The sequence below is a fragment of the Populus alba genome, chromosome 18 (genome assembly GCF_005239225.2).
Source record: "Populus alba chromosome 18, ASM523922v2, whole genome shotgun sequence".
In the NCBI taxonomy this organism is placed as follows: Eukaryota; Viridiplantae; Streptophyta; class Magnoliopsida; order Malpighiales; family Salicaceae; genus Populus; species Populus alba.
The window spans coordinates 7,516,146-7,588,234 of NC_133301.1; the positions used below are offsets into that span (position 1 = coordinate 7,516,146).

Sequence of the window (72,089 nt, forward strand, 5' to 3'; positions counted from 1 at the left end):
AGAAAAATAAAATAAGAGAAAGTGATAAATCAAGAGAAAAATAAGAGAAAGTGATATATCAAGAGAAAAATAAGAAAAAGTGAGAGAGAGCTTTGAAACTTGTAAGATTGAAAGACTTGGAACATTAAATTAAGGAATAATCAAGTGAAGGAAGATATAAGAAAGGCGAGGAAGGCTGGCCACACTAGGAGGAGAAGAAAAGTTGGGAGAACTTAGATTGGTAAGCATGAAAAATTTAGATTCGTACTTGAATGAAGTGTTTTTTGGGTTTATTTGAGTAAGTTATTAAACAATGACAATTAAATTTGATTTAATTTCTTATATTCTTGATTTTTTAAAATTAGGATTCTTATGAGAATTTGAGGGTCTTGAGAAAAGTAGTACACATGATGAAATTGAGGTAGAATAGTATATAAATAGTGAATGTAAGTAGTAATTAAGAAAGAAATTGAATAATTTTGAAGAAAAGAACTTGTAATTAAGGATGAGGAAATATAGGAATGAGGTTTTGATTGTTTTATTTTTAAGATATGATGTTCTTTATCTTATTTGAACTATTTAAAATATGAACAAGTGAAGAAACATCATAAGAATGTGAAAAGAAGGAATAAATAAATGGTGGGAATAGTTCATGGAAGAATTCTTTAAGTGAGTTAAAAGAAGAAAAATGATTAAAACTATATGTTGAAAATGAGGTGACATATAGATGAAAATTTTGGTGTAAACCCCAATTAAATAAAAGATATTACTTGCTTCAAATTTAGGCACTAGGAGAAATAATAATGGATTAATAATGTAGTGCAATTTGATTTATTTAGGAGTTGTTTCGGGAGCAGGGCATCAGGCAGGAGGAGTCAGGCCATCACAAGCAATTGGTAGGTGATTCATCCATTTCTTTTGAAATTCAAAGTTTCATTATTAGTTATGAGTTGTTTATGACATGTTGATATGGAAGAAGTAGAAGAAGAAACTATTGGTATTATAATTGGGATGTCGAGTAATTGATATAGAATTACCGGCTGGCTAGTATGAATTACCGGTTAGTATGAAATTACCGGCTGGCTAGTATGAATTACTGGTTGGTATTGAATTACCGGTGGGTAAATATGAATTACCAGTTGGTATGGAATTACTGGTTATATTGGCTATTTATAGAGAATAGCCGGATGTTGGGTAATTCGTATAGAATTACCGGTTAGATTGGTTATTATAGAGAATAGCTGAATGTTGGGTAACTCGTATGGAATTACCGGTTTGATTGTTGGCTATTTAAGAGGGTTAGTTAGGTTTGAGGTAAAATTGTGAATTATCAAATTAAAAATTAAGCAATGAGTGTTAGTTATAGAGGTTCTATAAGTATATGATTAATAAATTATGAATAGGTTATTAATGTTGATATATGGTGAGTTAGTGATGAAAGATAATTTGATATATTTTGAAGACTTGTGAACATAATAGCTTTATCATTTTTGATATGTTATCTTTCTTATTTCTTATTAATGTTATTTATACATGTTGTTTACAAGGTGATGCGGAGCGTTAAATATGGACTTTGTGTTTTAATCTATTTATTTTGTGGGATGTAATATATTTGTTTTATATGTAATTTGTATTATACGTATATTGTAATATATGTATCATGAAGATGTTACTTTTGATACTTATACATTTAAAAAGTACGAGTAAGGAACTAATATTATTAAAATATTCAAAAAGAATATTTAGTAATTATAATCATGCATGTTTAAAAGATGGATGCATGTTAATGTAATAATTAGTTTAATATGAATCTTTTGAGTTTATAATGGTTTGTAGTTAATGTTTTATTTGTTGATGATGTAAGGTTAAGAAAATACAATGAAGTATAGTCATGTGGAATATTGTATGATGAGATGGGATATGATGGTTGGATCAAAGTGGAAGTTTTAAGTATTGTGATTGAATGAAGTCTAGTCGATAACTTGGTAACATAAAAAAACAAAGGAAACTCTGCCGAATTTTTTTTTTAAAAAATCCCATAATCTTAGACATATTATTTAATACTTGACATTAGTAAAGTAATGTTTGAGATTTCATGACATCATAATTTGAGGGTGTTATAATTTAAGTCTTACTTCAAGAATATTGTTTCAATTTGTTCAACATGATTCAATTCAACCCCTCATCGGTTTTTAACCCATATATGGAGTTTTATAACTTCAAATTACACAAGATCAGTTTCTTTTGAAAGCTAATATCCTTAACTACAACTTTTATGAGAGACTTATCTCAAATTTTATCATTTTTAAGTCCTAATCCTCTTTGGAAATTAGGTGACGAAACTGTCCAATTTTCAATATATGAGTTTATACTGCAACTAAGCGTTTTCATTCATCCTCTCACCATTCAAAGCAAGCATTAACATTCCATATATCTTGTCGCACATGTGCGGCATCGCGGTGATAGTCCACCCTCAAATGTATGGATATATTTCTGGTAAATGTAGGGAGACAAGGAATTCTTTGTCTCTTAGCGGTGAAAAAAATGGAATGGGAGTTGCCACCTAATTTTTGGTTACTAGGAACCCTAACTGGTCTCAGAGATCAGGTATGAAGACTGATTGCGTAAAGAGAAGGTATTAGCACCCCAAATACACCCTACCTAAGGTAAGTTGCATTGTTTTATTGTCTGATAAAAAATCTAAGGTCTTATCATGTTGGTCCGCCTATGGTTCAAGAAAAGCCCTCCTTAATAAGGAGGTTCTTATCTTATGGGGTAAAAACCTAACCGGTTTGATGTCTATAAAAGAACTACCTTTTTAATATCGGGAATACATTTTACATATAAATTCGTAATCCCAGACATTAAAACAAAACAAAATATTTTTTTTTTGTTTTTTTGAAATATTGGTCAAGTTCTCATGACTTTAATAAACTGGTTATTAAAGCCAAAATGCATGCTAAAATATAATATATATTTTTTGAAGCTTTCTTTGTTGTATAAAAATACAATATGATTTTTAGCTTTGAGAGACTTGGCCGTATGCATGAAAACAAAAAAACATTTTTTTTTAAGGTTCTGACGAAAACCGAGTATTTTAATATCGCATTGGTGTTTTTGCGGTATATAAAAAACGAACCAATATTAATTAAAATGGATAGAAAAATATGCAAGAAAATCATGGATGTTTTTTTTAAATGTATTTTCTTTTTAAATTTTTGAACGGGCCGGACTCGAAACAAAATTGGGCGGGGACCGACTCGAATAAAACACAAACTACCTTATATTGGGTTGGACTCAGTCCAGCTGCGTGGAATGGGTTGATGACCCAAACCAGACTGGTTACTGTGCCATGCACAGTAACCATGATCCAACCCGGGCTGGTTACTATGCATGGCACAGTAACCAACCAAATGTAATTACCCAGTTACTGTGCTTATGCACAGTAACCGAGTAATTATTTTCTTGCTTGCAGAATATGCACAATGAACGTTCTACATGCAAGAAGAAAACCTAGAAACAGAGATGAGGGGGAGAGAATTACCCGGCGGTGGTGCTGTTGTCGTGGTGGACAACGGCTGTGTTATGGTGGCATGAAGTGTTTCCAGCGGCGAAGAGAAAGTTATTACAGTGTTTATCTTCTTCCTTGTCTTTGTTCTGTTTTTCTGTCCTTTCGTTCTTTGGCTCTTTGTCTTTTCCGTTTTGTTCTAGCTGCGAAGGTTCTGGTGGTAGCTCACGGTGCTGGTGGCGGTGGCAAACTAGGGAGAGCTGTGGGTGGCCGGTGGTCTCTTTTTCTCTGCATTTTCATCGACCTCTGTTTCTGCTCTCTCTCTTGTTCTTTCTCCTTCTCCAATTTGTTTCGGTTTCTCCTCTATTGCTGCTAGTGGCAGCTATTGTTGGCAGCGCTATTGGTGACAACGCAAAATGACGGTGGCACAGCTTCCAATGGTGGAGGGAGAGAAAATGTGAAGAGACAGATGGCAGAAAAGGAAAAAATTCTAGGGAGAAAGGCTGGTTCTTTGGTTGTTTTTGAACCCAAATTTCCCCACCCCTGGAGCATAAATATCAAATCTATTTATAGGTGGTGGAAGAGGGACACTTTGTCTCTTTTGGTGCAAAATCTTAGCCCTTGATTTGACCCGAAAGCATCCCAACCATTGGCTTAAAGTAGCAATGATGAACTGTCAGTTTTGCAGGAAAAATGGATGGTCGGGTTGGCTACTTTAGGGCGGTGCCACCGCCTCTGCAGCCTCGATCAGCCCGAACGGCTTACACTAGCATGTAGTCAGGTATCACAGGATCATTTGCGTGTATGTTTCATCCAATTTGGTGATGAAACGAGGCGCCAAATGCCTTTGGAAGGTGGCCACCCAACCAACGTCGCTGGAGAAGAAGATGAATAGTGCCTTACAATTTAGTCCTTCAATTTGTGATTTATTTCTATCTACACCCCTGATTGGCTTCAAAGTTTTAATTTTGTTCAATTTTACCCATGAAGAACTTCAATTTTAACCCCGGATTTCGGCACATTTTTCCAATTTGGTCATTGGTTTTGGATTTCTTCAATCAAGTCCCTAATTAGCCATCAAACTTCAATATCTATGCAATTAAGCCCTTGATTTGATCAAATCAACTCTAAAAAATTCTACTTTGGCCTAGAACTTTAATTTTTTTCAATTAAAGCCTAAATTGACTTAAAAATCATTTTTTTCTTGTAATCAAACCCTATATAAATTCAATCAAACCTCCAATAAAATTTAATTGAGTCCATAAACATCTGATTTTGGATTTTTTTTTTCTTCAAATTGAATTTTTCTTTGTCAACAGAGCTCTTCATCTGTAAAAAAAATATACAGTCAGATTTTAATTTTTGAATTTTTGAGCCTCCTCAACCAACTTCTAACCATTTTCTGGGCGCTCTGACATCCTCTTCTCATTGTTATTATTTTTTTGGATTTTTTTATTTTTTAGTTCGAATATTTTTTTGATTTTTTAGAAGAGAAAAGATGAATTTGGAGAATGACTAAAAAATGGGTTATGACATATCTTATAACACCACTAAAACACAATGTCCTAAAAACCAACTAATTCAATTCACATTTTATTTCAAACTCTTCCAAAAAATACTTACTCATTATACCAATTCACATACTGGTGAACTTTTTACTTGTCCAAAATACATTAAAGGATAAAACTCATATTTAATTAAGAACTCATCATCATTAAATTATAAACTCCTCTAAATTATCACTTGAACAATTGTATACACATATTCACTAAATTTCGCAAGCATTATCATAATTATATCAAACTCCAATTTATTTTCCTTTTTAGCTAGCCATGGAGCTCCATTGTACTTAATTTATAATTTTATTCATTAGTCAATAATTTTATTTTTAAAACTACACATTCTTACACAATTACCATGTCAATTTAAATAAATTGAGTTCAAACCCTTTTCTTCTTAGCTTTGACCGAGCTTTCATCACTTTTTAATCCCTTCAACAATGGTCGGTTCTACCCGTAGTCAAAATACCTAGATTTATTTTTCTTTTATTTGATATTTTGAGTTATTCTATCATTACTCCAACCCAATTATATCATAGCACAACAATTTCACAACATCCTATCAAATATCATCCCCTTAATTCAAAGTTCAATTTACTTAACTTGTACATCTTTTTTCCTTTTTTTTTTCTATGAGTTGTGGCCATCTTCCCAACTAAGCAACCAAGTGACCTATCAATTGTATTGGTTTTTTCTTGGTGGGTAGGTAGCCTATCTATGAATAATTCAATATCATGTCGTTTAATACCCATTCATGTCTATTAAAAAGTAGTTCAATGTACATTTAGTCTAAAGAACCAAAAAGAAAAGGAAAGAAATTCCAATTTTTAGTGCTCAGATCATAATTGATTGCAACTCTCCACCAGTAATACCCGCTTGGTTGCATCATCATGCATGTCTCCTTCGATGCAAACGATGCTTTTGTTAGCACTTCTACGAGGAACTAAAAATAAAGAAAAGAAACCAAATTTTGTTAGCATGGAGTAATCGTTACAATATATTTATCTTTAGGTATTAAGATTAAACTATTAGTGATAAATTTAATTTTCATGAACTTTATTTTGGATGTGTATGGTTTCTTTTAACTGGTTTAGAAATGTAAATTTAGTTTTGATACTCGAAAAGTATTCTAAAAATATTTATGGATATAAAAAAAATAATAATAAGTGAATTCATGCAAATACTTTATGAATTATTGGTTATTTGAATGAAAACTCCTTGTCCTTTTTTTTTTTCTTCCACTGACATCCCTTTACTATGTTAGAATCATTAGTAAACTTTTTTTTTTTTTTTTTATATATATATATATGGATTATCACACATTATATATATATATATATATATATATATATATATATATATACTTTAATACGTGAAGCATGATTAGAGTCCCTCTATTAGGATGGTTTTTTTTTTTTTTAATATTTTAGATGACATTGATTTTTTTATCAAACCCAACAAATCTGGTAAATTGTCACATAAGTAATACCTGGTTTGGTTTTTTAATAAAAGTTTTTTATTTAATTATAAGATAATAAAAATAAAACATACAAAGAAAAACAATAGAATAAAATTTAAAAAATAAAACAAAAATAACCATGCAAGTATACATAAAAAGGTGGTTGGGAAATCTCTCAATTTATTTTTGAGCCTAAAAAAATTAAATTTTCAATTTTTTTTTTTATAATCTAGAAACACCTAGTAAACTCTATCAAAATATTTAAATATCAATCTCTCAACTCCAAACACATTTAAATTGATCCAAAAATACAAAATTAAATTGTTGGAAAAAAATCATTGAAAACCCAAACGATTTTTTTGGGTAAGATAAAGGGTGAAAAATATCAGAATAGAACTTCCCTCGTTAAATGGAACTGTCAACTCCAAGAACAACTTGTTTTGTGGTTGAAAATAAGCCAACTATCATTTTTTTTTTTTTTTTAATCATTTGCTGTTTTTTTGATGATTTTCTTTCTTCTCCCTTAAAACGTGGGACTAAAAAATAAACAAAATAAAGTTTTAAACTAAAATAAATTTATAAAAACTGAAGAAATGAAAATAAAAAACACAACAATTCTAAAGAGTAAAAAAGTGCACATTAAACAGTCAACAAACCCTCAGTTTTACACCTAATGTCAAGTATGGTCCTTGGGTTATCAATAATTTTAAAGAAACAAAACTGAATTTGATTTTTTTTTTTTTCAAATTAAGCACAAAAAAGATGTAAAAACAGCCAAGTTCTTTTTTATGATATCTCAAGAATCCCATAGCTAGCTAACACACAAAATTTCTTATTTTCAAATTCTAAACAAGTTAGCACGAAAGGATAAAATATAAAATAAGAAGAATGGTTATACATAATAAAAAGGGCATTATTCTTGGGAAATCCACAATGTTTTTTAGTTGCTTTTGTAAGTATAATTGTAATTAAAGATAATTTCTCTATTCGAGTTAATTTTATGCATTTTAAATCCAATTATGACTTGGATTTTGAATATTTTAATATTTGAGAACTAGGAAATTGAATTTTTGAGTTTAGTATTGGCTTTTGATATTAAAATGTTGTTTGAGAGGTTGAAAGTTTTGTGGTCTCTGGGGCTAATTAGTGAAGGGGTGTAAAATGTTAGAGGTGCCATTTCTTATTCAAGGTAGATGTATTAAAATAAAAAGAAATTAGGGATTTATTGATAATTTAATGTAATATACCTATTAAATTGATTGATGGCATTGAACTGCGTTTTCTACTGCCCACCTGGGCGTGTTTACTAAAAGCCCAAAAAGCCCTCCCTTCCCTTCCCTTCCCTTCCAACACACTCTATTTCTTATTTGGTAGTTAACAACATCTCACCTAAAAAAACAAAAAAAACCTTATAGATCCTTCAGCATGCACCACAGCAAAATCTTCCATTTCCATTTCCATTTCCATCTCCACTTTCCTCCTTTCACAATAGCTATTCCAATTTACCAATATTAATCATCATCATGGTAGAGACTATTGCATCTCCACTCACCAGTCGTTTCAATTACCAGAGGCTTGACCTTAAACGCTGCGTTCCTGCTTTTTTGTCTTCTCACAAAATTCTCTTCACTCTCCTTTGGATCGCTGCCTTCGCCTCCGTCTTTCTATGGCAACGCAATGCCGTCCGTGGTGGTTTTGCCGCTTTCTGGCTTGGACCCGTCCGCCCCATCCCCAAACTGCGTCCTGTGGCTTTCAATTTGACCGATTTTGGCGGCGTCGGTGATGGCGTTACTCTAAATACCGAGGCTTTTGAGAGGGCAGTTTCGGCAATTTCGAAATTGGCCAGGAGAGGTGGTGGCCAGCTTAATGTGCCTCCTGGGAAATGGTTAACGGCACCGTTTAATTTGACTAGTCATATGACTCTGTTTCTTGCTGAGGATGCTGTTATACTTGGAATCCAGGTTACTCACTCCCTAACTTCTTAATTTATTTGCATAACCATAAATTTTTAATCTCACATTACTCATTTCTTTTTTTAATTTTTTTTTTTGGAAAGTTTAATTATTATCTGTTGATGAAAATCTTTCGGTTTCTAGCTATATTAGGGCTTGTAAATAAGGGATTCCATATTTAAAAAAGAAAAATGAGAGCTGGTGATTTAGATTTGTAGACCAAAATACAAGGAAATGTTAGATTGCTGTGGTGGTGACTGGGGTTGTGGGAGTTGAGTGGTTTAATATCCAAAAGGGGCTATTTTAAGTTTTTCCCACTTTCTCTGTAAGGTTTATTCGTATAATAGGTTAGCGGTGTCTTATAAAACACTCAAGTTTAATTAGTAGGTTTTCTTGTCGAATGTGGTTTAAGTAGGGTTAACACTGTTCAAGAGTAGTTGTTTAAAGTATTATAATCCGTGATGATTAGCTTTTGGAGGGTGCTATTTCTATTTATAGTTGAATGGAATTTATGTAGAAGGACTGTGGATTAGTTTGAGTTGTATACTTGGAGGGATTTTTTTTCTTATTTATGGTTGCTCGTATACATGAGTGAAGAATCATGAAGCACCTAAACTTGTAATAGGGTCAAAGAAATAATTAGAACTTAACCTTTTAACTGTTTCAAACCAGCTATTAGAATTGACCACTATGAAAATGGGTTGGTGTTGTAGAAAAGACTTGGAATTGAATCTCGTTTACACTACTGATGGGTGGGCTGAGGGAGAGGATGTTACGCCTTGTTGTCTAAACATCTGTTTGGAGTGGGATGAAGAGAGTATATTTAGCAAGTTCTATAATTATTGTGACAATGCATAGCCATATCCCTAAGTTTGTCATTGAAGCTTATCGTCCTTGGGAAGACAATAGGTTGCAAATATGACCTTTAAATTCCTTTTTCAGAATTCAGATCAGCCATGAACAGGTACTGTGAAGTTATTGAAGCTATTGCCAGATGGTCTGCACTATCAATTTGACAGCTTGCCAATAGTTGGTCTCCCAAATAGTTGGAAAATTAGGCAAACCGTTATAGTTTTTATCAGAAGTTGCGTATTTAACTAGTTCATTTAGTGCCTGTTTGTCTACGTGGTTTGCTGCATTTCAAACTTCAAGCATCATTTTTTATTCTTTTTGGCTTGAACTGCAGTTTTCACAGTGCAGGCAAACAGGCCCTTAGTTTTAGAACTTTCAGTCATTTTATTTCATTTTTAGTGATTTAAAGTTATGGCTTATTTTAGACGCGTCCCCTTTTCTGATATTTGACAGGATGAGAAGTATTGGCCTTTAATGCCTCCATTGCCTTCATATGGGTATGGGAGAGAGCATCCTGGACCTCGGTATGGAAGTTTAATCCACGGTCAAAACCTCAGAGATATTGTTATAACAGGTCAGTTGTTTCAACTTCTATCCAAAGTATGCTCAGACCTTAGTTCTGGCTTTTAACTTTGAATGTGGAACTACTCATGCAATGAATATCAGATGCACAGATATAAAGAGTGATCATGGAGATGGGCCTACAAAATGTTACAGAAAAAAACAAAGTGAAGCAATTAAAATAAAAATGGAGAGTACAAAATGTACAAACAATCAACAGGGTAGATAATTAATTGTTGTGGATCCGACTATTGACCAATCATATTAACTGACTATTGGTCATTTTGAGTCAATATTTAAGCAGAGATGATGCATGCTATGACCATTTCCTGCATTATCTGGGCATCATCACATAATGTCATTGATTATGCTGCTTTTCCATATAGCTTTTCCACAGCTTTTCCACCCAGAAGTGTCTTGTACAAAATAATAGTGGGTCTCTCTTTTTCCTCACAGTAGCATTTCTCTATGTAGAATTCTCAGTTACTTTAAGCTACAAGATAATTTGGATAGAACAGTCCCTTGGATGTTAGATAAATTTGTCTCCATTTATTCCATGCCTATGTTTGGTGCCTAAAAAATTCCTCCACAAAGTAAGATGTAGCAAATAAAGACCTTCAACTTAATTGTTTCCCTTGTAATTCCACTTAATCATATCGCTGTAGATGAAATTATTAATTCTTACTATTCAAGCAATTTTGTCATATCTTGAATGAGATGCAATATACAAAGCCCCAAATCAAACTGATGGCACCACTGTAGGAACAGTTAATATGATTGTCTGGTAGCAACCAATTATATGAAATCATGCATACTATTAGTTCCAGTTTGAACACTTCACATAAGTTGATCCAGAAGGTAGTTTCTAGCTTTGTTGTTATCATAGTGAACATTGAGTTCATCAACATTTATTATTTGAAATTGTTTTTTCCTTGACCGGGAATGGTCCTCATCAAACATTTCTGCTGATCAACAGGACACAATGGTACCATAGATGGACAGGGTCAAACATGGTGGAAGAAGTATCGCCAAAAGCTTCTCAACCACACTAGGGGTCCCCTTGTGCAGATAATGTGGTCAAGTGACATTGTGTTTATGAACATAACACTACGCAATTCCCCATTTTGGACACTTCATCCATATGACTGCAAGAATGTAACAATTAGGAATGTTACAATTCTGGCTCCCATTTTTGAAGCCCCAAATACTGATGGAATTGATCCTGGTAAATATTTCTGATAATTGTAGTTTTCCGCTACTGTAATTTGTTTTCCACAAACTGACCCTACCTTTGATGTCAACTTAACCTCTAGAGATGATCAGCCTCCTTACTAATATTTTGCACCTTGGATGAGATGCACTGCTGAGTTTTAATTATTATATATCAATGAAATGAAAGGGCTTAGGTTGGAAAAAGGGGTAGGAAACAATTAGTGTTAAGGTTGGATGTTGGAAAAATGGTCCATTGAAGAGGGTTGTTCTTTGTGTGCCCGTGTTTTTCAACTCACTAACAAGCTGATCTTGGATGATAATCAATAATACATTTCAGATATTGAGGTAACAGCGAGACTGATTGCATGGAGTGAATTTTTTTGAACTTTGATACTAAACTTCGGATCTCAATATCATTCTACCTTTTACTTTTTATTTCTCTCAAACTGACTTCTTTCTTGTGTGCAAGTGAGCTGGAGCCCCATTTACCATTGTAATAGTTAATTTTCTTTGTTTTTTTTGTCATCTTTTTTTCTTTATTGATGTAGGACTATGATATAACCCTGCATGTTAGTAACTTGGAGTACTTTATCTCATATTGACTGGCTAAACTTCAAACCCCTTGAAATCATGTAGGTTGTGCCATCAAAACATCTTTAGCAAAGTTTTTTTCTTTTTTGTTCAACTGAAATGCAGTTTTGAAGATTGTTCACAATTTGTTCTTGCCATACGGAATAATGTGAACTTAAATTTTTTTGGGATAAATAGATTCATGTGAGGATATGGTAATTGAAGACTGTTACATAAGTGTGGGGGATGATGCAATTGCAATAAAGAGTGGATGGGATCAGTATGGAATTGCATATGGACGACCTTCAACGAATATTCTCATCCGTAATCTTGTAGTTCGCTCTATGGTCAGGTAAAATATCTTAATAATTTGCTTCTGACTTGATGCATATCTTTTCTATTCTTGTTCTCGTAAGCTCTAGAACTAGCATCCTTGTATATCTTCTACAAATCTTTGGGCCCAAACATTATTCTACCATGTCTTCTCTAGGCATCTGCCCTTGAATGATTAGAACATTTGAATGTGTAAATACAAGGCCAGTTTGTGGAGGATATTTATATATATAATTTCACCCATTTGATTAGAATATTATAGAGGAAATGTGCACAAGCGGAGGCGCATGAGTTATTCTAAATTGTACTTTTTTTGTTTACAAATATTATATGTAAATCGATAAATTTGCTTTTCTTTGGAACTTTACTACTTAGGTTGCATTTGGTATAAGGTGAAAAATTTGGAAGCAAAATGTTAAAGGAGTAAAATTTAAGGGGAAAATGTGAAGGGTGTAAAAATTATTAAAACATGTTTTAATGATGTTTAGTAAGAGTTGAAAAAATTATGCATAATGGTGGACCCTAATATATATAAATTTTTTTTTAAATTAAATGTGATTACAATAATAATAATAATAATAGCATGCTTTTTTGGTTTAAAATAGAAATGGAAGAATAAACAAGAATAAATTAATTTTAAATTAAAAAGAGAGAGAAGGGCACAAAAACAAAGAATTTTCACCCAAGGTTTTACTTAACCATAGTTTTGAACATTTCAATGGAAGGAGGTTACCACAAGCAAACAAGGACCATTTCCATTAAAAAAGAAATATGATTTGAGGTGCTATTACTACTTTGTTTTCAGCAAGTTGATGCAAGGGAACCATGAATTTTTTTGTTTCTATGTAGGAAAGCAACTGATGATTCCTTAATGCAATTGCCTATCTGGTAATCTTGAAGGAACTGTTGTGTTGTAGATTCTTGAATGAACCGTTGTGTTGTAGATTTAACCTTTGTGGCTTTCAGCCATGTTAAAACTTCACTCAAGAAACTGCTATGAAGCAGGATACTAAACTCAGTCGTGGTTGCTAGGCAACATGCAGTTTGAATGATTTTGGACCCTAGCTGACTTGTGCATTTAGGCTTTTATCACAATTACTGGTATCATATTATCATTTATTAGGTTCTCGGCACCATTTAGCTGTCTTAGTTTGCCATAAATGCATGTGTTTTTCTTTAGATGGCAACTGAGATCCACCCTGGCTGAATTTTGTATTAGTGCCGGCATATCAATTGGCAGTGAGATGTCAGGTGGGGTATCAAGTGTTACCGTGGAGAATCTCCTTGTGTGGAGCTCAAGGCGTGCAGTTCGGATCAAGACTGCCCCTGGAAGAGGTGCATATGTTCGAAATATAACCTACAGGAACCTGACATTTGACGATGTAAGAGTTGGAATTGTTATCAAGACAGACTACAATGAACATCCTGATGAGGGTTATGATCCAAAGGCTGTTCCAACACTCCAGGACATAAGTTTCAGTGGAATCCATGGCCAAGGAGTTCGTGTGCCTGTTCGCATGCATGGGAGTGAAGAAATCCCAGTTAGGAATGTGACTTTTCAAGATATGTCGGTGGGGTTAACTTACAAAAAAAAGCATATTTTCCAGTGCGCCTTTGTTCAAGGTCGTGTTATAGGGACGATCTTCCCTGCTCCATGTGAAAACCTTGATCGATATGATGAGCAAGGAAAGCTGGTTAAGCTCTCTGTCTCCCAAAACATATCAGACATAGATTATGATTTTTGACACGTCAACACATCTTAACTCCCCTCAACCTTTCTGAAGGCCAATGACATTGTATGCCTGTGTCAGACAAGCCAGTCAGATGACGTTGGAGCAGTTCAGCTTCTTCTTATGGTGTTCTAATGCCACCATGTTTGCTCCAATTTTATAGCTTGCTTCATTTGTATATACAGATTTTCATACATTTCCAAGGTTTGTGAAATGCATAGCATAACAATTACAATTACAATTACAATTACAAGAAAAACTAAATCGTGTGGTTGTTCTACTGTATATGACAAGCACGGTGCATGTTTTCTCATTGATTTCAATAGGTTTTTTCTTTTTGTTCAGTTATCCTTTTGTTTTTTACCGATTGTATCCTTTCATGTTTATTTATTTTTTTGGACGATCTCTTCGAATTGAATGTTCTTGAGGATTAAAGGTGTGAATTAGATTTCTAAACTTGATTAAATGCCAATTTAATGACAGTTTTAATTTGTATTATAAAGACAAGTAAAAGATAAAAACAGCAGGAGAACCAAAAACAATCAATGTGGCGTTTATGAAATTCAGGCTAAAAAGTGCTCTTTTGTTGACTGCTATTTTTTTCCCAGTAAGCTTAAGCATTTTAATTTTTAATGCAAAATTTTATTTTGTGCAGCTTTCATTCATTGAGTTTAAGAGATGATAGAGACCAAAAATTTGAGGAAAGAAAAAATAGTTGGTTGGATATATTTTGGTAACAAAATAATTTGATTATAATGTTAATAAGTTTTATTTGGTGAGAGGAGTTTTATTAAATTGCTTTCAAGTCTTTATATTGTTAAAAAAAAAAAATCAGTACTCAATAATCTTTTTTATTTATGCTGATTTTTTTATTTTTTTGAATGATTAAAGGCTGGTATGAGGATAGAAATGTGTTTTTTCATGTATTTAAGGTGTATTTTTAGTTAAAAATTGAGAAAATGATTTTTTAAACCCTAGAAATCGGACCATGAATTTTTTCTTTAATGCTTGTTTTTGCTTTAGGCTAACTAGTGCATTGTCTTTTAATGATTGAAGATGTATAACTATTTTATACCAATCATAGCCTTTACTTCTATCATAATTATAAAAGCTTTGGATTTAGTAATGAATGTTTTTATTCAAGTTTACCTCTTTTTTAGTTTAATAAATTCAAGTTTATATGACTATATGTTAATTCAAGTCTTTTTACTATCATATCTTTTTTAATAGCAATATATATTAAATTTTAAGTAACCTTATAGTTTATTTGCACCTTTAATACAACTATTCCTATTGTTATTATAAGACCAAGGAAATCTTAAAGTTGTGTAAGGGTATCACATGTTTTTTTGGCTAATTGTACCTATAAAACTTGGAATAATATGTTGTTTAGGAGTTATTGAATACAATCCACAATGATTTGGTCATTGAAGATGTTCACTCTTATTTTAGCAATTTTAAGATTTCTTTAGAGGCCCTTAATAAATTTCATTTTTTAAAAAATTTTCTTCAGAATATGCTTCCATATTAAAAACCCCTCATATAGTTTCATAAGATATGAGAGATAAGATATTCATCCATATAATGAGATTACCCTAATAAGGATGAGCCTTTATAAGAATTATTCTTAAAATTAGCCTATGCTTCAACTAGTTTCTGTACCCTCCCTATAATACTGAAGAGAAAGTTTAGGCTTCTGTTAAGGAAGTAGTTAGGATTTGCATTCAGTATAATAAGTCTTAGTCCATAGGATTGCTAGTTTATATTTTGCATGATTTTCTACGTGAATATCTCCTCTGCTGAGATTATATAAGGCTGTATAAAGACAACCTTCTTCTTCAATAAAAACTATCGATTTTGATCTTGCATTATTGTTTATGTGAATATCTCCTCTGTTGAGATTATATAAGGTTGTATAAAAACAACCTTCTTCTTCAATAAAAACTATCGATTTTGATCTTGCATTATTGTCACTTTCTATAACATTGTGGTATCAGAGCCTTTCTATTTAAATCAAAGCAGGAGTATTTGAGTCTCATTTGCAGCAGCAAAGAAATATGACACCGGAAAGAAATTTTGTGCAGCCAATCATTCCTCATTTTGATGGCCATTATGACCACTAGAGCATATTGATGGAGAATTTCTTACGCTCTAAGGAATATTGAGGGTTGATAGAAAATGGCTATGTTGAGGCTGAAAATGGCATAGAGTAGACATAAATGCAATGAAAAAGGATTGATGAGTTAAAGCTGAAAGACATGAAGGTGAAAAATTATATTTTTCAAGCTATAGATCAGACGATATTGGAAACCATCCTTGTAAAGGATACTTCCAAACAAATCTGGGAATCAATGAAAAAGAAGTATAAAGAAAGTGCTAGAGTCAAAAGATCACATCTGCAAGCTCTCTGTAGAGAGTTTGAAACCTTAGAGATGAAAGCTGGTAAAGGAGTCTAAGTATTTCTCAAGAGTACTGACAGTTGCTAACAAAATGAGAACATATGGAGAGCGAATGATAGATGTTACAGTGGTGGAGAAAATTCTCATATCATTGAGTGAGAAGTTTAATTATATTGTCTGTTTAATTGAAGAATACAAAGATATTGATCAACTCTCAATTAATAAACTCCAAAGTTCCTTGATTGTTCATGAGCAGAAATTCCAGCATCACACAGGAGAAGAATAAGCACTTAAGATCACCAATTCTGAAGATAGATTCAATGCGAAAAGATGAGGGCGAGGTGCATACAGAGGTAGAAGCAGAGGGATAAGTAGTCAGTTTTACAACAACAAAGCAACAATGGAGTGTTTTAAGTACCATAAGTTTGGACACTTTCAATATGAGTGTCCAAGATGGGATAAAGAAGCTAACTACGCTGAACTAGAGAAGAAGAAGAAAAAATGCTACTCATGTCATATGTGGATATGAATCATGCTTGAAGGGAAGATGTCTAGTTTTTAAACTTTAGGTGCAGTAACCACATGTGTGGTGATAAGAGCCTATTCCATGTGATAAATGAGAACTTCAAACAGAAGGTGAAGCTGGGAAATAACACAAGAATGGATGTGTTGGGAAAAGGCAACTTGAAATTGAAAGTGAATGGTCTTACACATGTTGTTAGTGACATATTTTTTGTCCCTGATTTGAAGACTAATCTTCTTAGCATTAGTTAACTTCAAGACAAAGGGTTGACAATCCTCATTCAACATGGATATATGAACATCTATCATCCGGAGAAAAAGGGCTTATTATACATACTAAAATGACAACAAATAGGATGTTTATGCTGTTAACAAATTCACTACATCAGAAACCAACCTGCCTTTATAACTCAACACTAGATTTAGCACATTTGTGGCACTGTCAATATGGACATTTAAGCTACTAAGTATTGAGGACTCTTCAAGCAAAGAACATGGTGCATGGGATAACTCAGTTCAAGATTCCATCAACAGTATACGCTACCTGCATGATTGGGAAGCAGCATAGAGATCTCATTCCAAAGCACAACAATTAGAGAGCCACAAAGAAGCTTTAGCTGATCCATGCAGATCTCTGCGAACCAATATCTCTTATTTCTAATAGCAAAAAGAGGTACATTATATGCTTTATTGATGACTTTTCTAGAAAAGCATGGACTTATTTCTTAGTAGAGAAATCTGAAGCATTATATATGTTCAAATGTTTTAAGAATTACATTGAAAAAGAAATAGAGGGCTATATAAAAGGCTTAAGAACATATTGATGAGGGGAATTCACATCCCTTGAATTCAATGAGTATTGCATTGAGCATGGTATCAAGTGGCAGTTGACAGCAGCATATACTCCACAACAGAATGGAGTAGCTGAAAGAAAAAAAACAGAACAACAATGAATATGGTTCGTTGCATGCTAACTGAAAGGAGAATTCCTAAGAATCTCTGGCCAGAGGCAGTAAATTGGACAATATATGTTCTCAATCGAAGTCCTACTTTGGCAGTTCAAAATCACACATGTGAAGAAGCTTGGAGTGGCATCAAACCTTCAGTTGAACACTTTAGGATCTTTGGATGCATGGCTCATGTATATATTCCTAATGTACGAAGGACAAAGCTCGATGCCAAAAGCATTCCTTGCATGCTACTAGGACTTAGTGAAGAATCTAAGGCTTACATACTTTATGATCCAATTGAGAAGAAGATTATAATCAACAGGGATGTAGTATTTGATGAAGAAAAATCTTGGGACTGAGACCAAAGCTATAATGAATAACTGGTGGTTGATCTAAAATATGGAGATGAAGGTGATACTGGAACATCCATGAATGAGGAAGACATTCCTGAAGAATTAGAAAATAGAGTATATACAAATGAAGACTTAACTGCTAGTCTTTAGCCTGGTGAGAATCGAGGAGAATCATCAAGTTTTCATGAAAATCTTCTTGGCAGTCCTCAACCTGGTGAGAATAGTAGGACATCGCCAAGTTATTATGGTGGTAGTTCTCAACATGGTGAGAACAAGGGAGAATCATCAATTTTTTCATGAAAGAAGAGTTAAAGGACCTTCAAGATGGATAAGAGATTATGTAATTGGGGAACTTTCAGAGGAAGAAGATGCAAATGTTAACTTGATTTTATTTACTTCAATAGATCCAGTACAATTTGAAGACGCGGTAAAATATGAACATTGGAGGACACAATGGATATTGAAATCAAGGCCATAAAGAGGAACAACACTTGGGAACTTACTGATCTGCCAGCCAGTGCAAAGAAAATTAGAGTATAATGGGTTTATAAGACCAAACTAAAAGAGGATGGAGAAGTAGACAAGTTCAAGGCATGATTGGTGGCCAAAGAGTATGTGCAGCAACAAAGGATAGACTATATAAAAGTATTTGCACCGGTTGCAAGAATGGATACGGTGAGAATGATTGTGGCCTTAACAGTTCATAAAGGATGGATATTATATTAGCTTGATGTCAAATATGCTTTCTTGCATGGAGAACTTAATGAAGAAGTCTACGTAGAACAACTGAAAGGATATGAGAAAAAGCAGAATCCACAGCAGGTATACAAACTGAAAAAAGCTCTTTATGGACTGAAACAAGCTCCACGAGCTTGGTTAAGCTATGTTGAAGCACATTTTATAAATGAAGGGTTTGAGAAGTGTTATAGTGAGTATACTTTGTTCATTAAAACTGACAGGGAAGGTAATATTCTTATTGTCAGCTTATATATAGATGATTTAATATTTACTGACAATAATGAATTGATGTTTGTTGAGTTTAAGACATCCATGTTGAGGGAGTTTGACATGACTGATCTAGGAAGAATGCGTTTCTTTCTTAGCATCAAAGTTCTACAGAGACCTAAAGGCATTTACATTTGCCAATGAAGATATGCTTCAAAGGTATTAAAGAGATTTAAGATGGAAAACAACAACTTAGTCCATAATCTAATTGCCTTAGGATGTAAACTTTACAATGATGAGAATGGAGCTTGCGTTGATGAAACTTTATTTAAACAAATGGTGGGCTGTCTCATATATTTAATAGCTACAAGACAAGATTTAATATTTGTAGTTTGTTTAATTAGCAGATACATGGCTAAACCAACTAAGTTACATTTATTGGCTGCCGAGAGAATTCTGCGCTACTTAAGAGGAACTACTGAACTTGGGATCTTCCACAAGAAGGGAGGGCATGAAGGATTAATTGGATACACTGACAATGACTATGCACGTGATCTAGAAGACAGGAAAAGCACATATGGGTATGCCTTCATGATGAGATCTGGAGCTGTTGCCTGGTCTTTAAGAAAACAACCTTTAGTCACACTTTCAACCATTGAAGCAGAGTTTGTGGTTGCAGCTGCTTGTGCTTTGCAAGCTGTTTGGATGCAAAGAATACTTAAGAAACTAAGTCTAAAGGAAAGCAAGGGCACTATAATTTTCTGTGATAACAATTCCATAATTAAGTTGTCAAAAAACCCTGTGTTACATGGTTACAGCAAGCACATTGATGTGCGATTCCATTTTCTTCATGATCTTACACGAGAAGGAGCAGTTGAATTAGTCTACTGTGGAACACAAGAACAACTCGCAAATGTAATGACAAAACCTCTCCCATTAGTTGCATTACAGAATTTAGGACTCAGTTGGGAGTCTCTCAAATTCCTGAATAAACTAGTAACATCTGGGAACTAGTTTAAGGGAGGGTACGAAGAGAAAGTTTAGGATTCCGTTAAGGAAGTAGTTAGGATTTGCATTTAGTTTAATAAGTCCTAGTCCATGGGATTATTAGTTTATATTTTGCATGATTTTCTACGTGAATATCTCCTTTGCTGAGATTATGTAAGGCTGTATAAAGCTAACCTTCATCTTTAATAAAAAGTATCGATTCTAATACTGCATTATTGTCACTTTATATAACAAATACCTCTTTTATAAAAACATCGCTGGCAAATAAGGATCAATAGGTGCTACTTCAGGGTTTGCATCCATGTTAATTTTAGAAAAATTAGTTGCTAACATATGAGTTTTATAAGGTTCTTCTTTAGAAATATAAGGAGATACAATAACAAGATTAAAGAATATATCTAGTTGTGATGAAATGGACCTATTTTGCTTAACAAAAAAAAAGAAGCATTCTTATGATCAATAGCAACAATTATTAGCGATGAGACATCTTTAATATCAATAGTAGTGGAAATAGTGATGGCAAATACTAATAGTGTGGAAGAACTTAGTTAGAGGGGACAAACAAGAGTTTTTTAGTATCTTTATAAATGGCAAATATATATGTTTTTCACTCCCTCACATGTTTTTAGTATCTCACTCCATCATATGTTTACACTTATCTCGTGTTTCACTCAAATATATGTTTTTCACTTAAATATATTTGCTATGTCTTTTTCCTCTCGTCTCACCTTTCTTCGGCTCTTGCAAAAATGATTTCAACACCAAAAGCAACAACCTTATCAACATATCCAAATACGTGCATATGACTTAAAAAGCAAGAAAAATATAAAAATGATTTTTGAACATTCTTTTCCTCTCTTTTTTTACTCTTTATGTTACTAATATATTCTAAGACTGAAACAAATTAAAATAACTCCTTTTTCTCAAGAAATCTAATTTCACAGTTTTATTATGAAACAAACAAAGCTAGAACGGACATCATACAATCACGAAAGACAAATTTTGATGAGTGAAAAGGGTTATAGATATAAACCCTAAATTTACAATTTTATTATGAAAATAAGTCTAATAATATTTGCCTCTTAAAGAGGTTTACAAGTTCTTTAAATATGTCTCAAAAAACCTATCTCTGCTACAAAAAAATTAGAATCCAAAAGTATAAAGGAAAATTATATAATATCCAAAACAACACAATAAGTTAAGAAGAATAATAAAATTGGCTCAAACAAGATATTTTTAGCCTAATTTCAAAATTCCTAGACAACTAAAGAACGAATAAATCAGTCCTTTATTGAGGTGTGCTCGAAAAACTTTTGTAAATATTTAAGCCTGATTAAAATAATTGGATCGTATGTTAAAGTCTTTTTTAGCCACTATTCTTATCGAATATAACTAAATCTTCTATTGGATCCAGATGTATTTCATTGGTTCATAATAATATCTATTAAGCTGTCTACATAATTTGTTTATGATAAATTCTTATTTAAATACTCAAAACCTCTAGTTTTCATAAATCCCGACTGCATCAACAGTGCAATGAATAGTTAAACTGTCCCATTTTTTTTTTAACAGTGCAATGGAAATTGAAAAGAAAAATGGGAAAAATGCATTGACCAGAAAGAAAGGAACTAAAATAAAAATTTCCGTATTCATATGAATAGTAAGAGGAAAAAATTGCTCTGTTCACATTAACAGTGCAGTGAACAAATAAATCATCCCAATTATTTTTTAGCTTGTTAGTAAATAGTAGTGGAGCGCTAATTCTACAAATATAGAGAGATCACATAATGTGTTTTGAGTAAAGAAAGAAAGAAAGAGATCTCATGCGCTTTCTTAATGTTTTCTTGAATTTTTTAAAACAGGCTGGGTACTATTGGGGTTTATGTTCTTAGTTTTAGTCAGGATTAATTAATTTAAAATGCCTGTTTCCTGTGAATGTTTATTTCAAAAATATTTTTAATCCACGACATCCTTGAGCTCCGTTTAAACATGAGAGAAATCTCAATTTTATTTATGTCTTGTTTGTTTCAAGGAAACTGAATTCCAGGAATTCGGTTTCCTCATTTTTCCATGTTTGGCAACCATCCGGAAAGTTAGTCAAAGGAAAGTTAATTCCGGTCAACAAAGAAATTGCTTTTACCCGCAGGAAAGTGTTTTCCTTTCCTTGTCAAAAGGAAAACACTTTCCTTTATTGATAAAACACATCTTCCCCTCTTTGTGTCCGAAAACAGTTGAAAAGCAAAGAAGATATGGAGTATCACACTTGCATTTCAGGTATTTTTTCCCTCAAATTTCTCTATTATTTCTCTTTATGTTTTTTTATCTTCTTCGTATTTTTTAGATATGTAAGAATTATAACAAAAAAACCTTGATATTGTTTAATTTGTTGTTTGTTCCGAAAAAAAACAATTTCTCTGTATTTGTATTTGCTGCGCAAACAATCCGTCATGGTTGGGGAAGCTGCCTGTCAATTTTTTTTCCATACCTAATTTTCTTCTTCATCTCCTTGTCACATTCAAACAAGCTCACAGAAAAACCCAACCAAATTTATCACAAGCAAGCCATAAAAAACACAATTTTTCGGGAAATGAGGGGAAACCGAATGAACTGGGAATGAGAGGGGAAATGAGGGGAAACCGAATGAGGGGAAACCGAATGAGAGGGGAAATGACAGTGGAATGAGAGGGGAATGAAGGGGAATCTGAGAAACCGAATGAACTAGGAATTAGAGGGGAATGAGGGAATTTGTGAGAAACCGAATGATGATGTACTAATTAAGTTATGGGAGAGAGTTAGAGATTTGCAATGCAAGAGCTGGGAACAATGGGGTTTTTTTATAAAGCAAATGTATAGGCTGTTGTAGTTTGTTCATGTGGTTGTAGTAGAACGCGACATAGATCATGAGAACTAATTATACTATATTTATAATTTCAGTTATAAATTATGTGTTTAGTAACATAATGAAATATAATGCAATACAACTCTAAGTAGGTATTGTTCCTCTAAAAATAGAGATTAACAATAAAATCTCCCTAATTTGTAACTGATGATTGGGTTGATTAGTTTTTTTATCTTACAAATATTATAGACTAGCCTTGCCTACCTATTATTGCTTAAACTCAACCATCTCCATGGTTATAACTAACAAATCAAAATAGAATAGAATTGAACCTAGCCATGAACTCGATCGTGTGTTGTGTTGCCGCATACGAGGTGATTTTCGAAACTTATGTTTATTTAATTATTCGATAATGACATTATTTTTAAGAATTAAAATAATTGATCTTATTGATCATTGTGAACTTATGAATTGTATATTGTCAGCTTCTTTGATCATAATTTATTGTATTGATTGTTTAAGTATTTTATATGCTTTTTTTAATATTTATTTTCCTACATTTTTAGGTTTTGTTATCAGAAAACTACACTTTCATGTTATGGATAGTAAAATAATTAATGTAGCATGCATGAGAGCAGTTGTAACTGTGATAGCTACAGAGGTAGCTATTATTGAAGAAGAAAGAAATAGAATTTATATACCAAGAAAACCACGTATAAATGCAATTGCTTAACGAGAATTCTATATTGACAGCATTTTGAATCGAGGTGATTGACATTGCATTGAACAGATTCGTATGAAACCTGTTGTATTATATAGATTGTGTGATGTTCTCACAAGTCGTAACCTATTACGATCAACTCAAAATGTGTCTATTAGGGAGTAAGTAATTGTGTTCTTACAAATTGTAGGCCAAAACCAAAGATTTCAGGTTATTAGTGGTATATACTATAGGTCTGTTGAAACTATCCATCGTTACTTTAGAATTGTTTTAAAGACAATTCTAAAGTTATACAAACACCTTATTAAAAATCAAGAGGATATAGTTCCAGCAGAGATAATGAATAATAGAAGATTCTATCCTTATTTTAAGGTATGAAAACAATAACAATATTTTTATGAATTAATTAATTGCATTCAGAAGAAAAGGTTATAAATTATTTTTTCATGTTTATATAGGATTGTGTGGGAGCAATTGATGGTACCCATGTTCCTGCAAATGTTCCTGTTGAGATTCAAGGAAAGTTTCGAGGATGAAAAGAAGGAACAACACAAAATGTTTTAGCAGCTATAACTTTTGATTTGAAGTTTATATATGTTTTAGCTAGCTGGGAAGGAAGTGCCCATGATTCACGGGTTTTAGGTGATGCATTATCAAGATCTAATTATTTAAAAATTCCAGAAGGTATATAATAAAGTATGTATTATATGCAATAAACATATAAAATGTCTTATTATATAAAGATAGTAATAGGGTTTTTTTTTTTAATTTGTAGGGAAATATTATCTTGGTGATGCTAGTTACGGTATTCGAAAAGGAATCATTTCTCCTTTTCATGGAGGTCGATATCACTTGAATGAGTTTACAGAATGTTCACCAGAAAATCAAAAGGAGCTATTTAATCTTCGACACTCTTCATTGAGAACTGCGATTGAGCGAGGGTTTGGTATTTTGAAGAGTTGTTTTAGATCAATTGATGGAAAATCTTTTTGGTCTTATGAAACACAAGTAGATGTTGTGCTTGCATGTTTTATTATTCATAATCACATAATGGGGGTTGATCCTTATGACTTTCTTATGGAAGAAATATGTTCGGATAGTGAACCAATTAGACGAACAATCAACTTAAGTCAACGGGAGGAAAGGGAAGAGAATAGGGAGTGGATAACAAAAAGAGAAATGATTGCCTCAACCATGTGGAATGATTATAACACTTAAAGAAACTAGTAATTGAGTGTTAATTATATGTGTTTGTTTTTATTATGTCTTGCTTGAGTTTGTATTATATTTGTTATGTATTTGGAGTAGATGTTGACTTTTATTATAATTTCTCTTTTAATTATTAATTATAGTTTTTATATGAAATTTATTAAATTGAAATATTGTATGATTTTATTTTGTATAAATTTGTAATTTCTTTTTTGTAGACCACTTCACATGGTCTAAGCCTATGTCTCACATGTTGCTTGAGATATTAGCTGAGGAGGCACTTAAAGGAAGCAAACCTTCTTCCACCTTTAAAGCAGAATCTTTTGTTAAGGTGGCTACAAAAATCAGTCAAAAGTTCAATGTGCAATGCGAGCCTAAACATGTGGACAATCATCTCAAGACTGTGAAAAAAGAATGGGGAATAATAACCAAGCTTAAAAATAAAAGTGGTTTTGGCTGGGATGATTGTTTGAAGATGATTACAATTTTAAAAGATGTATATAATGAAGAAGTAAATGTATGATAAATATTATACTCTTTGTAATTTTTATATTTACTTTTGTTTCTAAAATGTTATACAATGAACTAAAAAATTGCATATTCTATACTTTATGAACAGGCACATCCCAATCATGACAAGTATCTCAACAAAAAACTTGATATGTACGAGATAATGACAATTGTTGTTGGAAAAGACATGGCATCCAGAAATTATGCCAAATCATATGCTGATGTCAACTTGGAAGAGAACATTGAAGAGCAATCAATTTCAATTGAAAATGAAGGGGAATATGAAGAAACTTTAAAGGGAAAAGAGACATCTTCCTCTAGTACACAAAAGAGGCAACATAGAAAGAGAAATCGCATATATGAAGATAATGGTGCTGAAAAGTTGTCTAAACATATTGGAGATGTAGCATTTGCAATTCAAAGTCTCAGCAAAAATCAACTTGATGTTAATGCGTTGTATGCGAAAGTGATGAAAGTTGAAGGCTTTGATGAGATAACTCTTGGGGATGCATTTGATCATTTGGTCCAAAATGAAATGTTGGCAAAAACATTTATGACAAAAAAATGCTAATTTGAGGAAAATTTGGGTTCAGAACTTTATGACCCAACACTACTATAGGCCTGCTTGCTAAGATGGTTTGAACATGTTCAAAATTTGGGTTCAGACTTTGTTTGTTATTTGACAAGTATGTTTACTTGTTTAACTCGGTCTAGCATGTTTATGTTTGTAATTTGAACTAATATGTATGTATATGACATCGAAACGTAATATTTATGCATGACTATGTTTGATGTTATGTATTTATATTTATTTCTTGATGTTTATTTGATATATATTAAAGGGATAATTGCCTTTACCCGTAAAAAAAATATTTATCCAAAATACCCATCAAAAATATTTTTGTATCTATTTATCTTTTAAAAAATACTTCATACCGAAAAAAAAAAAATCCAAATATATAATTCTTAACATAAACAAATTTGGCTTTCTTCATATGAAAAAAAAAAAAAACTTATTTTAAGCTTTTAAAATTGAAAAACAAATATATTAATAGGTTTTACTTAAAAAATATTTCACAAGCTTATTTCTCTATAATATGATATGACATATATAGTTTATATTTTATAAAAATAAGCTATGTATGAATATAGGATATAATAAAAAAAATTCATCATTATACTTTTTAGATTTCATTTTAAGTGATTAAATATTTATATATATTTTGATAAACTTGAAAAAAAAAAATTAATTCATTAATAAATTATTTTCCAGTTCATTTTACATAACATAAACAAACACTGGAAAATGTTTTCCAGTTCATTTTCCATAACACTGCCAAACATCAAAAATACTTTTTTGGAATTCACTTTTCTTAGAATTCACTTTAAAAAAAAAAACAACTTTCCTACAAACAAACGGAGTCTTAGAATTAAGAACGGATATTTATCGCCGTATAAACGAACCACAGATCTATGTAGAGTTCGTGATAGAGATTCCCTTCAACCGTGTTAAAGGCAAGCTGATTAAAACTGATTTCAGGAAGTTCCACCATAGCTCTACCATTCTTCATTTTTGATAAATGAAAAATGATTTCCAAGATTTTAGGGTGTTGAGTGAACTTCTGTTCTGGAGCGATGCCTCGTATGCTACAGGAAAAGCCTCTTCTCTTGAGCTGTACTTTGATTTGAAGTCTTCTCTTAATGAAATTTTGAGATTTCAAAAGAAAGAAGGAAATACAGAGTGTTTTTCTCTGTCCAATTTTGTAACTGATGGAGGGAAAAGAAAAACAGATTATAATTTGTAACGCGCTTTGGTTTACAGGATCATTGCTATTGTTATGGCCGCTGTAAAGACAATCCACTTGCTCCATGTTTCGCGGTAGTAATTAAGGAGTTCATCATCGTACTCATGAATAATTTCGCTGTCTTGAAACTGGATAGGTTTTGTCCTCCGCAGCTATCCTCAGGTTGAAATTAAAGGCTAGCGCGCTAGAAGTGTTGCTCAAAAACTCTCAGGACAGAATGTCAAGTCTTATCTAAAACACCTAACGAGTCTTGTAAGACCTTGAACAATGGGTCTCCAAATATAGAAAATTTAGGTGATAGAGGTGTCCAATCTTAGTTGTTTGTATAATTTTAGACATGCAGTTTCCTATATAAGCATTGTTCTTCAGCTTTACTGGCTTCAGTGCGAAGATAGCCTGTGCACGAACACGCTTGATTTTGTCTTCTTCTTTTCATTTTTCTCTTCAAATTGTTCTTGTTTTATAATCCATCCAAAATCAGAGATGAAGCTGTCAGGTTCTCAGATTGAAATTCTTCTTATTGCGAGTTTAGCATTTGCTATGCTCAAGCTCAGCAACAACTGTTGATTACGATTCCAATGCTGTTATCATCAATGGTGAACGGAAAATCATTTTCGCAGGAGCAATTCACTATCCGCGTAGCACGCCTGAGGTATCAGAAACATTACTTTTCAATATGACAATATCGTGAGCCTGAAAGCAACCTAGCTTGTTTGCTTGTTTTCGTTTTTTGCTCTGTTTTTTTTTCTTGTCTTCTCAAATAAGAAAGTTAAAAATGTAAGGCTCCTTTTTCCTGCTATACAGATGTGGCCAGAGCTATTCCAGAAGGCGAAGGAAGGTGGCATTGATGCTATTGAAACTTATATCTTCTGGGACCGCCATGAGCCGGTCCGCCGGCAGGTTTGAACTGCTCATGTGCACGTAGTGCTTCATTTTTTCAGCTCAGGCGATTTGATTCCCCAAACTAATTCACATTTTCTGTTTAAATTGTGACGAGCCAGTATGATTTCTCTGGGAATCAGGACATTGTAAAATTCTTTAAGCTCGCTCAAGAAGCTGGACTTCACGTCATTCTCCGGATTGGTCCGTATGTCTGTGCTGAATGGTCATACGGGTATGTACCCTTTTTAAAGCTGGACAACTGCAAGTTTTAAAGCAAACTAACTCTGTGCATGCATTGCAAAGCTGATGATGTCTGATCTCTCTTTATCAGAGGCTTCCCCATGTGGCTACACAACATTCCAGGGATTGAATTGAGAACGGATAACGAGATTTACAAGGTTTCCATTACTTGGAAATAATTGATTTTTCTTCTCTGTTGTAGTGTTTCTGTTCTGCTTTCTTAATTTCACTTTATGAACAGAACGAGATGCAAATCTTTACCACCAAGATCGTGGACGTGTGCAAAGAAGCAAAGTTGTTTGCACCACAGGGAGGGCCTATAATTTTAGCACAGGTTTGGCGGCATTTTCTCTCTTGTCGTTTACATAAAGTAGCATTCACATCGGTGTGCTGACACTTCTGCTGGGAGATGCATAACAGATTGAGAATGAATATGGAAACGTTATGGGACCTTATGGAGACGCAGGGAGAAGGTACGTCAATTGGTGTGCACAGATGGCAGTAGGACAGAACGTTGGAGTCCCATGGATTATGTGCCAGCAGTCCAACGCTCCACAACCCATGGTATCCATTTCTGCTTTGTTTTCCTTGTTCCGTTTTGGTAGTGCAGCTTGCGTTAACGCCATTTCATATTCTGATTTGGCATTGAAGATTTCTGTTGTATGCTGCCCCTCAGATTAATACATGCAATGGATTTTACTGCGACCAGTTCAAGCCAAACAACCCTAAGAGTCCCAAAATGTGGACAGAAAACTGGAGTGGATGGTTTGCTTTCTTCCCGAAGTTTTACGTTGTTTTCCTAACCTCGGAGACTCAAATCTTAAATTAGCGAGCTTAAAACCGTGATGCTGTCCTTCTAGGTTCAAGCTTTGGGGTGGCAGAGATCCATATAGAACTGCTGAAGATTTGGCCTTTTCAGTGGCACGCTTTATCCAAAATGGCGGAGTCTTGAACAGCTATTATATGGTTAATTGCATACCATATGACATTAATTAATATTCTCGGGTTTATTCACGTATTTTGATCTTTTCCTTTACTAATTCAGTATCATGGAGGAACGAATTTTGGACGCACAGCAGGAGGTCCATACATTACAACATCATATGACTACAATGCTCCTCTGGATGAATATGGTAAACGTTTTTTAAACCGAGGAAAATCTGCACGGACATAATGAAATAATGATGTTTTAAATTCATTGCATATCAATACGATTGTGAGCACTTTGAGACGATGCTGTGCAAAATTATCATTTCCAGGTAACTTGAATCAGCCCAAGTGGGGTCACCTCAAGCAACTTCACGCAGCTATCAAACTGGGGGAGAGAATTCTCACTAATGGCACCGTGACATCCAAGAATTTCTGGGGCGGGGTCGATGTAAGTTACAAACTGAATTCCAAACGTCAAATGTTGATTCCAAAGGAAATAGGTGACATGAATTTATCGTGTTCTTTCGATTAATGAGAATTCTCTTCAAAATGTTCAGCAAACCACATTCACCAACCAAGGGACTGGAGAGAGATTCTGTTTCTTGAGCAATGCAAACATGGAGGAAGCCAATGTAGACTTGGGACAGGATGGGAAGTACTCCTTGCCTGCTTGGTCTGTTACTATTCTTCAAGATTGCAACAAAGAAATTCACAACACTGCAAAGGTTAATACCCAGACCTCAATAATGGTCAAGAAGCTACACGAGGAGGATAAACCAGTTCAACTTTCCTGGACGTGGGCACCAGAACCCATGAAAGGTGTACTCCAAGGAAAGGGTAGATTCAGAGCCGCCGAGCTTCTTGAGCAGAAAGAAACAACTGTTGATACTACTGACTATCTGTGGTACATGACTAGGTAATAAGCTTAAATGCTGAAAATTATCCAGCAACCGTTCCTATAGTCTTGGGCTGCATATTTCCAGGTCATGACATGGAAGACTAATGCTTTGATGCAGTGTTAACCTTAACGAGACGACACTGAAGAAGTGGACTAATGTGACCCTGCGAGTTGGCACAAGAGGCCATACACTTCATGCTTATGTTAACAAGAAGGAGATTGGTAATTCCAATTTGATAGAAATGACTTGAATCTGCGGGCCGACTAAAAATTATTGTCACTTATCCTACTAGTTTTAATTAGCTAAACTTGAATCTCCTCTGTTGACGAAATTCAGGAACCCAGTTTTCCAAGCAAGCCAACGGTCAACAATCAGTCAAGGGAGATGATTACAGTTTTCTATTTGAGAAGCCAGTTACTCTCACTTCTGGGACGAACACCATAAGCTTACTCAGTGCCACTGTTGGATTGGCTGTGTGTTCTCTATTCGTTTACCAACCACATTTTTCATAATCTACTCTTGCTAATATTACCTTTTCTTCTACATTTGCTCACATTTTCAATTTTTCCTCTTTTCTTCTGTGCAGAATTATGGTCAATATTATGATAAAAAACCTGTTGGCATTGCTGAAGGGCCCGTCCAGTTGGTAGCAAATGGGAAACCTTTTATGGACTTGACGTCATCTCAGTGGTCTTACAAGGTACGCCCCGCAAACATTCTGCAGAAAATAACAATTAATGGGTGTTTATGCAAACTTGTGATTATCACTTCATTCTTTATATGAAGATTGGGTTGAGCGGTGAGGCCAAAAGATACAAGGATCCAAATTCGCCACATGCCACTAAATTTACTGCCAGTGATAACATTCCTACCGGAAGAGCCATGACATGGTACAAGGTAAATACGTTCTAATCCTTGAAACCTCGGTGAAAATATTTTGTGAAACGTTCAAGTATGGGTTTAGAACTGCTGTTTCTAATTAAGTTATCACTACTGTGTGTGTCCAGACCACATTTTCCAGTCCTTCAGGTACTGAACCAGTAGTGGTAGACTTGCTAGGCATGGGCAAAGGGCATGCCTGGGTGAATGGAGAAAGCCTTGGTCGCTTCTGGCCTACGCAAATTGCTGATGCCAAAGGATGCCCTGACACTTGTGACTACCGTGGATCTTATAATGGTGATAAATGTGCGACGAACTGCGGCAATCCTTCTCAAAGATGGTACCATATCCCAAGGTCATACCTTAACAAGGATGGCCAAAACACCTTGATCTTGTTTGAGGAAGTGGGCGGGAACCCTACAAATGTGTCGTTCCAGATTGTTGCTGTGGAGACAATATGTGGAAATGCATATGAAGGAAGCACATTAGAATTGTCATGCGAAGGTGGCCGAACCATCTCAGACATTCAATTCGCCAGCTATGGAGACCCTGAGGGAACATGCGGCGCGTTCATGAAGGGCTCCTTCTACGCCACTCGCAGTGCGGCGGTAGTGGAAAAGGTAGCAAAAACGCTGGTGGTATTCTTTAGCGATATAATTTGTCATTCATCCTATTTATTGACTCAAATTATGATCCTTAACTTGCAGGCATGTGTTGGGAAACAGAGCTGTGGAATTCTTGTATCAGATGAAACGTTTGGATTAAAGAAGCGTTCTGACATTGCCAATAGGCTGGCGGTGCAAGCTGTCTGCATTGGGTACACTGACAACGGTCTCGAGTCCCGGAAGAAAAAGAAAAACAACTAAAAACAACAAAGGCGTTCTATATGCATTTTCTTTTAACGCCTTTGACTCGTTTGTAAAATCATACCTTTGTACACAATTCATTTATTACAGCATATAAAAGTAGCTTCTCTTTGTGTGATCTTCAACTTCGATCATTATGAAGGCTAGATTCTTATTAATTTCTTCTTTAATTATTTTATTTTCAAGCTAGAAACATAACTGAGCATAAATGCGATTAAGATAGAGACCATAGATATACGGAATGGCAAAAAAAAAAGGTAAAAGAAACTTGATCTCCTTAGAGGCAATTTCACCATAGATAACTATGCATAAATGTGTTTAAGCTTGGGTTTTAGCAGTTTAATCCACACGTCTCCTAGTTTTTAGGGATTGATATAAACCTAGCATGATATTTTTATCTTCAAAAAGAATTCAAAAACTATTCAAGGAGTTTTTGTCAAGTTAGTATTATGTCTTGGTTAAACTTGGTGTAGATAATTAGATCGATCTGTCTTCTAGTTTTAAAGACCGATGTAGATATAACGTGATGTTTTTATTTAAAAAGAGGGTCTTCTTCTCGAAGTAGCAACTGATGTGGGTCGAGAATAGTATTCTGATCATCTTTTTTCTTTAAATGATAATAAATCGTCAAGAAATATAAGTAGATAAAAAATAGTTAAAAAAAATAAAAACAAAACAAAAATTATTGAGCTATACAAATATCTAGAGCATGTTGATGGCTATTATGACCACTAGAGCATGTTGATGGAGAATTTCTTACGCTCTAAGGAATATTGGGGGTTGATAGAAAATGGCTATGTTGAGGCTGAAAATATCATAGAGTAGACAGAAATGCAACGAAAGAGGATTGATGAGTTAAAGCTGAAAGACATGAAGGTGAAAAATTATCTTTTTCAAGCTATAGATCGAACGATATTGAAAACCATCCTTGTAAAGGAAGTGCTAGAGTCAAAAGATCACATCTCCAAGCTCTCTGTAGAGAGTTTGAAACCTTAGAGATGAAAGCTGGTAAAGGAGTCTCTGAGTATTTCTCAAGAGTACTGACAGTTGCTAATAAAATGAGAACATATGGAGAGTGAATGACTGATGTTACAGTGGTGGAGAAAATTCTCAGATCATTGAGTGAGAAGTTTAATTATATTGTCTGTTCAATTGAAGAATCCAAAGATATTGATCAACTCTCAATTAATAAACTCTAGAGTTCCTTGATTGTCCATGAGCAGGAATTCCAGCGTCACATAGGGGAAGAACAAGCACTAAAGATCACCAATTCTGAAGATAGATTCAATGCGAGAAGACAAGGGCGAGGTGCATACAGAGGCAGAAGCAGAGGGACAAGCAGTCAGTTTTACAACAACAAAGCAACAGTGGAGTGTTTTAAGTGCCATAAGTTTGGACACTTTCAATATGAGTGTCCAAGTTGGGATAAAGAAGCTAACTACGCTGAACTAGGAGGAGAAGAAGAAGAAATGCTACTCATGTCATTTGTGGATATGAATCATGCTTGAAGGGAAGATGTCTGGTTTTAGATTTTAGGTGCAGTAACCACATGTGTGGTGACAAGAGCCTGTTCCATGTGATAAATGAGAGCTTCAAACAGAAGGTGAAGCTGGGAAATAACACAAGAATGGATGTGTTGGGAAAACGCAACGTGAAATTGAAAGTGAATGGTCTTACACATGTTGTTAGTGACATATTATGTCCCTGATTTGAAGACTAATCTTTTTAGCATTGGTCAACTTCAAGACAAAGGGTTGACAATCCTCATTCAACATGGATATATGAACATCAATCATTCGGAGAAAAGGGCTTATTATACATACTGAAATGACAACAAATAGAATGTTTGTGCTGTTAACAAATTCACTACATCAGAAACCAGCCTGCCTTTATAACTCAACACTAGATTTAGCACATTTGTGGCACTGTCGATATGGACATTTAAGCTACAAAGGATTAAGGACTCTTCAAGCAAAGAACATGGTGCATGGGATAACTCAGTTCAAGATTCCATCAACAGTATAGGCTACCTGCATGATTGGGAAGCAGCATAGAGATCTCATTCCAAAGCAGAACAATTGGAGAGCCACAGAGAAGCTTCAACTCATCCATGCAGATCTCTACGGACCGATATCTCCTATTTCTAACAGCAAAAAGAGGTACATTATATGCTTTATTGATGACTTTACTAGAAAAGTATGGACTTATTTCTTAGTAGAGAAATCTGAAGCATTATATATGTTCAAATGTTTTAAGAATTACGTTGAAAAAGAAATAGAGGGCTATATAAAATGCTTAAGAACAGATCGATGAAGGGGATGAATTCAATGAGTATTGCATTGAGCATGGTATCAAGTGGCAGTTGACAGCAGCATATACTCCACAACAGAATGGAGTAGCTGAAAGAAAAAACAGAACAACAATGAATATGGTTCGCTGCATGCTAATTGAAAGGAGAATTCCTAAGAATCTCTGGCCAGAGGCAGTAAATTGGACAATAAATGTTCTCAATCGAAGTCCTACTTTAGCAGTTCAAAATCACACACCTGAAGAAGCTTGGAGTGGCATCAAACCTTCAATTAAACACTTTAGGATCTTTGGATGCATGGCTCATGTATATATTCCTAATGTACGAAGGACAAAGCTCGATGCCAAAAGCATTCCTTGCATGCTACTAGGACTCAGTGAAGAATCTAAGGCTTACAGACTTTATGATCCAATTGAGAAGAAAATTATAATCAGCAAGGATGTAGTATTTGATGAAGAAAAATCTTGGGACTATGACCAAAGCTATAATGAATAACTGGTGGCTGATCTAAAATATAGAGATGAAGGTGATACTGGAACATCCATGAATAAGGAAGACATTCCTGAAGAATTAGAAAATGGAGCAGATATAAATGAAGATTTAACTACCAGTCTTTAGCCTGGTGAGAATCGAGGAAAATAGTCAAGTTTTCATGAAAATCTTCTTGGCAGTCCTCAACCTGGTGAGAATAGCAGAGCATCGCCAGGTTATTATAGTGGCAGTTCTCAACATGGTGAGAACAGGGGAGAATCATCAATTTTTCATGAAAGAAGAGTTAGAGGACCTTCAAGATGGATAAGAGATTATGTGTAACATTTTGAATTAATGAAATGGGAAAATACAATAAAGCCCTTGAAGGCTTAAAGTATGGGTATAAATAAATAAAGGTATTGTAGTAATTGTATAACATAATAAATATAAATAGAAAAAAAAAAAAGAGATCTGAATTAGAGAGCAGAACCGTGAGAGAGAAGGGAGGAAGAAGAAGAAGAAGAAGAAGAAGAGAAAGGAAGGGAAAATAAGGGAAAAAGGAAGAGATTTGAAGGAAATAAGTAAAAAGGTAAGATTATGTATAAATATGTGTTATTGAAGTTAAATTTCGGTTTTGATGAATGTTAGGGTTTTGAGAATTTGTGTTTTGGTTTAAATTGATGAATTAAATTGAACGATAGAGGTTGATTATTGTGGATATTTGATTATTTGAATGATTTTGAGAGATTGAATTGAAAGATGATGAGTTTTAGTTGTGATTTTGTTTGAATGGTGAAATTGTGTTAGAAATTTTGGAGAGAACAGTGGGGTTTCTGTTAAAATTATGGATTGGAGGTTGAAGATGATAAAAATTCAATTTGGTCCCTCAATTTGCGAAATTACAGTTTAGTCCCCGAACTTTGGAAAATTAAAAATTGGTCCCTGGAGCATATTCCGAGATTCTGAACAGAATAACATATGAATTATGGGCAGAATTACTGTATAGATAAGAGAATTTAACACTTTCAATTTGGTCCTCCAATTTGACCCTAAAATTTTGGTAAAATTCCATAATGGTCCCTGGAGCATAATGATACATCCTAGACAGAATTGAGGATGAATTAAGGTCAGAATTTCAGTATATTCATGGATTTATGACAAATTTCAGTTTGGTCCTCCATTAGATGAAAATTACAATTTGGCCCTAAAAATATGGAAAAATTCCAGATTAGTCCCTAGCTGTAATACTAGCTTTTTCAGATTATTTTGATGAATAATTAAGGGTTATTTAGTGAATTATTACCAATTTTATTAGTTGTTTTTATTATGGATTAGATTTCGGGAAAACCGTTAGACTTTGTGGTTTTGAGAAAATTAACTAGTTAGTTCAAAAACATATAGGGTTACGGTATACACCCTTAGTTAAGTGCATTAAATAAGTTAAATGTTCTTTTGAGTCATTCTTGAATATGTCTCCTTTGTATTCAGATAATCCTGATATTCTACCGGCAAGACATTAGTAGGATTTTCTTCGGTGTCTGCATTTGACTTCTGTTTGCTTTTGAGTCAGGTGAGTGGATAATTTTCCATATGCATGAGAAATAGTATAAATATTTGATTTGTTAATATGAATTGAATCATGCTTCTTGATAATATATATGCTGATTATTATCCTTGTTATGATAAAGCATGATCAATTATTGAATTTGAATTCTTGATATGAACCAACATATATTTTGAATTGACTTCTGAATTGATAGCTCCTCATTGATTGATGTCATGAGTTGAGCTTTGAGATATGAATATGTTTGTTAGATTATGATTATGATTATGAACCTATGGTATGTCAGTCAGAATACCCATGCTAACAGGGTAGTGTTAGTCTTTGTGCACATCGTATCTGAAACCCTAGTTGGTCAAGGGAGTCACCAACCTGTGTGGACTGATCATCCCACAGTACGGAGCCTAATGCTCATTGCATTTTGATTTTCTGACAAACTTTACCATATAATCTTCTTGTTATGGCCTATTTGAGAAACCTTTCTATAAGAACCTAGAGCCATACTTGTATATATATATTTCTCATTATTATATTACCTCATGTGTGTATATTGAACGTTATCTACTCACTGAGTTGTTGAACTCACCCTCTCATTATTTATCCTTTTCAGGCTTATAGCTTGATAGCAGGTCACTTTTGTTGAATCTTCTGAACCTGCTTTTTTGTTGTAATTTGTACGTTCCTTTTTGTCAAGTTAGTGCTCCAAAACTATGAATATATATGAACTCTTGTATTAAGACAATCGAATTATGTTATAAAGTTAGTTTTGTTGTTAATGCTGCGTTAAACTCTGATTGAGTTCTTTAAAGGATAGGATTGTATGTAAGTTTGGGTTCGCATAGGTTTGGAACCTTGGAGGGGAACCTTGCCTATGTGCCGGTCATGGATCCACAATTGCAAGCATCTCTCATCTTCCAAAAGCTCCCATGCTCCGTTAAGTTCACTGCAACTAGAAGCTCTAATGCTCTGTAAATCGAAACCCATGGGAAGACAACCCATTCAACCACAACAAACCCAAACCCCTGGGAAAAATCAACCACAGCAAACCCAAAAATTCAACCCAGAAACTTGAAAAAAAAAAGAAAAACAAAAAGACATGTCCTGCACTGTAGCATTGGCGATTCCAAACTCACCAGCATTTCAATCACCGAGACTTCCTTCAATATTTTGCAAGCCATCTCCATCTCCTAGCATCATCCATGGTCCATAACCCCCAGCACCATCATCGTCTTTATCGTTGCCACCATCTTCTTTATCATCATTTTCACCGGGGCTGTCCTCACCAAAGTCACCTTTATCTCTTCGAGTTAACAAGACAAAATTAAAATCAAAGACTGACAAGTTATTGAAGAGGAAGAGGCCGGGAATATTAGATATACCAGTGGCGAGAGTTTTGGGGTTTGGTTTAGAGACCCCAAAAAGAAAGAAGGAGAAAGTGGAGGTTGTAGAAGTTGAAGGAGATGGTTATTTTGTCTGTAGCAAGAGAGGACGGAGAGGTGGGATCTTGGAGGACCGGTACTCTGTTTTTTTTTATGTTAATGGATATTCTAAATAGGTATCCTGCCCTTATTGAAATGATGGATTTTTGTTGAAACGAAAAAAAAGATTAAATGTATAATTCCTTGTTTACAGGCTTTGTTTGGTGTTTTTTATGGGCATGGAGGGCCAAAAGCGGCTGAATTTGCAGCCAAGAATTTGAATAAAAACATCATGGATGAAGTTTCGAGTAGATGTCAAGAGGGAACTGAAACATCAACCGTTGATGTTGATGATGCTGCACAGTGGATTGGTTTGGGTAGAAAATAGAAATAGTCAATGGTGGTTATAAGCCGAGTATGAATAATTAGAAGGCATTACTGAATGCATGATGATGGAATTGAATTAATAGTGGTTAAGCCGGGTATTAATTAATTAGAATGCATTAGTAATAAATGGTTGATGATGCTGCACAGTAATTGTTCAAGAATTGATATGGGTAGAAATATTAGACAGTGAAATGCTAAGTGTGTTGATGATGATGATTATACACAGTTAAAAAAAAATGAGATGATTTCGGTAGAAAACTAGAGTCGTTCAATATTTTTATATAGAATTCATTAATAAATTATTGTATTGTTTGTTATGGGATACAAAATTTATTATATAATTATTTCCTTTAAGAAATTGTTTGTGTTGGGAATCAGCTTCTTTGCGTAAAAAATTGAAAAAAATATATTAATAGGTTTTACGTAAAAAATATTTCACAAGCTTATTTCTCTATAATATGATATGACATATATAGTTATATTTTATAAAATAAGCTATGTATGAATATAAGATATAATAAAAAAAAAATCATCATTATACTTTTTAGATTTCATTTTTTTATTGTAAGCGATTAAATATTTTATATTAAATATTTGATATATATATATATATATTAGATAAACTTGAAAAAAAAATTAATTCATTAATAAATTATTTTCCAGTTCATTTTCCATAACATAACCAAACACTAGAAAGTGTTTTCCAGTTCATTTTCCATAACACTACCAAACATCGAAAAATACTTTCTCGGAATTCACTTTCCCCGAAAATCACTTTCCAAAAGAAAACAACTTTCTTACAAACAAACGGAGCCTTAGCATCGAAGTTCTACAGAGACCTAAAGGCATTTACATTTGCCAATGAAGATATGCTTCAAAGGTATTAAAGAGATTTAAGATGGAAAACAGCAACTCAGTCCATAATCCTATTGCCTTAGGATGTAAACTTTACAATGATGAGAATGGAGCTTGCGTTGATGAAAATTTCTTTAAATAAATGGTGGGTTGTCTCATATATTTAACAGCTACAAGACAAAATTTAATGTTTGCAGTTTGTTTAATTAGCAGATACATGGCTAAACTGACTAAGTTACATTTATTGGCTGCTAAGAGAATTTTGCGCTACTTAAGAGGAACTACTGAACTTGGGATCTTCTACAAGAAGGGAGGGCATGAAGGATTAATTGGATACACTGACAGTGACTATGCACGTGATCTAGAAGACAGGAAAAACACATATGGGTATGCCTTCATGATGAGATCTGGAGCTGTTTCCTGGTCTTTAAGAAAACAACCTTTAGTCACACTTTCAACCACTGAAGCAGAGTTTGTGGCTGCAGCTGCTTGTGCTTTGCAAGCTGTTTGGATGCAAAGAATACTTAAGAAACTAAGTCTGAAGGAAAGCAAGGGCACTATAATTTTCTGTGATAACAATTCCACAATTAAGTTGTCAAAAAACCCTGTGTTACATGGTTACAGCAAGCACATTGATGTGCGATTCCATTTTCTTCATGATCTTACACGAGAAGGAGCAGTTGAATTAGTCTACTGTGGAACACAAGAACAACTCGCAATTGTAATGACAAAACCTCTCCCATTAGTTGCATTCCAGAATTTAGAAATCAGTTGGGAGTCTGTCAAATTCCTGAATAAACTAGTAACATCTGGGAACTAGTTTAAGGGAGGGAATGAAGAGAAAGTTTAGGCTTCCGTTAAGGAAGTAGTTAGGATTTGCATTTAGTTTAATAAGTCCTAGTCCATGGGATTATTAGTTTATATTTTGCATGATTTTCTACGTGAATATCTCCTTTGCTGAGATTATGTAAGGCTGTATAAAGCCAACCTTCTTCTTCAATAAAAAGTATCGATTCTCATCCTGCATTATTGTCACTTTATATAAGAAATACTTCTTTTATAAAAACATCGCTGGCAAATAAGGATCAATAGGTGCTACTTCAGGGTTTGCATCCATGTTACTTTAGAAAAATTAGTTGCTAACATATGAGTTTTATAAGGTTCTTCTTTAGAAATATAAGGAGATACAATAACAAGATTAAAGAATATATCTAGTTGTGATGAAAGGGACCTATTTTGCTTAACAAAAAAAAAAAAGCATTCTTATGATCAACAACAACAATTATTAGCGAGGAGACATCTTTAATATCAATAGTAGTGGAAATAGTGATGGCAAATACTATTAGTGTGGAAGAACTTAGTTAGAGGGGGCAAACAAGAGTTTTTAGTATCTTTATTGTGGCAAATATATGTTTTTCACTCCCTCACATGTTTTTAGCATCTCACTCCATCACATGTTTACACCCATCTCGTGTTTCACTCAAATATATGTTTTTCACTCAAATATGTTTGCTATGTCTTTTTCCTCTCGTCTCACCTTTCTTCGACTCTTGCAAAAATGATTTCAACACCAAAAACAACAACCTTATCAACATATCCAAATATGTGCATATGACTTAAAAACCAAGAAAAATATAAAAACATGTAAAAAAGAAACTACGATTATAATTTCACGAGTAACAAGTGAATTTGTACGCAAAATAGATGTTTTTGCGAAAGAAAACATATGCAAAGGTTATAAAAAAATTAAAACGACACCTAAATATGTCAATTATAATGTTATTATACTTTTAGAATTGAAAAATAACAAAAGCAAAGCAATTTTGAATTACTGACGCAAATTAGATCCGTTACGACAAGTTCCATTTCTAAATTTAGTTCCTATAGCAAACAAACTCCAAATGACATCAAATTGTACATGAGATGCTATTAGAACCTTAAAATGCAACATATAAAATTGGAGAATTTTCTGAATTTATTTAACCTAAAATTCTCTTCTGATACGAATCTAATCTTTTACGCAAGTTTTAATCTCGACCTTCGTTACTATAGCAAACAATATTCAAATGACTTTAAATTTTATATGGGATGCGATTAGGACTCCTAGAAATAGTATATATTTGAGAATTTTATGAATTGTTTTGGTTCAAATTCTTCCTTGTTTATGTACTGTGACATATTCAACAAAAATGATTTTTGAACATTCTTTTCCTCTCTCTTTTTACTCTTTTTGTTACTAATATATTCTAAGACTGAAACAAATTAAAATAACTCCTTTTTCTCAAGAAATCTAAATTCACAGTTTTATTATGAAACAAACAAAGCTAGAACGGACATCATACAATCACGGAAGATAAATTTTAATGAGCGAAAAGGGTTATAGATATAAACCCTAAATTTACAATTTTATTATGAAAATAAGTCTAATAATATTTGCCTCTCAAAGAGATTTACAAATCCTTTAAATATGTCTCAAAAGACCTATCTCTGCTACAAAAAAATTAGAATCCGAAAGCATAAAGGAAAATTATATAATATCCAAAACAACACAATAAGTTAAGAAGAAGAATAAAATTGGCTCAAACAAGATTTTTTTAGCCTAATTTCAAAATACCTAGACAACTAAAGACCGAAAAAATCAGTCCTTTATTGAGGTGGGCTCGAAAACCTTTCGTAAATATTTAAGCCTGATCAAAATAATTGGATCTTATGTTACAGGTTTTTTTAGCCACTATTCTTATTGAATATAACTAAATCTTCTATTGGATCTAGATGTATTTCATTGATTCACAATAATATCTATTAAGCTGTCTATATAATTTATTTATGATGAATCCTTATTTAAATACTCAAAACCTTTAGTTTTCATAAATCCCGACTGCATCAACAGTGCAATGAATAGTTAAACTGTCCCTTTTAAAAAAAAAAACATTGCAATGAAAATTGAAAAGAAAAATGGGAAAAAAGCATTGACCGGAAAGAAAGGAACCAAAATAAAACTTTCAGTATTCACATGAATAATAAGGGGAAAGAAACTGCTCTGTTCACATTAGCAGTGTAGTGAACAAATAAATCATCCCAATTTTTTTTTTTAGCTTGTTAGTAAATAGTAATGCAACGCTAATTCTACAAATATAGAGAGATCACATAATGTGTTTTGATTAAAGAAAGAAAGAGAGAGATCTCATGGGCTTTGTTAATTTTTTCTTGAATTTTTTAAAGCAAGCTGGGGTACTATTGGGGTTTATGTTCTTAGTTTTTGTAATGTTTTGAAAATTGAAAAGATTGGAAAATACAATAAAGCCCTTGGAGGCTTAAAGAGAGGGTATAAATGATTGAGGGGTAGTGTGGTAATTGACCAATGGTTGATAAATATAAAAAAAAAAAGAAAAAAAGAGGGATCTGAATATTGGAAGAACAAACCGTAAGAGAGAAGGGAGGAAGAAGAAGAAGAAGAGAAAATAAGGGAAAATAAGGGGAAAAGGAGAAGAGAAGTAGAGGAAATAAGTAAAAAGGTAAGATTTATGGTTTTAAGTGTATAATATGTTAAATTTCGGTTTTGATTAATTGTAGAGTTTTGAAGTTTGTATGTTGAGTTAATTGATGAATTAATTTGAAGGTTAGGAGTTGATTATTATGGGTATTTGATTAATTAGTTGATTTTGAGAGATTAAATTGAAGGATAATGATTTTGAGTTATGATTTTGTTTAAATGGTGAAATTGTGTTAGAAATCAGGGGATAACAGTAGGTGATCTGTTGAAATTCTGGGTTTGAGGTTGAAGATGACGAAAATTCAGTTTGGTCCCTCAATTTGCAGAAATTGCAGTTTAGTCCCCAAACTTTGGAAATTTTACAGATTGGTCCCTGGGACATAAATTGAGGTTCTGAACAGAACTGAGGATGATTTAAGGGCAATATTCCAGTATAATTAGGAATATATGATATTTTCAGTTTGGTCCTCCAAGTTGACAAATTATGATTTGACCCCTAATATTTTGATAAAATAACATTTTGGACCTTGGGGCATAATTCAAGATTCTGGACAAAGATAAGGATGAATTATGGATAAATTTCAGTATGGTTATATATTTACAATTCGTTCCTCAAATTTTGGTAAAATTACGTTTTGGTCCCTGTTTCGGAAAATTGTCGTTTTAGTCCCTAAACTTGGGAGATTAAGCCCGGTTTTTATTTTATGCATTGGATCTTTTGTTTGAGTTGTTTTTTGAGTATATTTTCATATATTTATTGTAGGTTCTCCTAACGATCCTTAATAGGATTTTCGGGTATTTCGTCCGACATTCCTTTTAGTTCAGTATTTTCCGGGTGAGTGGAATAATATTTAATATGCATATAATATAAATAAATATGTATGTTGATTATACAATGAGTACAACTAGTAAATTTCTTGAATATTTATATATGTTGCTTTATTTTCCGAGTACTAATTTATTATTGAATTTGCACTCGCAATCTGTTAAAGTAAATTCTATTTGATATGATATACGTTTCTTTGATGATTATGTGAATATTTGTTATGCCTTGATATGGGACTTGTCAGTACTCCATGCTAACGGAGAATAGTTAGCCTGTGTGCACATAGTATTCTGTTACCTAGCTGGTGAGAGAGGCATCAGCCTGTGGCGATTGATCATCCCACAGTGGTCACCGACGGGTGTCATCTGGTCACCTTCGGGTGTCATCTGGTCACCTTCGGGTGTCATCTGATCTCTGACATGTAATCCACTACGTTATAATAATATGTTACGTTATGATAACTATATGTTACGTTATGATAACATGTTTAGTAAGTATATGTATATGTATATGTATATGTATATGTATATTAAGATAAATCATCTTACAACTTATTAATATCTGAAATATCTAAAATGTATATTAAATGTTATTCCCTCACTGAGTTGGTTGAACTCACCTCTCATTTTTAATATTATTTCAGGTTCTTAGTTTCTGGAACTTTGTTGAGTGTTTCCGCTTCTTCAGTTCTGGTCGGTATGCCTTGCTTGTTCGCGAGGTTTTCCTTTCAGTTTTGATTTGATGTCTTAGATGCTCCACTGTTACCTTGGTTAAATTAAATTTGGATTTTGACAATGTAATGAGTATTATGAATTATTATTTTTGTTTTAATAATTATCGTTCGGTTTCATCAGTATTTGAATAATATAATATTTCTGTATATTATGAGCCGCTGCGTATTTTTGATCAAATTGTTCTTTTCATATGTCCGTTCTGAGGCTTAGCGTAGGTGAGGTGTCCTTTCGACACCGCTCCTACGTTGCCGGTCACGGATCCGGGATTCGGGTCGTGACAGTTTTAGTCAAGATTAATTAATTTAAAATGCATGTTTCCTGTGAATGTTTATTTCAAAAATATTTTTAATCCACGACATCCTTGAGCTCCGTTTAAACATGAGAGAAATCTTAATTTTATTTAGAATTAAGAACGGATATTTATCGCCGTATAAACGAACCACAGATCTATGTAGAGTTCGTGATAGAGATTCCCTTCAACCGTGTTAAAGGCAAGCTGGTTAAAACTGATTTCAGGATGTTCCACCATAGCTCTACCATTCTTCATTTTTGATAAATGAAAAATGATTTCCAAGATTTTAGGGTGTTGAGTGAACTTCTGTTCTGGAGCGATGCCTCGTATGCTACAGGAAAAGCCTCTTCTCTTGAGCTGTACTTTGATTTGAAGTCTTCTCTTAATGAAATTTTGAGATTTCAAAAGAAAGAAGGAAATACAGAGTGTTTTTCTCTGTCCAATTTTGTAACTGATGGAGGGAAAAGAAAACAGATTATAATTTGTAACGCGCTTTGGTTTACAGGATCATTGCTATTGTTATGGCCGCTGTAAAGACAATCCACTTGCTCCATGTTTCGCGGTAGTAATTAAGGAGTTCATCATCGTACTCATGAATAATTTCGCTGTCTTGAAACTGGATAGGTTTTGTCCTCCGCAGCTATCCTCAGGTTGAAATTAAAGGCTAGCGCGCTAGAAGTGTTGCTCAAAACTCTCAGGACAGAATGTCAAGTCTTATCTAAAACACCTAACGAGTCTTGTAAGACCTTGAACAATGGGTCTCCAAATATAGAAAATTTAGGTGATAGAGGTGTCCAATCTTAGTTGTTTGTATAATTTTAGACATGCAGTTTCCTATATAAGCATTGTTCTTCAGCTTTACTGGCTTCAGTGCGAAGATAGCCTGTGCACGAACACGCTTGATTTTGTCTTCTTCTTTTCATTTTTCTCTTCAAATTGTTCTTGTTTTATAATCCATCCAAAATCAGAGATGAAGCTGTCAGGTTCTCAGATTGAAATTCTTCTTATTGCGAGTTTAGCATTGCTATGCTCAAGCTCAGCAACAACTGTTGATTACGATTCCAATGCTGTTATCATCAATGGTGAACGGAAAATCATTTTCGCAGGAGCAATTCACTATCCGCGTAGCACGCCTGAGGTATCAGAAACATTACTTTTCAATATGACAATATCGTGAGCCTGAAAGCAACCTAGCTTGTTTGCTTGTTTCGTTTTTTGCTCTGTTTTTTTTCTTGTCTTCTCAAATAAGAAAGTTAAAATGTAAGGCTCCTTTTTCCTGCTATACAGATGTGGCCAGAGCTATTCCAGAAGGCGAAGGAAGGTGGCATTGATGCTATTGAAACTTATATCTTCTGGGACCGCCATGAGCCGGTCCGCCGGCAGGTTTGAACTGCTCATGTGCACGTAGTGCTTCATTTTTTCAGCTCAGGCGATTTGATTCCCCAAACTAATTCACATTTTCTGTTTAAAATTGTGACGAGCCAGTATGATTTCTCTGGGAATCAGGACATTGTAAAATTCTTTAAGCTCGCTCAAGAAGCTGGACTTCACGTCATTCTCCGGATTGGTCCGTATGTCTGTGCTGAATGGTCATACGGGTATGTACCCTTTTTAAAGCTGGACAACTGCAAGTTTTAAAGCAAACTAACTCTGTGCATGCATTGCAAAGCTGATGATGTCTGATCTCTCTTTATCAGAGGCTTCCCCATGTGGCTACACAACATTCCAGGGATTGAATTGAGAACGGATAACGAGATTTACAAGGTTTCCATTACTTGGAAATAATTGATTTTTCTTCTCTGTTGTAGTGTTTCTGTTCTGCTTTCTTAATTTCACTTTATGAACAGAACGAGATGCAAATCTTTACCACCAAGATCGTGGACGTGTGCAAAGAAGCAAAGTTGTTTGCACCACAGGGAGGGCCTATAATTTTAGCACAGGTTTGGCGGCATTTTCTCTCCTGTCGTTTACATAAAGTAGCATTCACATCGGTGTGCTGACACTTCTGCTGGGAGATGCATAACAGATTGAGAATGAATATGGAAACGTTATGGGACCTTATGGAGACGCAGGGAGAAGGTACGTCAATTGGTGTGCACAGATGGCAGTAGGACAGAACGTTGGAGTCCCATGGATTATGTGCCAGCAGTCCAACGCTCCACAACCCATGGTATCCATTTCTGCTTTGTTTTCCTTGTTCCGTTTTGGTAGTGCAGCTTGCGTTAACGCCATTTCATATTCTGATTTGGCATTGAAGATTTCTGTTGTATGCTGCCCCTCAGATTAATACATGCAATGGATTTTACTGCGACCAGTTCAAGCCAAACAACCCTAAGAGTCCCAAAATGTGGACAGAAAACTGGAGTGGATGGTTTGCTTTCTTCCCGAAGTTTTACGTTGTTTTCCTAACCTCGGAGACTCAAATCTTAAATTAGCGAGCTTAAAACCGTGATGCTGTCCTTCTAGGTTCAAGCTTTGGGGTGGCAGAGATCCATATAGAACTGCTGAAGATTTGGCCTTTTCAGTGGCACGCTTTATCCAAAATGGCGGAGTCTTGAACAGCTATTATATGGTTAATTGCATACCATATGACATTAATTAATATATTCTCGGGTTTATTCACGTATTTTGATCTTTTCCTTTACTAATTCAGTATCATGGAGGAACGAATTTTGGACGCACAGCAGGAGGTCCATACATTACAACATCATATGACTACAATGCTCCTCTGGATGAATATGGTAAACGTTTTTTAAACCGAGGAAAATCTGCACGGACATAATGAAATAATGATGTTTTAAATTCATTGCATATCAATACGATTGTGAGCACTTTGAGACGATGCTGTGCAAAATTATCATTTCCAGGTAACTTGAATCAGCCCAAGTGGGGTCACCTCAAGCAACTTCACGCAGCTATCAAACTGGGGGAGAGAATTCTCACTAATGGCACCGTGACATCCAAGAATTTCTGGGGCGGGGTCGATGTAAGTTACAAACTGAATTCCAAACGTCAAATGTTGATTCCAAAGGAAATAGGTGACATGAATTTATCGTGTTCTTTCGATTAATGAGAATTCTCTTCAAAATGTTCAGCAAACCACATTCACCAACCAAGGGACTGGAGAGAGATTCTGTTTCTTGAGCAATGCAAACATGGAGGAAGCCAATGTAGACTTGGGACAGGATGGGAAGTACTCCTTGCCTGCTTGGTCTGTTACTATTCTTCAAGATTGCAACAAAGAAATTCACAACACTGCAAAGGTTAATACCCAGACCTCAATAATGGTCAAGAAGCTACACGAGGAGGATAAACCAGTTCAACTTTCCTGGACGTGGGCACCAGAACCCATGAAAGGTGTACTCCAAGGAAAGGGTAGATTCAGAGCCGCCGAGCTTCTTGAGCAGAAAGAAACAACTGTTGATACTACTGACTATCTGTGGTACATGACTAGGTAATAAGCTTAAATGCTGAAAATTATCCAGCAACCGTTCCTATAGTCTTGGGCTGCATATTTCCAGGTCATGACATGGAAGACTAATGCTTTGATGCAGTGTTAACCTTAACGAGACGACACTGAAGAAGTGGACTAATGTGACCCTGCGAGTTGGCACCAGAGGCCATACACTTCATGCTTATGTTAACAAGAAGGAGATTGGTAATTCCAATTTGATAGAAATGACTTGAATCTGCGGGACGACTAAAAATTATTGTCACTTATCCTACTAGTTTTAATTAGCTAAACTTGAATCTCCTCTGTTGACGAAATTCAGGAACCCAGTTTTCCAAGCAAGCCAACGGTCAACAATCAGTCAAGGGAGATGATTACAGTTTTCTATTTGAGAAGCCAGTTACTCTCACTTCTGGGACGAACACCATAAGCTTACTCAGTGCCACTGTTGGATTGGCTGTGTGTTCTCTATTCGTTTACCAACCACATTTTTCATAATCTACTCTTGCTAATATTACCTTTTCTTCTACATTTGCTCACATTTTCAATTTTTCCTCTTTTCTTCTGTGCAGAATTATGGTCAATATTATGATAAAAAACCTGTTGGCATTGCTGAAGGGCCCGTCCAGTTGGTAGCAAATGGGAAACCTTTCATGGACTTGACGTCATCTCAGTGGTCTTACAAGGTACGCCCCGCAAACATTCTGCAGAAAATAACAATTAATGGGTGTTTATGCAAACTTGTGATTATCACTTCATTCTTTATATGAAGATTGGGTTGAGCGGTGAGGCCAAAAGATACAATGATCCAAATTCGCCACATGCCAGTAAATTTACTGCCAGTGATAACATTCCTACCGGAAGAGCCATGACATGGTACAAGGTAAATACGTTCTAATCCTTGAAACCTCGGTGAAAATATTTTGTGAAACGTTCAAGTATGGGTTTAGAACTGCTGTTTCTAATTAAGTTATCACTACTGTGTGTGTCCAGACCACATTTTCCAGTCCTTCAGGTACTGAACCAGTAGTGGTAGACTTGCTAGGCATGGGCAAAGGGCATGCCTGGGTGAATGGAGAAAGCCTTGGTCGCTTCTGGCCTACGCAAATTGCTGATGCCAAAGGATGCCCTGACACTTGTGACTACCGTGGATCTTATAATGGTGATAAATGTGCGACGAACTGCGGCAATCCTTCTCAAAGATGGTACCATATCCCAAGGTCATACCTTAACAAGGATGGCCAAAACACCTTGATCTTGTTTGAGGAAGTGGGCGGGAACCCTACAAATGTGTCGTTCCAGATTGTTGCTGTGGAGACAATATGTGGAAATGCATATGAAGGAAGCACATTAGAATTGTCATGCGAAGGTGGCCGAACCATCTCAGACATTCAATTCGCCAGCTATGGAGACCCTGAGGGAACATGCGGCGCGTTCATGAAGGGCTCCTTCTACGCCACTCGCAGTGCGGCGGTAGTGGAAAAGGTAGCAAAAACGCTGGTGGTATTCTTTAGCGATATAATTTGTCATTCATCCTATTTATTGACTCAAATTATGATCCTTAACTTGCAGGCATGTGTTGGGAAACAGAGCTGTGGAATTCTTGTATCAGATGAAACGTTTGGATTAAAGAAGCGTTCTGACATTGCCAATAGGCTGGCGGTGCAAGCTGTCTGCACTGGGTACATTGACAACGATCTCGAGTCCCGGAAGAAAAAGAAAAACAACTAAAAACAACAAAGGCGTTCTATATGCATTTTCTTTTAACGCCTTTGACTCGTTTGTAAAATCATACCTTTGTACACAATTCATTTATTACAGCATATAAAAGTAGCTTCTCTTTGTGTGATCTTCAACTTTGATCATTATGAAGGCTAGATTCTTATTAATTTCTTCTTTAATTATTTTATTTTCAAGCTAGAAACATAACTGAGCATAAATGCGATTAAGATAGAGGCCATACATATACGGAATGGCAAAAAAAAAAGGGTAAAAGAAACTTGATCTCCTTGGAGGCAATTTCACCATAGATAACTATGCATAAATGTGTTTAAGCTTGGGTTTTAGCAGTTTAATTCACACGTCTCCTAGTTTTTAGGGATTGGTATAGGCATGGCAAGATATTTTTATCTTCAAAATGAATTCAAAAACTATTCAAGGAGTTTTTGTCATGTTAGCATTATATGTTGGTTAAACTTGGTTTAGATAATTAGATCGATTTGTCTTCTAGTTTTAAGACCGATGTAGATATAACGTGATGTTTTTATTTAAAAACAGGGTCTTCTCCTTGAAGTAGCGACTGATGTGGGTCGAAATAGTATTTTGATCACCTTTTTTCTTTAAATGATAATAAATCGTCAAGAAATATAATTAGATAAAAAATAGTTAAAAAAAATAAATTATTGAGCTATACAAATATCTAGAGCATGTTGATGGCCATTATGACCACTAGAGCATGTTGATGGAGAATTTCTTACGCTCTAAGGAATATTGGGGGTTGATAGAAAATGGCTATGTTGAGGCTGAAAATAGCATAGAGTAGACAGAAATGCAACGAAAGAGGATTGATGAGTTAAAGCTGAAAGACATGTAGCTGAAAAATTAGCTTTTTCAAGCTGTAGATCAAACGATATTGGAAACCATCCTTGTAAAGGAAGTGCTAGAGTCAAAAGATCACATCTGCAAGCTCTCCGTAGAGAGTTTGAAACCTTAGAGATGAAAGCTGGTAAAGGAGTCTCTGAGTATTTCTCAAGAGTACTGACAGTTGCTAATAAAATGAGAACATATGGAGAGCGAATGACTGATGTTACAGTGGTGGAGAAAATTCTCAGATCATTGAGTGAGAAGTTTAATTATATTGTCTGTTCAATTGAAGAATCCAAAGATATTGATCAACTCTCAATTAATGAACTCCAGAGTTCCTTGATTGTCCATGAGCAGAAATTCCAGCGTCACACAGGAGAAGAACAAGCACTCAAGATCACCAATTCTGAAGATATATTCAATGCGAGAAGACAAGGGCGAGGTGCATACAGAGGCAGAAGTAGAGGGACAAGCAGTCAGTTTTACAACAACAAAGCAACAGTGGAGTGTTTTAAGTGCCATAAGTTTTGGACACTTTCAATATGAGTGTCCAAGTTGGGATAAAGAAGCTAACTACACTGAACTAGGAGGAGAAGAAGAAGAAATGCTACTCATGTCATTTGTGGATATGAATCATGCTTGAAGGGAAGATGTCTGGTTTTTAGACTTTAGGTGCAGTAACCACATGTGTGGTGACAAGAGCCTATTCCATGTGATAAATGAGAACTTCAAACAGAAGGTGAAGCTGGGAAATAACACAAGAATGGATGTGTTGGGAAAAGGCAACGTGAAATTGAAAGTGAATGGTCTTACACATGTTGTTAGTGACATATTCTTTGTCCCTGATTTGAAGACTAATCTTCTTAGCATTGGTCAACTTCAAGACAAAGGGTTGACAATCCTCATTCAACATGGATATATGAACATCAATCATTCAAAGAAAAGGGCTTATTATACATACTGAAATGACAACAAATAGGATGTTTGTGCTGTTAACAAATTCACTACATCAGAAACCGGCCTGCCTTTATAACTCAACACTAGATTTAGCACATTTGTGGCACTGCCGATATGGACATTTAACCTACAAAGGATTAAGGACTCTTCAAGCAAAGAACATGGTGCATGGGATAACTCAATTCAAGATTCCATCAACAGTATAGGCTACCTGCATGATTGGGAAGCAGCATAGAGATCTCATTCCAAAGCATAACAATTGGAGAGCCACATAAAAGCTTCAACTCATCCATGCAAATCTCTACGGACCAATATCTCCTATTTCTAACAGCAAAAAGAGGTACATTATATGCTTTATTGATGACTTTACTAGAAAAGTATGGACTTATTTCCTAGTAGAGAAATCTAAAGCATTATATATGTTCAAATGTTTTAAGAATTACGTTGAAAAATAAATAGAGGGCTATATAAAATGCTTAAGAACATATCGATGAGGGGGATGAATTCAATGAGTATTGCATTGAGCATGGTATCAAGTGGCAGTTGACAGGAGCATATACTCCACAACAGAATGGAGTAGCTGAAAGAAAAAACAGAACTACAATGAATATGGTTCGCTGCATGCTAATTGAAAGGAGAATTCCTAAGAGTCTCTGGCCAGAGGCAGTAAATTGGACAATATATGTTCTCAATCGAAGTCCTACTTTGACAGTTCAAAATCACACACCTGAAGAAGCTTGGAGTGGCATGAAACCTTCAATTAAACACTTTAGGATCTTTGGATGCATGGCTCATGTATATATTCCTAATGTATGAAGGACAAAGCTCGATGCCAAAAGCATTCCTTGCATGCTACTAGGACTCAGTGAAGAATCTAAGGCTTACAGACTTTATGATCCAATTGAGAAGAAGATTATAATCGGCAGGGATGTAGTATTTGATGAAGAAAAATCTTGGGACTGGGACCAAAGCTATAATGAATAACTGGTGGCTGATCTAAAATATGGAGATGAAGGTGATAATGGAACATCCATGAATGAGGAAGACATTCCTGCAGAATTAGAAAATGGAGCAGATATAAATGAAGACTTAACTGCCAGTCTTTAGCCTGGTGAGAATCGAGGAAAATCATCAAGTTTTCATGAAAATCTTCTTGGCATTCCTCAACCTGGTGAGAATAGCAGAGCATCGCCAGGTTATTATGGTGGCAGTTCTCAACATGGTGAGAACAGGGGAGAATCATCAATTTTTCATGAAAGAAGAGTTAGAGGACCTTCAAGATGGATAAGAGATTATGTAATTGGGGAACTTTCAGAGGAAGAAGATGCAAATGTTAACTTGATTTTATTTACTTCAACAGATCCAGTACAATTTGAAGACGCGGTAAAATATGAACATTGGAGGACACAATGGATATTGAAATCAAGGCCATAGAGAGGAACAACACCTGGGAACTTACTGATCTGTCAGCCGGTGCAACGAAAATTATAGTATAATGGGTTTATAAGACCAAACTAAAAGAGGATGGGGAAGTAGACAAGTTCAAGGCACGATTGGTGGCCAAAGAGTATGTGCAGTAACAAGGGATGGATTATACATAAGTATTTACGTCGGTTGCAAGAATGGATACGGTGAGAATGATTGTGGCCTTAGCAACTCATAAAGGATGGATATTATATCAGCTAGATGTCAAACCTGCTTTCTTGCATGGAGAACTTAATGAACAAGTCTAAGTAGAACAACTGAAAGGATATGAGAAAAAGCAAAATCCATAGCAAGTGTACAAACTGAAAAAAGCTCTTTATGGACTGAAACAAGCTCCACGAGCTTGGTTAAGCCGTATTAAAGCACATTTTATAAATGAAGGGTTTGAGAAGTTTTATAGTGAGCATACTTTGTTCATTAAAACTATCAGGGAAGGTAATATTCTTATTCTCAGCTTATATATAGATAATTTCACCATACATAACTAAGTATAAATGCGATTGAACTTGGGTTTTAGCAGTTTAATCCACATGTCTCCTAGTTTTTAGGGATTGATATAAACCTAGCATGATATTTTTATCTTCAAAATGAATTCAAAAACTATTCAAGGAGTTTTTGTCAAGTTAGTATTATGTCTTGGTTAAACTTAGTTTAGATAATTAGATCGATTTGTCTTCTAGTTTTAAAGATCGATATAAACATAACATGATGTTTTTATTTAAAAATAGGGTCGATACTAAGTCCACAAGTCTCCTCAAAAGTAGCGATTGATGTGAGTCGAGCATAGTATTTTGATCACCTCTTTTTCTTTAAATGATAATAAATGGTCAAGAAATATAAATAGATAAAAAATAGTTAAAATAAAAAAACAAAGTAAAAACTAAAAAAAAAAATCATTGAGCTATACGAACATCTATCAATAGTAATAACTTTGTGAATAAATTTAAAAAATAATTTAAACAATAAGTAGCATATTTGAAATGAATTTAAGAGAAACGCATAGTTAAAATAATTTTTTTCTAGGAAAATAATATGGTAAGGATGATTTTATCTTTTTCATAAATTCAACCAATCCCTTACTTAGATTTATGGAACCAATACACATTTCAAAATTCTTAGCCTCCTTAAAGAATAAATTAGTAACTCTATTCTTCATATTTCATTTAATTTTGGAGGTCTAATTTTATATTGGGTGTAACAATCTCTTAAAAAAACAAAAGCAAAACCAACCCATTTTGCTTTCAACTGATGTTAGTCTAAGACTGAGTAACTAAAAAACCCAAACAAGAAGAAAAAAATAAGAAAATTATTAATAAAAATGAGAGGAAAAAAAATTCAATTAGGGGAAAAGTTAGACAAATAATTGAGTTTAACAAGTCAAAGAATTTGAGTTGAGAGAAGGTAAAAAAAAAAAAAAAATCAAGAATGATTTAGGTTGCACTTGATAAGTAATTAAGGAAAAGCATTTAATTGGGCTTTAATTAAAAGAATGGAAGAACCAAGACCTAAATTGTAGAAAAAAGTCAAATTAGAAGGTTCAATTATGGATAAAAATGAAAATAAAATTCAAAATTAAAACCTATTGAAATGAAAATTACAAAACTCAAAAAATAAGGGTTTGTAATGAGGAAAAAAAAAAACTTTCAAAACTCAATCGAAGTTTCTAAAAATCGATGTTATCTTGACCCAAGTATTCATCTTCCTAAATTCAATCCTCAAATCACATAAAAACAATCAAACTTGTTACAAATCTTCATCAATTCAAGCCACTCAATTTAAGCCAATTCAATCCTAAAAATCAATATCTTCTCTAAATTTCAACTCAATTAATCACAACTTATAATTCCAATATTTCCTATCTCCATTAAACCCATGTCATTTAGATCATATTCAATGAGAGAGAGCAAAACAAAAATTAAAAAAAAAATTATTTTTTTTGCCTTCCCTTTTGATTTTATCGCTCCAATAAAAAAGTCAAATAAAAAGTTCAAATGATTTTTTGTATATATATGAATGATTTTTTTTACAAAAAAAATCATTTTATTAAATATATTAAAATATAAATAGATTATTAAAATAATTAAAAAAAAAAACTAAACCAGGTTGAAGACCACCTATGACAACGGGTGGAAGGAGGAAGGATAACGGGTCCTCGTCTGTGGTGCAGACACAGGTATAAAGGACTCTTCTACATCCTACATGAAACAAATTGTGGAGGTTATTAAGACTGGGATGTTAGGGCGTGTTAATGCGACATCTAAGGATGGTGTCAAACCTTAGTACATTGGGTGAAATATATGCGCGAGATAGGGTGTGTGTCCTTTTTTAGAAAGAAAAATGCTAAGATAGTTGGATGTTGACTATGCAAAATAAAGTAATCTCTTACTCAAATTCCAATACGAGGAAATGTACAAGTATCTTGTGTGGCACAAATACTATCAGACAATGCCTAGTTATAGTGGGCTATGGTGTGACAGAGGAGAACGGGAGAGATGTTGATTTGGGGTAATTTCAAGTCTGAATTTGTAAGAAAGTATTGCTATCGACAACACTATTGAGATAAAGAACATGCATTCTTGGCACCGAGATAAGGTAACATGATAATGTTGGACTATGAGAAGTGATTCCAGAACCTTTCTATGTTTGCTACTACTATGGTTCTGATTGTGTAGCATCATATTGATAGACTGAGATATGGATTCTGACATGATCTTAGAAAATGAGTGATTGCCTTACAACCCAAAACTGTGAAGGAGTTAATATAGGCAGCTCAATCTCTAAAGGTTGTGCTGCAATAGGAAAAAAATCTGATTATGATGGGGAATAAGGGAGATTTGAAAAAACAAAAGACATGATATATTCTACTAGGAAATTGCCTCTACCTAAAAAAGAAAACAAAGAGTTATATTCTGGACAGATCAACAAAAAAAGGAGTAACTTAGTTAGTAGTAGGTACTTAGGAAAATCCATACAATCTAGTGGTGGAGGATTCTCTAGGGAATCCTATAAGCCTAAAGACTAATTCGGTTGGGGGTTCTATAAAACAAGCAAGCAGTGTCACCTTTTTCTTTGTGTGGTAAGTGCAACCAGAAGCATCTTAGAGATTGTTCAATAACAATGGACAAGTGTTATTATATCTACATATAGGAGGGACACGAATGGAAGGATTGCAAACATTTATGGACATGTTGTTTCCATTATGAAGAGACATGGTATTTTAAAAAAGAATGTCCTTTAAGGATGATGGGTCATGGATCTTAGTTTCCAGCATAAACTCATCAATAATCAGTAATTATGGACAAGCCTAGAGGACCTACTTAATTTAGAGGCAGTGCTATGTGGGGATGACCTAGAGTGCAACATGAAATTACTCAAAGGAGAGTCTATTGTTTGACACGTGAGGATGTTAGAACTACAGCTGAGATGGAGGCAAATATGATAAAATTAAAATATCATTCAATTTATTCCTTATTTGATCTAGGTGCTACCCATTTCTTTCTAGCATCTAGAATTGTGAATAAATTGAACTTAAATGGAGGTCTATTAGAAAAACAAAAAAAAAGTAGTAGTAGTTGGTACACCTTTGAGTGAGTATATAGACATTGGAGAGAAAAAAAAATGAACGTGGACTTAATTCCATTAGAGATAATTGATTTCGATATTATTTTATGAATGAATTGTTTGAGTGCATATAAGGTACAAATGAATTGTTTTATCAAAATAATGACCTTTCTAAAAGATGATAGCGATGAGGTGACATTTATGGGGAAAGCAGAGTGATACAAATTGTGTGATATCAATAATGGCCGTTAGTAAATATTTAAGAAAAAGGTGTCAAGCTTATATAGTTTTTTTAGTAGAGTTAGGGAAACAGAGTCCTTAGATAAACAATATTCTTATATTGAAGGAATTTTCAAATGTATTTCTAGAAAAGCTATAGGATTACATTAATGTGCTACCAGGGATGACACCCATAACTTAGTCCCTATATAGAATGGTTCCATCTAAGTTGCTGAGTTAAAAGGTATTATTACAAGAGCTTTGTAGGCAAGGGTTTCAATTTCCTAAGTAATTTATCTCTGAAGCTCCAGTTTTGTTTGTAAAAAAAAGGATAGCATCTGATTAATACTTAAAAGTGCATTTTTATCAAGGTTTTATATCATTATTTTGCACTTAAAGTAATAATAACACCTTAACTAAAGCATGTTTTATAATAACATACCTAATAATATAAGATACCTTTAATTTATGATAAATGTTCATCTTAAATACAGGTCTATCACATAAATGAAAGGATTAATTGATGAGTTTAAGTATTGAAATTGAAAGGACAAAGAGAGGGCCAAACTTAGAAAAGAGATGTTGGTGCAGTCTAAATTGGAATACTATTCGGTGATTGGGTCATATCTCGAGTTCTAGATGTCCAAATGACCTCAATATTTTGGACAGATTTGGTAAGACATAGGCCTACAACTTTCATGTGGAGTTCAAGATTTAAAAAGGTTGTTTTCAAGTCTAAATTATAGCAACAACGAAGAAGTCTGAATCTATCCTACAGCCCAGACATTGTTCAGTGTTCAGCCCATATCTCGAGTTCTAGAAGTCCAAATGACCTCAATTTTTTTTTTTTTTTTGGAAATATAAGATAATTTCCTATAACTGTCATGAGTACAGGTGGTTCCATTTCTGATGCTAGCAATGACATTTTATTCAGACAAGAAGATAAGGATTTTCATCAAGTCACGAGTTGGCTACCCACTCAACAATTAGTTATCAAATCAATAGTTTTAAATTTTGGCCTATGAAAAGAGGCATTTTCCATGCATTTAGAGGTTTGGTTGTTCAGATTAAGAACTTGCTCTTACTCTCTCTCTTTATATTTTTCTTGTAATTCTTAAGTTTTTCTTTCATTAATATATTGTTTATGTTTTTCATTTTCTTTCCTTTACTTAGTTAACTTGTATCTTATTTATATTCTTATTTTGTTCATTTATGTTTCTCTTCTTCATTATGTTTAGCTAAGTTTATTATTTCAAGGTGAAAAGGTTACACTAATGGTGTAAGGATAAGTATAGTGTAAACTTAACATAGACCTTAATGTTTAATATTAACATGTCTTATCTTTTTATCTTACTAATTCTTAATACCTTGCTTGTTAAATGGTTAATCTAGATTTATGTTGTATAACACTTGGTATAACAAATGCTTGGCACTCTCATAGCCTAACCGTATGGTATTACCTACACATGTGTTATGAAATGAACTTGATTTGTTGTTAACATAAGTTAACATCATGAATTCCTAACAATATTTAAAAGTTTGGTGTTACTTAAATAAGATAATTAATATGATCATGTTAACAAATTATAATGAGCTATTAATGGCAAATCATCCGATCGGAACCTTCTTTGTGTATGGTTTCCAGTTGAATAATAAGAGTTTATATTATACTTGTTTGAAATACCATTAGTGGATCCTCTAACCTTGACATTTGTTTTTATAATTGTTTAATTCTTACATTAATCTTTCATCTCAAGTTTTCATCAACTTCTTCTTCTTTTTTATTATTATTGTTGTTGTATTATTGTTGTCTATAATTTATACAATTAACCTCCTTGTGGTTTGACCCTGGTCTTGCCGGGTTATTTATTACTTCAACACTCTTAAACTTGGGAGAAAACATCAATATTTTAATCGTGTCAGCATCCTTAGACTATATATTGATTACCGACAATTAAATAGGGCAACTATGAATAATAGATATTCATTACCTCTTATAAATGATTTGTTTGATTAGCTAAAAGGAGTGAAAGTATTTTCTAAGATAGATTTTATATTGAAGTATCATTAACTAAGGATTAAGAAGCAAGTTTTCTAGGGCATGTCATCTCAGAAAAACAAATTTTGGTGGATGCAAAAAAGATTAAAGTTCTTTTAACTTGTAAAAGAGTGAAATTTAAGTGCGTTAAAGAATATGAAGAGAGTTTTAATGAGTTGAGAAAAGGTTCACAACTGCTCTTGTATTGGTTTTTCCTTCAGGATCTGAAAGGTTTGTAGTGTATAATAGGGTTTAGGATGTGTATCGATGCAGTATAGGAAGATTAATATATATGCATCAAGACAATTGACGATTCATGAGATGAATTACCTGGTACACGACTTATAATTGGTTATAGTATTGTTTGCCTTATGAGTTTAGAGATATTATCTTTATGGCATTTCAGTAAAAAAAATTATTGACCACAAGAGCTTGAAGTACTTAATGTCAGCATAAAGAACTAAATATGCAACAAAGGCTTTGAGTAGAATTAATTAAAGGATTGTGACTGTGTCATTGAATGTCACTCTGGAAAGCAAATGTAATGGCTGATGCATTAAGTAAGAAGACTGAATGACAGGTGACGATGAGATCATTTCAGGTAGAAAGGAGATGGAGGAGTTAAGGGGAATGTGTGCATAGTTGACTTTGGGGTTTGAAGGAACGTTGTTAACACAAGTTAATACGTGGTCGGTATTGAGGGATAAAGTGTTGAAGGATACTAAATCTCATATGTCAAGAGCTACTACATCCAGGTTTCACTCATATTCGTATATGGATCAATTGTTTGTGACATCCAGCTTTCTTCATATTTTGTTCAATCCCCACATGAGTGCGTGATGGCATGCAATGCTTTGAAAGAACAAAACACAAATTTAATAATAATAATAATAATAATAATAAGAGAATATGCATCTTTTTGTGTGCTTATGAAATACCGTGTTTCTCTTCTAACACTGATCCTTGCTAGTATGATGTAAGTTTGTTTCTCAGTTGCTGGGTGGGATAAATGCCCCTCTGTTTTTTTTGTTCCTCTGTTTTTTAGTTTTTTTCTTACTGTGATTACACTCTAAGAACAATGCATTACATTCTGAGAACAAGGCTCATTCTGTATGGTTGTCATCCTCTCATTTTGTGCATACACGAACCTTGAGTCATAACTGTACCTAGTTTGACGCATCACAACATAGATTTGTACTGCATCCAATCTCAGATTTCAGTACTATATACCAAATGCATCAGACTATCCAGTGTTTCTGGCAAAACAATGCAATCCTGGTGTTTCTGAGGATAAGCAGACTCTTCTCTGATCTTGAATATTGTTAATGCATATCTGTTTGTAATTTTACTGGCACAAAATTTACAATCTGAGATTGCATAAATATGTACCTAAATTTTTCCAGGCCCTAGAATACACAGGTCAGACGGAGTTTGCTAGAAGACTTGTTTAACCAGTTAGAAGATGAGCCACTTGACTTGCTTGATCAGTACGGAACACGATCAGCCCTGCGATCATCTGCGCACCTTAAAAGAAAGCAAGAATCAGATGATGAGCCAGAGATCAACCCTGAAGGGCGGCTGATAGTTTGTGGAGGGAAAACAAAGAAGGAAAAGGCCATTGACCCTGATTCAGATGTGAGGAGTGAAGCAGGCAGTTTCAAGTCTGTGAACTCCAGGAAAACTCAGAAGCGCAGGAAAACTTCAGATTCTGGGTGGGCTGGCACTGGAAATGCATATGCTAGCAAGAAAGCTGGTGGGGATTTGAGGAAGAAGGACAAGCTTGAGACATATGCTTATTGGCCATTAGATCGCAAGATGATGAGCCGTAGACCAGAGCATCGAGCAGCTGCGTGGAAAGGGATGGCCAGGGTTGTAAAAATGACCAAGAAGCTTGAGGGCAAGAGTGCTTCAACTGTGCTGTCCATGAAGCTCATCAATTTTAACTGTCAGAAGAAAGGCAGCAAAAGAAAGAGCAGGTGAAAAACCTGTGTAGATTGATATATCAGGAAAGGATCTGCGCTTTGGTTGTAAGCTCGTCAATGAAAAGTTGGGTTTTCCAGGGAGTCCAAGCAGTTATCAGCATTCGCATTTCCTCCTGTTCAGGAGAATGGCAAATTCTCGTATTTGGATCCTCGAACAAGTCCCAACGGAATTTACTCCAGACAGCATCTTGGTTGTAGTTATTTTCAAACAATTTTGTATTCCCATTAACTAAACTAGTCATTAAAGAAAAAGAGAGAGTTCATAACTGTTGGTAACTCAGTTGATAATTTATATTTTAAACTACAAACCTCTCCCCTGCATGTTCCTACTCAACTTGAGTGGATATTCTGCGTCCTCATGACAAATGCATTTTTTACTAGTGCTCAAATCTACCCGTGAAAAACAGGTCCCAGATGATCAAGTGCAAGCATGAATATTAGACAAATGCATCCGAGTTGAAAGCAACGCTAGTATTTGTGGGTACCAATAAGGAACATTCTTGCTTGCCTATGATACGAGTAATGCAGTTGTTAATCCATCCCAAAACTTATCCGACAGAATTCCATCAGATCATTATACCTTGACAACTACAGTCGTTGAGAACATTTTTTATAGACTTTTTAAATGTACCACAAACAAACTTGACGCATAAAACCACTATTATGCTGACAGTAAATTGTTTGCTCAAGATTCATTACAATTGACTACATGGAACAAAAATTAAACAAGCCCGCTACCAATCATATTATGAGAAAGAGAGTTGCAAAAACAAAGAGTATTTCCAGCGAATTACTACTCGGCGAAATCTGAGTATTCTCCTTTCCCGAGCAAATAGTCACCTGATCGATGTCAGACGTCCAACTAGTTACATTTTAAAGGTTAATTGAACTCAACCAGTTCAACAGAACACAGGGTACTGTGAGGATTCCAGTGGTACTCTGTACTCTGCAAGAAGTAGCAAGGGCGAGTAATCCATCTAGCATGCTGTTATAGGATAATATCTCCTACTAGACCTACCACATCTTTATATTTTACACATTTGAGCTGCTGAAAATTGAGTTACTGTCATGCATTGGTGAAATGATAGAATGGCAGGGCCTCAGACGTTTAAGTCATACATATACTCAACGTTCCTATCCCCAGCTCGATGTGTTCATGCCATAGCAAACAGAGAGAGATAAAGTAACAAGCTGACAACACCTTCAAGCAGCTCTGGTTCACTTGAATGGGGCAAAAATGATGGATGAGTTGTGGCCACCAAACCCAAAGGAATTTGATAACGCAGCCTTCACGTCTAGTCTCTCTTTCTTCGGGCCCACTAATACACTCGTGTCCTGAATTTTATTTTTAACAGCATGAGGTGAACGCCATCGCATATAAATCTACAATGCCAAAGGGGCAAACGGGAAAAGCAAAGGAGCGAACATACCACGCCTTGATCTGAATTCTCTAGATTGATATTTGGATGAACCCATCCTGTCCGTATTGCCTGTACAAAGTAACAAAATACAACATCAAGAACCGATGAAAAACTTGTTCTTGGTTTGGGGAGGAGGAATAACTCGACTATAATCCCTTGAGAAGTGCAGTTTCAATGTTCCTTCTCTCATGGCAACATGAGAAATGTATTTATTATGAACAGATAAAAAGAAGAAATAAAAGAGGTCATCTGTTTTGGCAATTTGTAAATGTTATATCCATACTTATCATGGGTGCAAGAATTAAAGTGACCCTTTCCTCCTCCGTTCTCTTTATGTGCTTCAATTTGAGTTAAGATAAAAAGGTATCCACATCTCATGAATGCCAAATCAATTTACCTGTATTGCGGCTATTGCTTCCACAGCACCAGCTGCTCCCAGTAAGTGACCAGTCATGGATTTTGTCGCGTTCACCCTCAACTGTGAATGTGGAGAAACAATTGTCACACGTTCGCAATGGATGGCCATGCAGAAAGTAGGCAACGATTATGACAGATAAAAAAATGTATGATACGTACACCAGAATTCTGGCCAAAACAATGCATGAGAGCTTGATACTCTTTGAGGTCACCTGCCGGTGTGGATGTAGCATGTGCATTTATGTAATTCACATCCTCTTTGGATATCCCAGACTGTGATAATGCCTTTTCTATGCAGAGAATCACACCAACCCCTGTTTTCATGCGGTGCAGAAGGCCCATTAGTTAGCTTTTAAGGCCTTGAACGGATAAACTTTATAATCAAGACAACAAGAAGTTGCAACAGAAAATTTTCATTTGGTTGCTGTAATTCAGAGAGAGAACCAATTCAAGCATCTAATAGCCTAAAAATGAATGTGCATCGCCTCTAGGGAAATGCAACATTTAGGAGAAAGGTTCAGTTGCCAACTCACAGAAATAACTACCAAAAAAATAAAAATAAAAATAAAAAAAGCAGCAAACTGTCCAAAAGCCTGTGAAACTCAACTCAACTGGAAAATGCCTCATGCAAATTTGTAGGATTGCTGCAATGATCCATATGCTACGTTGAGAACTACTCTTGAAAAGGACAGTAGAATTTAGCTCAAATAGCCTTGATAAGACAAGAGGTAGATTTTTTGTTTTTTTGAAATGTGTTTCCCAAGACTTTGATGAATGGTTTAAACAGGGCCAGGGCCAGACCACTATATTCCTTTTGAAATAGAAAATAATTACAAAATCCCCCCCGTCTCTACTTCAATAAATATCGAAATGCAACCATGTGGATACCGTTTGTTTACATGGCATGCCGCGTTGCAAACCACAGTTCAAATGAAAAGCAGCCAAAACGATGCTTTTGATTTTGAACCACCATTTGTTCATGCGGCATTTGCCCAGTAGACAAACGGGTTTGAACCTCTTCTGAATAATAATAATAATAATAATAATAATAATTTGTGCAAAAATTGTTCATGTTTATCAGGAAAAAAAGTACATGAGCATATCTCTTTTCTATTTATGGATCGTCTTCCAGAAGCAAGGGGTCATGATGTCAATCAATACTGCACTGGCTCCTAATTAATTACATAATCATGAGGTGCATCAAAATGAATGGAAAATCAAGATCCTCAAGCGTATCTTTAAATTACCATGCCCACATAGAGATATAGAGTGTAAAATTATAGGTATTTTAGAGGGGCACATTACCACCAGGACGTGGCTCGGTCATATGATAAGCATCACATGTAAAGCTCCCTCCAAGAAATTCTGCATAGATATTGGCACCTCTTTTCTGCGAACAAAAACTAACCATAGATTACCATGTGAAGAAAAAATAGCAATATGCCATCACCATGTATATAGCATTTAGCAAGCAATGCACACGTTGTGCGCAGGGGGAGAGAGCGAGAGAGAGAGAGAGAACGCCAGTGAATGTTCAAATTCTCTTCTACTTCTGCTTCTCATCAGATCATGCGACTTTATTTGGATTAGATAAGACAATTACCTTAGCATGTTCTAATTCTTCTAGAAGCAGAACACCAGCTCCTTCCCCCATGACAAATCCATCCCGATTCTGTTTATTACAAAAGACTTTAAGAGGGGAGAACTCAGAACCAAAACCTCTTGGAGAGGATAGAGCAGTGAATCAATAAATAAATTAGAGTAATTTATTCACCAGATAATTCTTCCACTGGCTTGACTACTATCATGTTCAAAATGAATGAACTTCTTTTTATTAAAAAAAACAAATTACAAAAAATTGGTTTCTTCCTTTTCCTGTTCCTTTCCTTCGGTGTGTGTTGGTATTTTTAATGATAAATTACCGTGTCCCAAGGCCGTGAAGCTCTTGTTGGATCATCATTCCTCTGAGAAAGTGCTCTGCATGCCACAAAACCCCCCAATCCTGCACCAACGATTATGAATTCATATCAGCTTCCCGCTATGCCAAGAAACATAGAACAGGTATAACTCAAGGAAGACAAAAAAACACCTATAGGAATAATTGCTGCGTCAGAGCCACCACAAAGCATAACATCCTGCAAGTTCATATATTATATTTCACAAAATTGGGTGTTGGATAGTAACAAGTGACCTTAAGCAGCCCACACTTTTGCTGTTGAAAATGAATTGAACACGAGATGCTTACAGCTTCGCCTCTAATGATATGGTTTGCTGCATTCAATATACAAAAGTTGCTGGTTGCACAAGCAGTGGAAATTGAATAATTTGGTCCCATCCATCCCTGCAGTTACATGTGACACACAAGTTTAAAGGTCAATTTTAAATACCCAAACCATCACTTGTATGCTTTACTATTACATCTTGAAAATTATAGCTTACCAGATCCATTGCAAGCATGGCGGAACCCATATTTGTAGTTGCAAAAGGAACACAGAAAGGATTCATCTTCTTGTATGAGATCCTTAAAGCTTCAATTGCATCATTGAAAACCTTTCGACAATCACCCATAAACAGCAATTAATTCATCGATAAAATTCTATGACACTATGAATATACACATTTCTTCATTCAGTAATTGTAAGAGTATTATCCTTTAAAGCTGGTTGGTAGATGCTTCAAAAAGTCATTTTTCTCAACATTTTCATCATCACAGACAAAATATCTTAAACTGTGAGGAGATTAGGTCTACCTTCATCCCACCCATTGCTGAGCCAATCAAAACTCCACACTTCGTTTTATTCAATTCACCCATCACATCCTCGGTAATCCCTCCATCCGCCAAGGCTTTTTTGCCAGCAGTAAGCATGTATAGCATGAATTTATCCATTCTCTTAGACAATTTTGGAGCAACCCATCCATCAGTTGATAAAGACTTGATTTCTCCAGCAATTCTCTGTGTAAAGGGGAAAAAATAGATTCTAAGGGTAGAGCGCTTGATTAGAGAGAGCAACAAATGGAAGAAAAGATGTGTTGAAAAAATCAGTAACGTACCGTGGGAAATTGAGCACAGTCAAAAGCCTCTATCCGAGTCACACCGCTGACACCTTGGAGAAGATTATTGTAGAAGACACCTGGATCATGACCAAGAGGTGAGACCACACCCATCCCTGTCACAACTACTCGCCTTTGCCTCGTAAGTGGTTTCTTTTTTGTCTCAACTTCCTTTGTAGGCTGCACAGCTACAGCCATGGCTTGCCCTGAAATATTTAAAGACAAAAAAAAGAGCATGTTCGGAGTCTGTCATTTGCATGCAGCGAAAGACAAGTTCTCTCTCACACGAACGATGGGTAGTTTTCTTGTAAGAAGAGAGAGAGAGATGGAAAACAAAGACTCAGCAAGCTCTTTTATACACACACGATGTCCAAACTCTCTGCCTCGTAAAAAGCATGACAGCAAAGTTAAGGCATCAATATTTGCTTTCCAAAGTACTGCACTCATTGATTTGAAAATTCTCAAACAAAGAAGCAGCAAGATCCTGCTTATACCGATTGCAAGACACACAAACGAACAACCATTTGAATTATATAATAAATTAAATAACAGAAGAAGATACCGGAAGTAGCGGGGGGGCTGAGTCGTCGTCTCAAGAGTCCACCAGAAGAGTAGTAACGGCTACAAGGTTCATCAGCCAAACAAGAGCTCATTAATCCTTTAAAACTCAACATACATTTATTATTACTGTTATCATTTGAAGGAGAAGAATGGACTGTTCCCCCAATACTGCTGCTGCTGCTGCTGCAGCATTTCATAGGAAGAGCAGCCGCCTTAGCCTTCCGTCTGCGACTAGAATTATACGACGGTGGAGACAACGCGTGGGCGCTTTCCTTAGCGCACGTGACCGACATGCAAGCCGTGAACAGCCACGTGCACAGCGGAGATGACAATGAAGCTGACCCCGTCATGTGTTTTCCTCTCTTAGTTTCTTCTATCTCAATCTATCTGCTGTCATTAATAGTATACTCCATGTTAGAGAGAGATAGAGAGTTTTTTTTTTCTTTAAAGAAAAGTACGTGCTATTAAGAATGAATGAATGAATCTGCAAGAAATAGAGGCGTTGAGAAAAGATGGAGAAGAAGAGGAGAGGGAGAGAGGTCTCTCTCGCTCGCTCGCTCATGTTTAATAAATAATAAAATGTTAATGAGTACTGTTCGTGTCTCGCCATGTTATCTGAGTCTTCTCGTCCTATACGATGCCAAGTGCTCTTTCTTGTTCTTAAAAAAAACAAAGGAGGGATCAGTGGTGTGTTCGTTGGGCTAAATGGTAACCGAAAGAGGCAGGGCAGGGGGGTGGATCACCTGTTTGTGTTGTCAATATATTTATTTATTTATTTTCCAAGTGCAAGGTGGCGGAACATGCATCCTCTTACTCTGCTCTGCACTCTACGTGCTTGCTTGCTCCATTATAATAATGGTAATAAATCTTCACGGTTGATTATTGGCCAGGACCACCACGTCTATTTCTACAAGTAATCAACCACCTTAAGAAGAAGAAGAAGAAGAAGAAGCAACCCCCTACCGTGTCTCCTTCTGATCTTAATCACGTACGGGGGTTATTAATTATAGCTAAGTCGGCTACTAATATATATAATTATATTTTACAATATTCATATCTATAATTCGAGACTTCTTTTACATAAAACAAGACTTGTACTGTTTGACAAATAATAATGTAAAAAGAAAGATAATGATTTGCTGTGGCGATAAAATTGTGAGTGTTACAGCAGTAGTAAAGGCGATACTGAAGAAGAATAATGGCGGTAATTAATAATGGTTTTGACGCGATGAAAGCAAGCTGTGGCGAAGGTGCTGGTGGTGTAGAGGTTGGTAGGGTGGTTGTGGGCATGGTAATTAGAGTTGTTGAATTATATTGTAATGCAATCTCATGATCTAAAAAGTATTTTAATTAATTCAACTAATGATCACCAAGTTTATGGATTAACATTTAAAAAAAGTAGAAAAAATATAGTGCTTTAATATCAAGCACCAAAAAACATTTTAATTACACTATGTTAATTTTATTACTCAATAAGATTTCATATCTAAATCAATTTAACACCTTTTTAATCAAAACTCTCCTTTTTATTTCATCGTGTTCATGTTAATCATCATTTTCTTCGTTGAATTCTAAATCAATTTTATATTAGTTATCTATTTCTCTATGTTCATTAGTACTCAATACTACATTTAACTCATCAATATCAACATAAGAGACACAAAAATTTAGATTTTTTAATTTAGTAGATGAAACAACTCAATATGAATCAACTAATAATTCCATTTAAAAAATTGTCTCTTCTAATTACTTTATTTTTACCATTTTCAACAACTTAGACACGACTCATATGTTTAGTTTTCACAATAGATTATCAATCAGCTTTATTATGATTATTTCTAAAGGAAAGAGTGTATGTATAATATAATTGTTAACGTTGATTGGCAAAATCTAAAAAATATTGATGTTGTGAAGTATACCTCTTTCATTTTATTTATTTTGACAAATATCATGGTGAAGATCAACTATAATATCTCTATTGGTATGATACCAATGACATTTTAATAAAACCAATATATCTTATAAATTATGATATCACAATTCAATAACCTCTTGTAACTTGTTATAATAATGGAAACATATTGATCAATTTCATGTTTTCAGTGCAAGTTCATAGTTCATACAAGTATGTTTTGGCATATAGATATTAAAAATATCAAGTTTTGATTCCAAATAGCATGAATATGTTTGTTGTTTAGCTTTGGTAGTTTTGAACTTTGAAATTTCATGAATGCTATTGATTATTTAATATTACTTGTTAGTTTTTTTTTATTTAATGATACTTAGTATTGGTAATGTGGTTTGTGAGGATCAAAAGCAACATGTTTTAGAAGCCTAAGAGGCTAGTTTTGGTTTTAACGGTGGGCTTGGAATTTCTAGATTGCTGGGTTCAGTTTCTTTATGTTTTTGGAAAGAATATTGTCTTAGACTTATGATTTAGACTAGTTTTTTATCAATTTCTTTACACTAAATCATTTGGGCAACTTAACTAGCAGATAATCTAGGGTTTATTTATATTAATAACAAGTTTCTAGGGTTTTTGAACCAAAACTTATTTTGACAAAATCATGTTAATTCTTTTATAATCAAAGTGAATGAATGATAGATTATGGATCCTCGCATGATTTTGAATAAAACTCTAGCCTTGAATGCATAAAAACTTGTTTAGATTGATATTTGTGTTTGTTAAGTTCTTAATGAATGTTCTTTATGTTCTTCATGATTTAAGTTTTGATACATTTTTTTGGGAAAATTTTTATTTTTTGTGTTAATTTTCAACTTTGATTTTGTTTTAGTTTAAACTTCTATTTTGGTTTAGTTTTCAAGTTAAATCTTGGTTTTTTGTTCAATTCATAGTTGAACTAGTGTCTTGGGGTCAAATCGTTTGGTTTTGTTTTGAGTTAGGTACTTAAGACTTTATTTATTTGGACAACAATTTGTTAAGGATTTTTTGGCCTTAGAAGATTTTTGGCAATTAAGACACCCTTAAATCCATTTTGACAGTTTTCTAATGGGAAAAAAAGATGGTTTTGCTAAAATGACCTTACAGAAATGATAATAATAAAAAACCAAAAAATAAATTTTGTTTGTTGCATATAACTTAATCTTTACAAAAAATTGCATTTTATTTATAAAAAGAAGAGAAATGTTTTTAGAATTATTTTTTTAGAGAAAATGCAATAAGCTTGTAAAATTCTTTAAGGATTTGACCATTATTTCAATAATCCTAAACATTTTAATTCCTGAAAATTAATGGTCAACATTCTGGTATAAATATTGGATCTACCAGTAGGTTGGTATTTAAGTTTCAAAAGTTAACTATAAAATTCTCAGAATTATTTTAAATATACATCAATTTTAATTTGGAATATTTTTCCATCACAATATACTAGTTGAGGAAAATATTTTCGTCTTCCATGATAGGTGAACCCTATTAGGACACTTGCATGGATTATTGCTATAAGAATTTACCTGGGCATACAAACCCATAATAAATTTGAAATGTCAGATTTATTTACGAGCATAAATCTTAGTTCTAAGTCAGGGACGGACCACCAGTTAAGAACTCATGAACACCTTTAAACCACATCCAAACCATATAATGTAGTTTATTTCAAGTAAGGTACGCTAGAGGTACTAATATTTTCTCTAGCAACAATTACTCTTTTATCCTGAAATCTCAAATAAAACTAATTTTTCTGAATCTTCTAATAACCTTGAACCAATAGTAATTTTTTAATCTTGATGCCGCAACACCATGCACACGTGTGACAAATTATATAGTTAAAATTAATGAATTTCAAAAATCATAAGATTATGTGCTACTATATCGTGGTTGACCCATGGATCAATCCGATTTCAATCCAAAGATTTTGGGTTATTACAAATTCAGAATTTGCAAATTTGCAACCTAAACAATAAAGAGGAAAAGAATTGAAAATGTGTCCTTACTACATATTAGAACGTTTTTATTAGGCCTGGCTCAGATTATTTGTTGAGCACAGTTATACTAGGCACAGCCCAGTTTGTTTGACGAGTTGATCCTCGGCTACAACTTCCTCTAAAACTAAGCTTGTCTTTTGTAGATCTGAAATTGGGCCAATATTTTGTTTGTTCACCATTGCTGATGGGTTTTGAGGTGTCATTTTCTTTTTAGTTTGAATTTGAAAACTTGACTTTAAGCCTTGAGTACGCAAGCTTCGTTTGTTAATTTGGTTCAATCTGTTTTTTTTATCACTAGTTTAGTATTGTTGAACTTTTATTTTTTAAAATATTTTTTATTTTAATAATATTTAATTAATATATTTTTTAATTATTTTACTGTGAAGATAAAAAAATTTATTATAAAAACATCATTTAAATATATTTTAATTAAAAAATACTTTTGAAAAGCATCTTGTATTATATTACCAAACACAAACTTAAAGTGCTTTTCAAATTATTTTTTGTTTAAAAAAATATTAAATTGATGTTTTTTTTATACTTTTCAATGATTTGAGATGTTGATATTATAAATATAAAAAATTAAATAAAATATTATTTTAATATATTTTCAATTAAAAATATATTTTTACAAAAATACTTGCCCTGCATTATTAAATACACACTTATTACTTGGATGGATAGATATAGTTTGGATTTGTTTCAATGTGATTAATAGTATTTACGTCAAAATTTGGAATTTGTTTTTTATTTAAAATTATTTTTTAAGTGTTTTTGGATTGGTTTGTTGTATTAATGTTAAAAATAAATTTTTAAAAATAAAAAATATATAATATTTTAATATATATTTTGTAAATAAAAAGAGTTCAAAACCATGCTACAATGGCATGCAATTTTAGGCCCTCTTGTTTATATTTGAAATCACTTTGGGGGTAACCTCCTAGATTATTAATCCCTCCAATCTCAGGTATGAGCGAGATCTGCTATAATTATGTCAAACGAAGAGCTTCAGTTATATAGCAGCTAAAACTATAAATAATAATAATAATAATAATAATAATTCACTTTCATAAGTTTGCTTCTGGTTGACCATAAGGATATCACCGGAAGAGGGAAAGTGCCATCACGGACTCTTCTTTAAAAAGTAACATGTGCATATGCATGAAGGAGTCTCTGTTTCTAATTGAGCACGTGCCTTCGCCATTTCCGTAATTAATGCTGGCTCAAGCACGTTCTTGACTATAAACTGATACTCATTGGACACCACCAATTCACATGCTCTATCCTTGTTTTCAAGGTTTGGTTGAGGCCAAGCAGATGAATATAAACCGGCTAATTCCAAATTAAGGCAAGATTAAATTTGGATTAATCTAAAATTCATTTGAGAATGTTTTTAAACCCGTGAAAAGGTCAAATTTGCAATATCATCCTCGTTGTACCATTTGGTTTTTAATAGAAGCTTCAAAAATATAATTTATACCTCGAAACTACTAAAATTAGGTTGATCAAACTAGATTTTGATTTAGAATAGGTTACTAGGAATTAATTGCTATCAATATTTTCATTTAATCATCTTACTTCATATATGTATGTGAGTCTAGAAGGGAGTAACCTAATTATACAAAAATCAAACTTGCCAACCAAATTATATACAGTGTAGCGTTCAAGAGTAGTAATTTAATAAAAACTAGAAAATTAATAGGGAATGCATTCAACCTAAACCTATATTTTTGTTATGAAGTCAAAATTCCAACACCATCCATTGACCTCACCTCATCTCGAAAATCAAAAGCATATCAAAGAATAGATTTTTTACTTTTAATAGTTGTATCATTTTCATTATGATTTGTTTAACAATGTAATCAATCAAGAGGTCCATATTATTTGACATCAAAGTTTGATTCCATTAATTAAGTTATATCCTTTTAAAATTTTTATTTTTTTTATTGATTTTGCAAAAAAAAATCTTTAGTATCCAAACTCTTCTTCTCTTGGCGCGTGCGCATACATATTTAATATTATCTCTACTTAATATTTTTTATCTTAGATAGTGTGTAATTAATAACAATCCTTAACTTCATTATAATAATTTATCTTATACACCTTTTCGGGTGAATCTTGATATAAATTATATATGTGTTTGTATTTATTATTTTTTTTGGTAGTGCATATAACAAAAAAATAACAGAAATGTGATATCTTATTAATTAATTAAATTTATTTAAGAAAAGGTATTTAATATTGGGTATTATCTATAAATAAAATATTCCTAGAATAGTTTTTATTATATATATATAATTGTGGATATAATTCTCCGGTTCATAGAACACTCTTGTTCATGAAATGATCATTGTTTCTCAATAGCCAACCACATTGTCGCCACATGCTTCAATGAAACCCTCTG

The 72,089-nt window shown here is 34.1% G+C and overlaps 4 protein-coding genes and 1 long non-coding RNA gene across 6 annotated transcripts; 4 read left to right on the forward strand and 1 right to left on the reverse strand.

Annotated features, from left to right (window-relative positions):
- The first annotated feature begins 7,846 nt into the window (after window positions 1-7,846).
- On the forward strand, window positions 7,847-14,059 carry LOC118056669 (probable polygalacturonase). The gene is made up of 5 exons (XM_035068950.2): window positions 7,847-8,466; window positions 9,763-9,883; window positions 10,847-11,095; window positions 11,851-12,004; window positions 13,205-14,059. Exons 1-5 carry the CDS (start codon window positions 8,029-8,031, stop codon window positions 13,728-13,730), a joined length of 1,488 nt encoding a protein of 495 aa, XP_034924841.1. The 5' UTR covers window positions 7,847-8,028; the 3' UTR covers window positions 13,731-14,059.
- A 6,452-nt stretch (window positions 14,060-20,511) lies between these two features.
- Window positions 20,512-33,180, forward strand: LOC118056709 (beta-galactosidase 7). Its single transcript, XM_035069015.1, has 19 exons — window positions 20,512-20,556; window positions 27,509-27,628; window positions 27,781-27,876; window positions 27,978-28,090; window positions 28,190-28,256; window positions 28,340-28,432; window positions 28,519-28,662; window positions 28,775-28,863; window positions 28,959-29,064; window positions 29,144-29,231; window positions 29,358-29,476; window positions 29,586-29,944; window positions 30,045-30,148; window positions 30,264-30,400; window positions 30,514-30,627; window positions 30,714-30,824; window positions 30,935-31,426; window positions 31,514-31,612; window positions 32,896-33,180. The coding sequence occupies exons 1-19, from the start codon at window positions 20,512-20,514 to the stop codon at window positions 33,178-33,180; spliced, it is 2,781 nt and encodes a 926-aa protein (XP_034924906.1).
- An 8,757-nt stretch (window positions 33,181-41,937) lies between these two features.
- On the forward strand, window positions 41,938-43,844 carry LOC140954964 (uncharacterized). The gene is made up of 3 exons (XR_012168653.1): window positions 41,938-42,187; window positions 42,929-43,000; window positions 43,635-43,844. It is a non-coding gene; the product is annotated as an uncharacterized lncRNA (long non-coding RNA).
- Window positions 43,845-44,987: 1,143 nt separating this feature from the next.
- Window positions 44,988-49,357, forward strand: LOC118056710 (beta-galactosidase 7). The gene is made up of 17 exons (XM_035069016.2): window positions 44,988-45,155; window positions 45,305-45,400; window positions 45,503-45,615; window positions 45,715-45,781; window positions 45,865-45,957; window positions 46,044-46,187; window positions 46,300-46,388; window positions 46,484-46,589; window positions 46,671-46,758; window positions 46,885-47,003; window positions 47,113-47,471; window positions 47,572-47,675; window positions 47,791-47,927; window positions 48,041-48,154; window positions 48,241-48,351; window positions 48,462-48,953; window positions 49,041-49,357. The coding sequence occupies exons 1-17, from the start codon at window positions 44,988-44,990 to the stop codon at window positions 49,197-49,199; spliced, it is 2,559 nt and encodes an 852-aa protein (XP_034924907.2). The 3' UTR covers window positions 49,200-49,357.
- An 11,564-nt stretch (window positions 49,358-60,921) lies between these two features.
- LOC118056696 (3-oxoacyl-[acyl-carrier-protein] synthase II, chloroplastic) lies at window positions 60,922-66,314 on the reverse strand. 2 transcript variants are annotated; one of them, XM_035068999.2, is made up of 13 exons: window positions 65,745-66,314; window positions 65,183-65,388; window positions 64,881-65,084; window positions 64,571-64,681; window positions 64,377-64,472; window positions 64,221-64,266; window positions 64,054-64,133; window positions 63,735-63,803; window positions 63,437-63,521; window positions 62,344-62,445; window positions 62,112-62,192; window positions 61,724-61,783; window positions 60,922-61,628 (listed from the first exon to the last, which is right to left on the reverse strand). In XM_035068999.2, exons 1-13 carry the CDS (start codon window positions 66,091-66,093, stop codon window positions 61,402-61,404), a joined length of 1,716 nt encoding a protein of 571 aa, XP_034924890.1. In that variant the 5' UTR covers window positions 66,094-66,314; the 3' UTR covers window positions 60,922-61,401. The 2 variants fall into 2 exon arrangements, with proteins under 2 accessions (XP_034924890.1, XP_034924891.1); XM_035069000.2 differs by having other exon boundaries at window positions 62,291-62,445; window positions 65,745-66,306.
- Between the last annotated feature and the right edge of the window lie 5,775 nt (window positions 66,315-72,089).

Bases quoted from the DNA above. Each gene is read 5' to 3' on its own strand.
- LOC118056669 (XM_035068950.2), top strand. From the start codon at position 8,029: ATGGTAGAGACTATTGCATCTCCACTCACCAGTCGTTTCAATTACCAG. The intron at 11,096-11,850 runs GTAAATATTTCT...TGGGATAAATAG, and splicing joins TACTGATGGAATTGATCCTG to ATTCATGTGAGGATATGGTA. The intron at 12,005-13,204 runs GTAAAATATCTT...ATTTTGTATTAG, and splicing joins GTAGTTCGCTCTATGGTCAG to TGCCGGCATATCAATTGGCA.
- LOC118056709 (XM_035069015.1), top strand. From the start codon at position 20,512: ATGTTTTTAGTATCTCACTCCATCATATGTTTACACTTATCTCGT. The intron at 30,401-30,513 runs GTGTGTTCTCTA...TCTTCTGTGCAG, and splicing joins GTGCCACTGTTGGATTGGCT to AATTATGGTCAATATTATGA. The intron at 30,628-30,713 runs GTACGCCCCGCA...CTTTATATGAAG, and splicing joins CATCTCAGTGGTCTTACAAG to ATTGGGTTGAGCGGTGAGGC.
- LOC118056710 (XM_035069016.2), top strand. From the start codon at position 44,988: ATGAAGCTGTCAGGTTCTCAGATTGAAATTCTTCTTATTGCGAGTTTA. The intron at 45,401-45,502 runs GTTTGAACTGCT...GTGACGAGCCAG, and splicing joins ATGAGCCGGTCCGCCGGCAG to TATGATTTCTCTGGGAATCA. The intron at 47,928-48,040 runs GTGTGTTCTCTA...TCTTCTGTGCAG, and splicing joins GTGCCACTGTTGGATTGGCT to AATTATGGTCAATATTATGA.
- LOC118056696 (XM_035068999.2), bottom strand. From the start codon at position 66,093: ATGACGGGGTCAGCTTCATTGTCATCTCCGCTGTGCACGTGGCTGTTC. The intron at 63,804-64,053 runs GTAATTTATCAT...TGTAATAAACAG, and splicing joins CTTCACGGCCTTGGGACACG to AATCGGGATGGATTTGTCAT. The intron at 61,629-61,723 runs GTATGTTCGCTC...AATAAAATTCAG, and splicing joins AGAATTCAGATCAAGGCGTG to GACACGAGTGTATTAGTGGG.